This window comes from Arachis ipaensis, chromosome B1 (assembly GCF_059453495.1).
Source record: "Arachis ipaensis isolate K30076 ecotype BB chromosome B1, ASM5945349v1, whole genome shotgun sequence".
NCBI lineage: Eukaryota > Viridiplantae > Streptophyta > Magnoliopsida > Fabales > Fabaceae > Arachis > Arachis ipaensis.
Genome location: NC_142436.1, coordinates 26,881,993 through 26,954,081, shown reverse-complemented (window position 1 = coordinate 26,954,081; position 72,089 = coordinate 26,881,993). Strand labels below are relative to the sequence as shown.

Below are 72,089 nucleotides of genomic sequence, written 5' to 3'. Positions count from 1 at the left end.
CTGACGCCTTCCTTGCCTCTCCCTGCATATAGATCTGTCTTCACTGTCTCCATTTCTGTTTTTTCAATTGTGCTTACTTCCTGTATTTTTTTTGTTTCTCATTATTCTTTCTTGTTGGATATATTTTGTTCAAGTTTCTTTTTTTCTTGAATCTCTGTTTTAATTTTTATATATAAAAAATATTAATTTGATTATTGGATTAAATATTTGGATGATAGTTCATAGTTATTTAGACTAAAGTTGAAAAATTAATGACAGTGATGGTGAAAAGCAATGCTGGTAGTGGTGTTGCAGTGACAGGGGTAAATATGATATTTGGTTCAGATCAATGTGTCTTGTATATCATCACCAAACATAGTAAAAAAATTGTGTATTTTGTGTCTATGTCTTACTGTGTATTTGTGTCTATGTATTTGTGTCTCAAAGACACTATCCAAACACTGCCTTGTATACTACACATTTTTTTGATATAGTATACAAATTTTTACATATAGTGCACAAATTTTTAAAATATAACACACAAATTTTTTAAGCATAGCACACCAAATTTTTCTTGCACCAAAATTTATGTGTTTTGCACAAAATTTTAAGAAGATAAAAATAACGACGAGGACAATGGTAATGATAAAGAAGGCTAAGGAGGAAAAAAAGAAAAAAATAAACAATAACATCAAGAAGAAGAAGAAAAAGAAGAAAAAAAAAAGAAAAAGCCAGCATCGACAACGGCGTCAATAGTGACGATAGCGACAACGATGACGTTGAAATGATCATTAAAAGAGAGAAAAAATGATAGGTGCGTGAATAGTTTTCATTTTTAACAACATAGTTAAACTTAATTACGCAAAAGATTTAAACACCTAACATTTTTTGTTATAAAATATTTTTCCACAAAATATTTGTTTAGCCATATTTTAAGAACGTGATTTATAGAAAAATTAAATTTAAAAAAAATAATTTTAAAGGTAACCGTTTTATAATATATTAAAATTAAATTTACAAATTATCATTTTATGGTTAAAAAAAATCTTGGTACGAAGACAATTATCTCTAAGCATCCATGGTTATCAGTTAAAACCTTAACAAACCAGCAGCAATGGCCAGGAGGAGCGGCGATGGCAAAGAACCACGAGCAGCAGCGACGGAGAAGATGCGAGCCTGCGACGGAGACGGGCGACGACGGGGTGCGAGCCTGCGACAGAACCACGAAGGGGAGAGTTGAGACAGCAAGGCGCGACAGCATGGGGCATTGTGGGTCAGTGTGTGTGACGGAGAGAGCCAGAGGAAGAGAGCTCATCGTGAGTGTAAGTGTCGTGGGTGTTGTCTGTTGTGGTTAAAGGTGTGACAAGGCCAACAACCCAGCAAGGCCTTAGGCCTGGCTTACATTAAGCCTAATTAGCCTGGCCGTTAAAAAAATAATTAGTAAATTTGGACAAATATAAAAGCCTATTTATAAACCAACTTGGTTAGTCACAAAAAAAATAACTTGGTTAGTCTAGTGGTTAGCTCATTAGTTCGCTTAAGTAAGTATCAAAAGTTTAAATCACATCTTATGCATGTTGTTAAAACTACTGTGTTCTGCATCCATGACTGAATCAATTGTTGATTGGAAGAAGAAAAAGATTGTAGAAGGTGAGAGGGAAACAATTTGAGAGGGAGAAGATTGGGAGCAAAAACTGCCGTCGATATATTTTTGATACATTTCACTTAACCATTACAAATTCTGCTGTCACATATATATACATACATATATGTGAATAACTAATTTTGCTAACCTGGTTATCACAAACTAATCTTATAATTACCAAGCTAACTATCCACTAACATTCCCCCTCAAGTTGATAGTTATGCATATTGTTATAATATCAACTTAGAGTAAAAACTGCAGTCTAACTATGACACTATCTAACTAACTAGCATTCTCCTTCAAGTTGGAGAAATGGAAAATTCCATATCATTAACTTGTAGTAAGGGAAGATGTCAATCATCAAGTAACAAAATTACTGATACCATTCCCCCTCAATGGAGGAGCATACAAATCAAACAGGCCTAGCTTGCTAAAAAGTTCTGAAAAGGACCAGGTGCTAAGGCCTTGGTGAAAATATCCGTTGTTTGATTTTTGCTTGAGATAGGTAGCGATTAACTAACCCAGACACAGCTCTTTCTTGCACCACATGACAATCTACTTCAATATGTTTAGTCCTCTCATAAAACACGGGATTTGTAGCAATATAAAAGGCTGACTGGTTATCACAATAAAAGGGAATAGGCTGAGTAGTAGGAATATTAAGATCGTGTAGAAGATAGGACTGATGGAGGAAAATTGTCGGTAAAGAAATTTACAAAAATAATCACGTTGCAAGTATAGTTCTAAACCGACAAGTAAACCTCAATCAATGTTTAAATTATTTGTCACTTAAGCAAACCCAATAAAATTAACCGAAGTATTTAAACCTCGGGTCGTCTCTCAAGAAATTGCAAGGAAGTATGTTATTACTGGTTATGGAAAAGTATTTTTGGGGTTTTTGTGATAAGAGACAAGTAATGTAAATAACAAGGAAATAAAATAACAACTAAGAAAAAGTCCTAGAAAGAATTGAGAATTAGAATTCCTATCCTCATTATCATCATCAATTGTGATGGTAATTGCCTTTTGCTTTCACTTAGTTAACCTCTAACAATGAAGGAAAGTCAAGTGAGTAAAATCAACTTAAATTCACAAGTCCTAATCAAAGACTAGATTTAGTGAAGTCTAAGCTAACCAGCAATTCTCAATCACCAATCAACAAAAGAATTTTGATAACTCAAGAGTCTCTAATTGATCAATCTAAGTTAGGAACATAAAAATCTAATTTAAAATCCAACCAAGCATTTTATCAAACACTTGGAAGGCATAACATAAAAACATAGAAACCAACAACATATAGCAAAATCTAAAACTAACCAAAGCAAAGAAATAACAATAACAAAATAATTGAACAATAAGAAACGTGAAACATAAATTGTATTAATGAAAATTGAGAGTAACACATGAGTTCATAAACTAAATTAGCAACATAAAGGAATCAACAAGAGAAGTAGATAACTAAAGTGCTAGAACAAATAAGAGTAGAAGAAAGCTAAATTAAAGCAAGGTAGAATTCTAAAATTGAGAAGAAACAAGACTAAAAATCCTAAAACCTAGAGACCTACATCTAAACCTAACTAATGTGTGAATGAAAGTGAATGATTGATTGAATGATTCCATTCTAGCTCCACTCTGCAGCCTCTAATATGTGTTTTCGGGCTTGAAACTGGGTCCAAATCATCCCAAAAATCGTCCCCAGCGTTTCCTGTTTAATGCAGCACGTGACGCTCTATCACGCGTACGCGTCAGCCACGCGTACGCGTCGCTGAACGATTTCATGGTCACGCGTGATCCACGCGTGCGCGTCATATGTCTGCTGCACTAGTCACGCGTACACATCGTCCATGCGTACACCTCGCTGCCAGGTTCTGAAATTCTCAACTTTTTGTGTTCCTTCCACTTTTGCATGCTTCCTTTCCATCCTCTAAGCCATTCCTGCCCTATAAAACCTGAAAACACTTAACACACATATCATGGCATCGAATGGTAATAAGAGAGGATTAAAAATTAGTAATTTAAGGCCAAAGAAGCATATTTTCAATCATAGTACAAAATTTGGAAGGAAAATGTAAAACATGCGATCTATATGCATAAGTGTGAGAATAATTGATAAAATTCACTCAATTCAATACAAAATAAACTGTAAAATAGCAGTTTATCAAGGACAGCCATTGAACCTCACACACAGCAACTGCCATGGTCCTATACTCAGCTTCGAAGGATGACCTCGCTATAGTAGGAAGCTTTTTACTTTTTTAAGAGACCAAAGCATCACCCAAAAAAAAGCAATACCCAGAAATTAACCTCCTGGTATCTGGACAAGATGCCCAATCAGCATCAGTGAAGCATTTTAGACAGAAGTCAAAAGCGGTAGGGAATAGAAGGCCAGTAGCGGGGCATTCTTGAGGTATTTCAACACACAAATCGCTGCTTGATAGTGGGCTGTTGTGGGGCAGTCCAAACACTGACTTAACTTGCCAACAGCATAACAAATGTCTAGCCTTGTCGTGGTCAAATACACCAATCTCCCAACCAATCTGCGATATACCCAAATATTGTTATACGGAGGTGCAACTGATCTGGATAGTTTTGATATATACTCCATGGGAATGCTAACCGGTTTGGCATCACTCAAGTCTCAAGCCATAGTCCTTCAACAAATCAATGACATATTTTTTTTGACAAACAGAGATACCTTTGTTGCTCCTAGCTACTTCCAAGCCTAAGAAGTATTTGAGATCACTGATGTCCTTGATGCTGAATGCTTTGTCTAGAGCCATCTTTGTTTTTCTTATTTCATCTTGGTCATCCCCTATCAGTATTAAATTGTCCACATAAACCAAAACAATAGTAAAAGACTGGGCAGATTGTTTAGTGAAGAGAGATTAATCATTGATAGATTGCTTGTACCACGAACTATTAACATTGAAGTCAGTTTCATGTTCCATTGCCTGCTGGCTTGTTATAAGCCATAGAGAGACTTTCTAAGTTTGCAGACCAAGTTTGGTCTTGGTAGATGAAGGCCTTTAGGGGGTCGCATATAGACCTCCTCATCCAGATCGCCATGTAAAAATGCCGTATTGACATTGAGTTGTTACAAATACCAGTTCTTAGTTGCTGAAATTGCCAAGAGAGTCCGAAGGGTTGCCATCTTTGCAACGGGACTGTATGTGTCAAAAAAAAAAAAATCAAAACCATGAGTTTTGGTGTAACCTTTTGCAACCAACCGGGCCTTATGGCACTCAACAGATCCATCAGGCCTCAATTTCAGCTTAAAAACCTATTTATTACCAATTATAGACTTGCCATGAGGAAGAGGGGTGAGGTCCCATGTTTGGTTTGACTGCAGAGCATTTAATTCTCCAGTAATGACTTCTTCCCAGCATCTTTGAGTCCTCATAAGATGAAGGTTCAGATGCATTTTAAATAGCCATTGACATTGCCTTGTGGGTGGATGAAAGTTTATGGTATGATATGTATAACACCCTAACTATCAAAATGTCACGCTTCCGGATGCGCTACTCTGATAGCTCGGGTATTACAACGACTCTTAAAATATTTAATACTAAAATATGAGTCTGTTTAAAACTTAACACGTATTTTTTTTAAACATACATCCATACTTTCAATACAATTACAATACTTACAAAGAGTACATATATATATATATATATATATATATATATATATATATATATATATATATATATATATATATATATATTATTAATTTTAGAAATATTACATGATCAAATACCTATCCTTCTTATAAAAATTTTTGTAAAGATAAAAGGCGAGGGAAAAAGTAACTAATACAACACAAACATCGTTTAAAACAAAATGTGAGTAAATAAGCTCTTCCAAACTTCGTCGCCCATAACATGAAAAAGGAAAGACCTGTAGGGGAGTGAGAACATCGTCCTCGAAAGGGTTCTCACTATAGGGTTACAGAATTATTATAATAGGATACGTGAAAATAAAAAACTATTTTTAAAGTACAGTGGTTGTTACCCGCTTTATGTATCTTTTCAAAATCACAGATCCACATTCAAAATTCGAAATCCTTTTTTTAAAAGAGAAATCCATTAATTCTCCAAAAATCCAAACCTTTTTAAAAGAGCTTTTCCTAGGCATTATGAATGACCAAACTGTTCCAAGCATAGGTTCATTAAGTTTATGCTGAACCAGTCTAGTTTTTCATACTTTACTAAACTAAAAACACAAACAATTCACGGTCTTCGGCCCATCACATAATCAATCACGGCCATAGGCCCAAACATTTCAATCAACAGTCAATCCACCATAATCCAACCAGTTTTCAGTCATAAACACAAGTAAGAAAGTTCAAACACAATCAAGCAGTTCTATCAAGTAGAGCAATTAGGAATTAGACATAATTATTCACGTAGGCAAACCAATTACAATATGCACACCCAAACAATGTCACGTAGATGCATATGATGAAAGCCTACTCTATAGATGATGAGTCTCATCTGTCCGTTATCAAGCCAACCCGACAAGTCCGGTTTGCTAAACTCTTGGACTGTCCCCCGACGCGCATCCCAATGAGTCTATGCATAGCTTTTTCTCACATATATATATATATATATCAAATCGCTCAATGGTGGTACCATTCCCGAGAATTTATACGTGTCCGGTCACCCTTACGTCATAGGGTCAACAAAGTATCGAGTATCAACCTGGAACACGTGGCGGCAAGCCACAGTACTTTACCCAGAAAAACTCGTATCTCAGATAAAAGAAGTGCAAGGGCCATATATTCATTTATTCATCATCATTTCTGCACTTCATTACAATTCACGTCAAATCAATCATCATTCAAGCCATAAGTCACTTTTTCTCAAATCTCTTTATTTTGAAACCAAAGTCAATCCATCTCAGTCTTAACTCTAAAATCCTCATGTCTCAAATTATTCCAAGTTCATAATCCACATTTTCTTAAAAAAAATCATATCAAAAGGGAATTCTTTTTGAAAAGTCTCAAATCCTTTACTTTTAAAGTCACCTGTTTAACTATTTTAAATCAGAGTTATTAATTAACAACCTTGGCAAAGATTCAAGACTCTAGGAAAGAATAGTCTACCTCATTTCTTAAATTCTTTAGAAATTCCCAAAATCATAGTTACTTAATTTGAAGTCAATTGAGATAGAGACTTAAAAAAAAAACCAAAGCATGTTTAAAACACTAAGTTCCAAATCAATTCTATTTCATTCTTAAATCGGTAACCTTCGCAAAGGCCCTGAATTGTTTAGTCTTGCTAAATCAAAATTTAAAGAGTACTTTAAAAGTAAAACGAACTTAATTAATCAAAGTTCAATTTCTTTTAAAATCCACTAAAAATTCTTCCAAAAGTACTTCTTGAATCAAACTTCAAAACATAGGTTCTTTCATATTTAAATCAGTCTTAAAACATAAACTTCCTGTAAACAGATTAAATTCAAAACATCTATTTCTTAATAAATCAAAAACCAAACAATGGAACCTCTCAAATTCATTCTTTTTCTAAATTACATTTTAAAACAGAATCTTAATTTTCATGAAATTCGGCAGCATCTCCCCTAAAACTTGGGCTTTGCCACCCTTTTTGGGTCCCAACCAAACCATTCTGTAGCCCCTTCCATGGCTCAAAACCAAATCAGTTTAACTCCAAAAATTCATATTTCAAGAAACAACTTCAAACTCAAATCATTTTCAATGAACCAAACTCGTTTCCAAAACTTTAAAGAATTAATTTAACAAAACCAAACAATAATCCATCAAACAATAGTCATATTCATCCAAAATAATCAGACAATACATAAGACTTACATAATCACCCGAAATTGTATTTATCCCATCCATATCCATTTATAACAATTTCAAAGTATAAAATAAGCTGTTTTAGAAAATCACCCCTACCTCAAAAAGTCAAACCCATAAGCTAAATGCGTCACAAGAACCCTTTCTCTCAGCCCAAAATCAACTGCAGCTTCAACCACAGGTCTGCTCACTTCCGCAATATCACGGAAGCCTTAATTACATATAACAGAAAACTAACGGCGGGGTTCAAAATAAATTACACTTACGGTAACAGTAGAACAGAGCAGCCACAATCTCGAGTTGATCCGGCGGCAGCTCCAACAACGGCTAGAAACTCCGGTGGTTCAACGGCAACCTTAAATTGAGATGCAATTCCTCGGAACTCGACCCTACGGTACCAAAATCTCAGAAACTCTAACAGGCTATAACAGAATATTGATTTCAAGGGCTCAAAAACGAAACGCTTACCAAGGAGACAAGGATTCCACCGGCGGTTACTGACAACAGCAGCTGTGGCGGCGATGTAGGCAGCGGATGACAGAACGCACGGTAGTGACTGTGAACCCAGAACGGCTTCTTCCCCTCCATCACGTTCTGGTCCTCCTCCTCCAACGTGCACAACAATGGCAACGGTCTCCATCTACAAAAATGGCGGTGACTGGTGCAACGGCGGTGGCTGAACGCAGCTCCTCTAGCTCGCGTCTTCGGCAGCAACAACTCCCCTTCCTCACGTGGTTCTCTCCTTTAGCTCTGATCTTTCCCCGTGACGGCGACGACGGCGATTCGGGATGAGGGCGACGGTGGCGGCAACAACAAGACACGAGACAACTTCTCTCTCTCCTTCCAGTCACGGCCTCTCTCTCCCTCTCTCAGTAACTCGACGGTAACAGCGACTCCCAGCCCTGCCGGCGCCGTCCCCTTCCCTTCCCCATCTTCTTCTCGGCTCTCCCTTCCTCCCATGCATCCCCTTCTTCTTTCTTTCCCTTTCTTTGTTTCTTTCTTCTATAGGTTAGGTTAGGAAAACAAAATGAATGGCGGCTAGGGTTAGTTTAAGGGGGGTTAGGGCTAATTTGGTTAAAGTTAGGGTTTGGATAGTGTTTGAGAATATTTGGCTTTAGTTTTTTTAATCAAATTAGGATATGTTTTATTAATTTCAAATCTAATTTAATCATTAAAATTATTTTAGAAATATTATTTAATTATCAATTTTCTAATTAGCATTTAATTAGATATTCTAATTTTTTTATTAAAAAATAATGTGATTAATTTTTTTTGTTTATAAAAATTAAAGTATTAAATTCTGAAATCTCAATTATTCAACTAAATCGTATAAAATTCTTATTCTTTTACAACTTGTTAAGTTTTATAATTTAACTATAGAAAATTATTCAATAATTATAAGACTAAGTAAGATTTCTAATTTAATTATTAAAACTTGATTTAAATACTTTTAATAAAATAATTTTAAAAAATAAAATTTTTAATAAATAAATAAAATAAAATTATCTCATAATAATATTTTTCAAATATTCTGGGTCTTACAATATGCTATGTGAAAGAGAATACAAGGATGATGATGATTGTGCAATAGAAAGTTTAGAGGTTTGCATGCACTAAAAATCAGCTAGGTGGCGTGGTGTAAAAGAAGAAGAAGAAGGAGATTATAAAAGGTGAGAGAGAAATAGTTCAAGAGAGAGAAGATTGGGGCAAAAACTGCCTTTAGTATATTTTTGATACATTTCACTTAACCATTATAAATTCTGCTATCACATATATACATACATGTATGCGTGAATAACTAATTTTGCTAACCTGATTATGACAAACTAATCTCTATAATTAGCAAGCTAACAATCCACTAACACATATAGCAATTCATTAGTCAGCGATAAACCTTTAAAGAAAAATTAATGCAAAGTATTACATGCATTTTTCAGGGGAGACGTCTCATCTCTTGAAACATGGTGCCTTGCTGCATTAAAGTAGAATGGTTAGTATCACTATGCATTAGAACAAGCAAAACACAATTCACGTTTTGCAACAATAAAATGTAACCTGCTTTTTGTAGGTGTGCAGAGGACAAACGGAGCATGCATGCTTGACATGTATGATTGAAGGAGTCTAGTTTATGTCTATTATATAGACTACTCCATCCATCTGTATTTTGTGAAGAGAAAAAGAGATATGTCAATTTGTTGAGCAGATATAAAGAAATAGTTCAACATTTTAGTAAAACTTGAATTTTGTGAATTAAAAAATAATTTTTTATTAAAAATAATTTCTAAATTCATATTATTTTTATTAAAATGATTCGTTACTTTATACTAATTAACAAGAATATTATTGAACATTTGAATAATCTTCAATATCTAAGTATTTATCTATTTTATTCATAAAAGAATTTATATGTCTATTATTGTTATTATAATATTATTATTACAATTATTATGATTATTTGGAGTACTTTTCATTGCAATCAAAAGCTTTAATCTCACTTTTCTAATTTTTTTTAACATTACCAATTATTACAAAAAATTTACAAGTATGAAAGAGAGAATCGACAGTAGTATATATAGGTAAAATTCTCAAATTAAAATATTTAAATTAATCAAAACGCAACTTAAATTTTATAAGAAAGGACTTATCAGAAGAAAAAGCAGGTAGAAATCACAACCTGCATTTTGCAGGTATATAAGAAAAAGTGCAAATCATAACCTGCATTTTTTGTAGGAAAGAAAAATAAAAAAATTATAACATGTGTTTTGCAAGTAATAAAAAAATAACATTAAACACAATTTAACCGATTTTTGCTCTGATGCTATATCAATGTAATTATTCGATGCAAACACATTTTAACGTGTTTTACTAAAAGCTTTTCTATTTTTAAATTAATTAGCCTTATATTTTTTGTTTATATATTAGACAAATTCAAAAGATTCAATTGATTATAATCTAATTTACTTGTTTTTTTTTTAATTTTTTGAGGCCTACAAAATTTTAGTTATGAACTTAAAATGCTTCACACCACATCAAGTATAGAGCTTTTTTTAAGAAATATGCTAAAACGACAAGTCTAAGTCAAACCAAGCCTCTAAAATAATTCTCAAGTCAGGTAAAAAAATGCCTCTAATATAGCAATATATAATGGGCCGAAATAAAGTTTATTAATTTTTGTGCAGGCCAAACCTATTAAATCATATCTTGACCTGGTATGAACTTATTCCACCCTAGTTGTGGGTGACAAGATGGAGGCTGATAAATTTTATTAGGTTAAGGGTTGGGTTTGTTTTGTGTCAGGTCGAGGTGTTGGGTCTCAATAGATTTTTTACTTTTTAGGTTTGGGTCTTTAAAAATATAGCTATATCATCGGGCAATTTTATCTTGTTTCACCAAAACACGTAGGTTAGGCGAATTTTTTTACTGTGACGATCTCAAAACTCTAATTCAGACTGTCTTGTTTAATAAATTAAGCAGATTTATACGATAAGTTTCGTCTCGTTTTTCATCCCTAGTCGTACAACACATATATAAATATATATGCTTTAATTTAAATTAATCAATGTATAGTGCTTTACACAATGTAAAAGTTGTTAGTGTTGCAAGTGAGGGGAGTACATGAAGTTAGTCCCACATCAAAGAAAGTAAGGAAGAGTGAGGAGTTTATAAGATGAGAGACCCATTAAACTTACTACCTTAAGGTTTTGAGTTGGATGTGGTGTCTTATCATCATATGTTCTCTTGCTTGATTCCTCCCCGAAGTCTCCCCGATGGTCGAGAACTCCCCACGGTGGCCCAACAAAGTGGTATCAAAGCCGATGGTTAATCATTTTAGTGGTTTTAGTGGTTTAAGGTTTTGAGTTGGATGTGGTGTCTTATCATCATATGTTCTCTTGCTTGATTCCTCCCCGAAGTCTCCCCGATGGTCGAGAACTCCCCACGGTGGCCCAACAAAGTGGTATCAAAGCCGATGGTTAATCGTTTTAGTGGTTTTAAGGGATATTCAAGGTGAAGTATCGAAAGTCTTCCTAGCAAAGATGATCCGGGTGGCGTGTCCCGCGGTGTTTTGCGACGGTGTGATGGACGAATACTCATATGTGGTGGAGGAGTTAGAGGGGAGTTGATGCTTGATGTGGACTCACACTTGAGGGGGAGATTGTTAGTGTTGAAAGTGTGAGGAGTACATGAAGTTAGTCCCACATCAAAGAAAGCAAGGAAGAGTGAGGAGTTTATAAGATGAGAGACCCATTAACTTACTACCTTAAGGTTTTGAGTTGGATGTGGTGTCTTTGAAGAGAGAACTTTTGCGTGGTCTAGAATTTAGAATAAATTCTCGTTGCAAGTATAGTTTCTAATATAAAGTAAAAGGAAAAGGAATATTGAACCTGATAGAGAGTTGAAATCCTAAATTAAAATAATAAGAAATCCTAATCCTAAAACCTAAGAGAGAGGAGAGAATCTCTCTCTAAAAACTACATCTAATTCATAAAAAGTGAATAATTCGAGAGCTTTCTTATGAATGGATGCATTTCTCCACTTTATAACCTCTAATATGTGTTTTCTGGACTTGGATCTGGGCCAAAAAGGGCTTCAGAAATCGCTGGTGGTGTTTTCTGCAGTTGCTGCACATGGCGTCTGTCACGCGTCCGCGTGGGTCACACGGTCGCGTCATCTGGGAGTTTTCCTTGGCACGCGTCCGCGTCATTCACGTGTTCACATCGCTGTCTTTTCGCGCTGGGCATGCGGCCGCGTCGTCCATGCGTTCGCGTCGCTGCTAGTTTTTTCAAAAACTCCATTTTGTGCTTTTCTTCCATTTTTGTATGTTTCCTTTCCATCCTTTAAGTCATTCCTGCCTTAGGAGATCTGAAACTACTTAACACATAAATCACGGCATCGAATGGTAATAAAAGGTAATTAAAATAATTATTTTTAAAGCATAGGAAACATGTTTTTCACACATATTACATAATAGGGAAGGGAAAGTAAAACCATGCAATTTACATGAATAAGTGGGTGAAGGGTTGAATAAATCACTTAAATTGAGCACAAAATACATTATAAAATATGGGTTTATCAACCTCCCTACACTTAAACAATAGCATGTCCTCATGCTAAATCCAAGATAAAGAGTAAGGTAAGGTTAAAGTGGTGGAATCTCATGCAATGTATTCTATCCTAAATGCAACTACCTAAATGAGTCATGCAAATTCTAGTTGTTATTCACTTGTATATAAAGCTTACATGTAGTCAAATTAATTCATATCCTCAAGGAATCATATATGCATAGCCAGACCCTAGATAATGTTAAAGCACCTTTACAATTGAGATGGGTAAAAGTATTTCACAAACTTGCAAGACAATTAACAATTTAAGCAGAGATATATGGTGATGAGCTATTGAACCCTCACTGGATTTTGTGTTTACTCTCTAGTCACTCAGTTTTTATTGGGTTAATCACTCTATTCTTTTTCTATCCTTACTTTCTATAACTTTGTTCTTCATCTAACCAATCAACAATTATAGAATACAGACATACAAAAATCATGAGGTCTTTTCCAAGGTTGTAATGGGGTCAAGGTAAAGGTAAGGGTATATATATAGGGCTAAGTGAGCTAATAAGTGAATCCTTGATTAGTCTAAGATCTCACCTAACATACACACTTGATAAATCAGAAAGTTTCTTTAACCTAATTGCCCAAAATTTTCCACTTTGTATTGCAAGCTCATGCGTCAACTTTAACTTTGTCCCATGTGCATTGATTCTTTTTATTTTGCAATTGGGAAATTTTTGTATCCCCTTTTATTTAAATACTGAAAACTCTTTTTTTTTTATAATGCACATGGTAATTCAATTGTTTTGCTTTCACATGAGCATGCTTCCCAAAATTTTTATTTTGAAACATCTTTATTCTTTTTAACTTCCTACTTTGTTTTTATCATCCATGTTCCCATAAAGTTCCCCACACTTAAATTATACACAATACTTATCTTAAGCTAGCCAAGGATTCAACTTAGAATTTGTATTTTGTTTTTCTGCTTAGGGCTAGTAATGTGATTTATAGAGCAAGAGGGGATTAAAAAGCTCAAGGGGGACTAACAATGGTGATGTAAAAGGTAGGCTAATTTGGGATAAGTGAGAAAAAATTCAAATGATGGCCTCAATCATCTCTTAGTATGTATCTATATCCTATAATTGGACATATAGATTAAAACAAAGTAAAGAACATCAGAATGAAAAAGAAGGGCAAAACACACAGGAATGAAATTTATGGTTTGAATGTAACCATATCATTAAGCTCAAAACTCACAGGCTGTGTGTTCTCCAACTCAAACAACATATATCAGTTATATATGTCATGCAAGTAAAAATTAAGAGTTCCCATTATTCTCAATATAAATCTTAGGGTGGCCCTTAAAATCTTAGTGTTGTTCCTTGATGAAATGTTGTTAACTAACTAACATGTAATGCTATATATACAAGGTGTGTGGATTGTTTTAATTTACTAAAGTCTCTAGTTTTACTTCCTTTTTATTTTCAATTTAAACCAAACTATCATATGCTAAAAGGGTAAACTATACTAATTAATCCACATATTCTATAATTAATAAGTTTAGAATTGCAAACTAAACTAAATGGCTAAAATATGAACTAAAGTGCAAAATGCAGAAATAAAATAAAAATACATGAAAAGGACAATGTATAAGTACTGAAAAATAAAAATAAAGATAAAAGTACAGAAAAATAAACAAAATAAGATAAAAGAGTCTGTAGTGGTTCACCAAAAAAAATATGCAAGGGATGACGACCTCCCCACACTTAAATTAAAGCATCGTCCTCGATGCTCACTCAAGCTGGGTGTGAAGGAGTGTCATCACCGGAAGGATGGGCTGCTGGAGTCTCTGAGGCGGCTTGAGGGTCTGCAGACTGGATAAGTGTAGGAGGATCTGTCTGCTGCAGTGGAGACTCTGACTGGATAGGAATCTCTGGATCTGCGGCCTGAATCTGATGTGGCTCCTCCTGCTGTGGCACAGCCTGCTTTGGTCCTGCCTGTGCAGCCTGGGTAGGTGTCTCCTCCTCGTGATCATCCTCCTCCACCTCAGATGTATCAGAAGGGGTGTCAGGCTCGGAGGGGATGTCGTCGCCAGATCGGATCATCAACTTGAGGTGCTCATAGTGTCGCTTGTTGCGACGCTCCATACGGGCCAAGCGGGCGAAGAGTCGATGCATCAAGTGATAAATGGGCTCAGGGGCAGGTGGAGGTGCAGTGGTGGTAGCTGCGGCAGCAGTAGATGATGAAGGGGCAGATGAAGGTGTGGATTTATCATCAGAAGCGGGGAGGAATGGAGGTCTAAAGCCTAAAGTCTGAAATTTCCTGCTGTGAGGGATAATTCTCTTGCAGTCTGCAGCAGGTGGCTTCTCATCAGCAAGCTCCCAAGGCACGTCAGCTCGACGGCCGAGCTGGGTAATCAGATATGTGAAAGGAAGGGTGCGTCTGACATGGACCTTGGCCTTATAGTGCCGGATGAATTGTGGCAGATACAGGTCCTTACCCTCCAGCACACACCAGAGAAGGGTGATCATAGTAGCAGGCAGCTCCGTCTCATGAGTGCTTGGCATAACAAAGTTGCTCAGGATCTGGTGCCAGAGCCGAGCCTCATCATTCAGATACATAAGCTTGATTCCCTTAGGCATTGTTGTGTTCTTTCCCATGACCCATGGGACAGTCGGATCAAGGGCTATCCTCTGCTTGACAGCATCCCAGTCAAATCGCATAAAGTGCATATCCTCTTCAGCCTTTTGGTAACCGTCAGGCTGATCTGACTTAGGCTAAAACTGCAGAATATCCTCAATGACTTCCTCAGTTACCAATATCTGTTTTCCTCTTAGGTGCACTGCATCCAGGGTAGTCTTGAAATAGTTGCAGTAAAACTCTCTGACCCAGGAAGCATTGACCTCTGTCAAGTTTCTCTCCAAGAAGAACCAGCCTCTCTATTTTATCTGATCGGAGGTGTACTGCTGTAGTTCTTCTGAAATTTTCAGAGTTCTCTCCAGGTACAGATTTCTGGAGGTGGCAAACACTGGATACTTCAGCTCACAGTATTTTTTTGTAAATTTTACCGGATCATTGGCAGTGAGGAGCTGGTCTGCCTTCTCCTGCGGGGTAAAGTACTTTTCCCGCCAGGAGTCATCATGCATAATGTCCAGGATGGACATAGAGGGTTCGCCTCTTTTTCTTTTGCCGGTGGTAGCCTTGCCTTTTCCTTTTCTTTGAGGGTCAGACATCCTGAAAAGCAGAAATTGCAGGATACAATGAAAGAACAAAAACAGGAAAACAAGTAGGCAAATAGAATAATAGCAATATAAGCACATAGTGGTAAAAGAGCAGTAGAATTATGAGATGAGTTAAGTATCTGTGCATAAGGGATTGTATTTGAGTTAGGAATCCGAGATGAAAAATCACAATCCAAAACGTAATATAAATAGAATTGATGTTAATTAGGAAAAACCATAATCATGCCTTGAGTTAAAAAATTAAAGTAAATAGTTAAAAACCAAAAAGAGAAGTTTGAAAGTTAGATCGGTTAGTATTGAGAAAGAGGTTAGAAAGTGGAAATTAATGAGTGAGTAAAAAGAAAGTCAGAGTAAGTGGCATGATGATCGGTTTCTAAGTAACAAGAATTTCACAATTATAAGCAACATGCAACTCATATTCAAGCAAGGAAATGAGGTTGATGATGATTCATATAGATATGGAAATAGCAAAAATTGAAATCGAATAATCAAAAGTGCAATTTATTAACCAGGAAATCGAAAAGAATAAGAATGCTGGCCCGTGCATTCAAGAATTGGTTTGGTAAAAGCTAAGTAATGGAAAATTCAAAATTGCCAAAACCAATGCATGAATGAGAAGGAAATAATTTGCAGAAAATTGGACAGCATTTCGGCTAAAATTGGATGTTTCCGGGTAATAAACAGCAAATAGAATAGTTCATATAAGGTAAAATAAGGCTGCAAATACACATAATGAAAGAGCAATGGAATAGCAGCATGAAACTGTGAAGAACAGCATATGGACAGTATTAACATCACAGCAACAGCAGAATTACAAAAATTATAAAATAGGTAGCAAGAACAGCGCAATTAATAGGCCTAAATCCACTAACCACATCTTAGCTACCTAACCACCTAGAATCCACTACAAACATGCATCTCTAACTAGCCTAATTTGAACATAATTGGAAAAATATGCAACTAACTACAAATGAAAGAAAAATGGCATTCGGTGAAACTTGGTAGGCGTATGAACTACGGTAGGGATCAGAGAGATGGCGAGGGTGTGGTGGTGGTGGTGGGAGGCGGCGGTGAAGGACGGTTGGCGAGGCGGTGGGTGGCTGTTCGGTGGCAGGGGATTCGGGTGGGGTTTAATGGTGGTGGGTAAGAAGAAAGGGGGGTGAGGGTGGTGGTGGTGGGAGGCGCGGCGGTGATGGCGTGGTGGTGGTGGTTGGCCGCGGTGGGGGCAGCGGTGGTGGAGGGAAGAAGAGAAGAGAGAGAGAAGAAGGGGAGGGAAGGAAGAATGAGGGGGTGGGCATCGCAGTGGGTCCGGGTGGTTGGGGGTGGTGCGGCGGTCGGAGGTGGTTGGGGTGGTGGTGTTGGAGTGGGGAGCAGAGAGGGGTTGGAGGGGAAGAGAATGGGGGCGCGATGGGGGTAGGGTTTCGCGTCACTGGGGGTTAATGAATTTGAATCCACGCGAACGCATGGGGCACGCGATCGCGTGGCTAGGGTGAAATGGGGTTGACGCGGTCGCGTGGTTGACTCGATCGCATGGAATGGGTAAAAGATGAATAACGCAATCGCGTGAGGCACTCAGCTGCGTCGCTGGAATTTGTGCTAAACGCACAGTTTCGGCCTCGTTTCAGCGCAACTCTCTGTCTCCATTAAGGTGTCATGCTATCCACGCGACGCGGATGCGTCGCTCACGCTTTCGCGTGGGATGGGTGTTAAGCAAGTGGCGCGTTCACGTGATGGACGCGAACGCGTGAGCCGTTTTGTGCTAAACGCACGACAGCCGCACGATTCCAGCCCAGATTTCTGAGCGTTAGATTTTTACGCCGATTTCCAGATCACGCATTCGCGTGAGTGACGCGGACGCGTGGGAGGTGTTTTGTCGCAAATGATGCAAACGCGTTAGCGACGCGGTCGCGTCGCGCGCTTCTCTTCTTTTTTTTTTTATGCAATTATGCAGTTATGTAGTATGCAATGCTGATGCAAATGCTATGAATAACATTCAGGTTCAATGAAAATAATATAATATAAAAACAAACAACACGAAATAAAACTGAAAAAAGAAATGACCATACCATGGTAGGTTGTCTCCCACCTAGCACTTTTAGTTAAAGTCCTTAAGTTGGACATTGGATGAGCTTCCTGTTATGGTGGCTTATGCTTAAATTCATCCAGAAATCTTCACCAATGTTTGGGATGCCAACAGTCTCTGGGGTCCCAAACTAGGCATGTGAAGCTTCTGAGCAGCTTCAAACAGATTCTCAGGCTCCCGGAGTGACGAATATCAGAATATTTTCCAGGATCCCAAACTTTGATTTTAAATCTGCCTTCGTCTTGATCTATATTCTTCCATCCGGGGGGGTTTAGAAATTGTATTCTCACCAAGATGACCAAACATCTTCTGAGACCCATTCAATTGAACATGATACCAATCCGTGCACTTCGAATTGAAGCGTAGAACCTTATTGAATCTTGCACACCAGCTCTGAGCACGAGCCATCTCCCTCTTACTCTTAAAGCCGCAGAGAGCTCTAAGCTGGCCATCTGTTTCAAGCAAACCATAATCAAGTGGAAAAATAAAGATAAAGGTTAAGGATTGTACCCACTTGAAGCTTGTATTAGATGGTAATGGCCTTGGGATAGGTGTTTCCAGTGGTTCTGTAAGCTCTACTCCCTTGTATTCTTCTGTGAATTCCCCCATTTCTTTGCAAAATTCTTCAGCTGCAACTGCATCCTGATCAAAGTCTTCTATGTCTTCCTCGTCACTCAAGTCGTAAGCTAGAGGTTGAGAGAAATCCACTTCGACATCATCTTCATATTCACTGGGATAAGGTTCGTCAGGCTCATGGAGTTCAGTTGCGGATGTAAGTTCATGACTAGGAGAGCTTGATTCATGATCATCACTGCCTATGGAATCAACTTCTTGGTCTGTTCCGTCCAATTTTTCACAAGGTATATGCTTTGGAGGTTGTGCACTATCCTCCTTGGCATCAAATTCGGACTTCTCAGCGGAATCCTGTACAGTTCTCGATTCCCACGGAGGTTCAGCATCTCCTAAGTCTTCAACCACTTCTTCCTCTACAACTATCATGGCTTCCTCTACTTGTTCCAATACAAAGCCATGCTCCTCATTGTCCACCGAAGTTTCTAGTGTTTCCTTCATGCTACGCTCTTCTTTTGATTCTCCACATGCAGCCATGGGAATACTTTGAGTTCTCAGATGTCGGGAAGCTATTAAATTTACTACCTCAGTTACGGCAGTAGTGAGTTCCAGTACGCTCCTTTGCATCTTTGTTTGCCCTTGAAGAAGAACACGAAGTCTGTTGTCCATAGGAGGTTGGGGTGGGTATGAGGGTGCATTGGTTGGGGAGGAGGGTTCAGAACAAGATTGTGGTGGTTCTCGGGAGTAATTGGATTGGGATTGTGGTGGATAAGGGTCATACTGTGGTGAATGGTGAAAGCAAACTTGTGAGTGTGGTGGTTCAAAGCTACGTTGAGAGTGTGGTCTATAAGCACAGGGTGGGACTTATTGGTAAATACTAGGGAGTCCACCATATCTATTAGCTTGGTATGCATTGTTGAGTGGTCCTTGCCCATGACATCTTGGAGGGTGATGTTGCCTAAAGGGTTGATCAGATCCTCTTGGCTCAATCCATCTTCGATTGCTTAGAACTTGATGCCTATTCCTGTTATAGTTTCCACTCTTTTTAACAAATTCAGAACCAAACTCAAAGCGAGAGGGGTGAGAATTCATAGTAGCTAATAAAAGAGAAAAACAAAAATAAATAAACAAGTAAAACAAAAATATTTACAATAACCAATAAGAAGGCACACGTTTGCAATTCCCCGGCAACGGCGCCATTTTGAAGAGAGAACTTTTGCGTGGTCTAGAATTCAGAATAAATTCCCGTTGCAAGTATAGTTTCTAAACAAACAAAAGTCCTTTCTCACAAACGTTTTGGTTGTCACAAGTAACAAACCCCTTAAAAATTGATAACCGAAGTATTCAAACCTCGGGTCGTCTTCTCAAGGAACTGCAGGGAGGTATATTCTTATTATTGGTTATGAGTTTTGTAAATTGGAGGTTTTGAAGGTAAGGAACAAGTAATTTAAATGACAAGTAAAATAAATAAATAGCTATAAAATAAACTCTTGGCAAGATATGAAAACTGGAATTCCTATCCTAGTTATGCTTATCAATGGTGATGATAATTGGATTTTAATCCCACTTAGTTAACCTTTACTAAAGCAAAGGAAGGTCAAGTGGACTAATTAGTTTGATCCTCAGGTCCTAGCCAATTCCTAAGAAAGGACTAGAGTTATTGGAATCCAATTCAATTAGCAAAAATAACAATTATCAATCACGATGAGTTTGATAACTCAAGAGTCTCCAATTGATCAATTAAAACCAAGGATATGAAAAGCTAAATAAAAATCATAAACTGAAATACCTCAATTGCATTAATAAGAGAAAATCAATCTAACATAGAAAGTTCATAAGCCAATTTGGCAACAAAAGTAATTAAAGGAAAGCTTTAAAATATCTAAAAGCAAAAGAGAAATATAAAGTAAAAGGAATATTGAACCTGATAGAGAGTTGAAATCCTAAATTAAAATAATAAGAAATCCTAATCCTAAAACCTAAGAGAGAGGAGAGAACCTCTCTCTAAAAACTACATCTAATTCATGAAAAGTGAATAATTCGAGAGCTTTCTTATGAATGGATGCATTCCCCCACTTTATAACCTCTAATCTATATTTTCTGAACTTGGATCTGGGCCAAAAAGGGCTTCAGAAATCGCTGGTGGCGTTTTCTGCAGTTGCTGCATGAGGCGTCTGTCACGCGTCTGCGTGGGTCACGTGGTCGCGTCATCTGGGAGTTTTCCTTGGCACGCGTCCACGTCATTCACGCGTTCGCATCGCTGCCTTTTCGCGCTGGGCATGCGGCCGCGTCGTCCATGCGTTCGCGTCGCTGCCAGTTTCTTCAAAAACTCTATTTTGTGCTTTCCTTCCATTTTTGTATGTTTCCTTTCCATCCTTTAAGTCATTCCTGCCTTAGGAGATCTGAAACTACTTAACACATAAATCACGGCATCGAATGGTAATAAAAGGTAATAAAAATAATTATTTTTAAAGCATAGGAAACATATTTTTCACACATATTACATAATAGGGAAGGGAAAGTAAAATCATGCAATTTACATGAATAAGTGGGTGAAGGGTTGAATAAATCACTTAAATTAAGCACAAAATACATCATAAAATATGGGTTTATCAGTCTTCTTATCCTATGTTATCTAACTTGATTCCTCTCCGAAATCTCCCCGGTGGTCGAGAGCTCCTGGTGCACGAATCCCCACACTCCGTACAGCTGTACCAACAAGTGTAGTAGGTCGTTCAAGTAATACCTGAGCGAGTCAGGGTCGATCCCACGATGATTGTGGTTTGAAGCAAGTTATAGTTATTTTACAAGTCTTAGTCAGGCAGATCAGAAAGTTGTTGGTTTGAATGTTGATAGAGTGAAAGAGGTCTAATATAACTGGGTGCTAATACTTTGTAAATTAAGTGGAATGTAACAGAGATAAGGAATTGGTTAAGGATTGGAGCTGCTTTGTCTTTCTGAATTAACTCTGGTATTACTGTCTTCTTTGCATGTGAATGATTTCTTCAATGACAGGCTGTATGTGATCAACGCGTTTATTGAGAGGTCGTCAATACTCCTCCGGATCTGAACTCCAGGATTAGTGTGGATCCGGTCTGCTTGAGGGTGAAGCCCGTACAGTATATTCTTCTTAATGATCCTACTCAAAGCGCCACAGACAAGGTCGGATCTTTTGGATCAGAGAATGTTGTATCTTAGGGTTCTAGCCTCTACGACAAAGATCCTAATCTCCCCGTAAATTGGCTGAATTGGTGTCTCGAAAAGTCCCCAACAAAGTCATAGATTAGCCGTCTGAGAGATGTATAATCAAGCTGGTAATTCGTGCTTTCCACTGAAGTATTCACACGAACCCAAGTAGACTCGGGTATTTGTCAGGCACCTTCGTTTTAGTATGATGAACAGAGCTGATTGTCACTGATCATCCTATTCACCATGTTGAAGAACGAGTATACATCTTAGAATTAATCAAACACGGATCGAAAAAAATAGTAATACTTTTATTAATTCATAGGACTCAGCAGGGCTCCTCCCCTCAACCTAGGAGGTTTAGAAACTCATACTGATGTGAAAAACAAAGTGATGCACAAAAATATCCTAAATGATGGTAAAGATGTTCGAATAACATAAATCAAATCCCTTAAATACTAAACTAATGACTAGTAAGGGTAAAACAGTCTTTTTAGTGCTAAAATCTACTTCTGGAGCCCACTTGGTGAGTGTTTGGGCTGAGCTTTCATGAGATCCATGTGCCATGAGGTCTTTATGGTTTGAAACGCTGGCTAGGGGGTCCTCTCTAGACGTTTGGACGCTGGGCTCTGCTCCCTGGATGCTGGACGCCTGGAAAGGGGCAGGAGACTGGCGTTGGACGCCAGTTTTGGGCCTTCTAATCTGAAGCAAAGTATGGATTATTATACATTTCTAGAAAGCTCTGGAAGTCAGATTTCCATAGCCGTTGAAGATGCTCCATTTGGACTTCTGTAGCTCTAGAAAAGCTCTTCCGAGTGTAAGGAGGTCAGATCTGGACAACATCTACAGTACTTTCTCTGTCTCTGAATCAGACTTTTGCTCCAACTCCTCAATTTTAGCCAGAAAATACCTGAAATTGTACAAAAACACAAAAACTCATAGTAGAATCCAAAAATATGAATTTAACACTAAAACCTATAAAAACTAAACAAAATATACTAAAAACTATATGAAAATGATGTCAAAAAACGTATAAAATATCCTCTCATCACAACACCAAACTTAAACTGTTGCTTGTTTCCAAGCAACTAAAAACACAGTAGGATAAAAAGAAAATTAAGATACAGTAAATTTCAAAGTTTTCAATGAAGCTCAGTTTCAATTAGATGAGCAGGACTTAGTAGCTTTTTACTTCTGAATAGTTTTGGCATCTCACTATCCATTGAAACTCAGAGATGTTGGCATCTTTAGGAACTTAGAATCCAGATGATATTATTGACTCTCCTAGTTAAGTTCTTTTTTATTCTTGAACACAGCTTTTTAGAGTCTTGGCCATGGCCCTAAGCACTTTATTTTCTAGTATTACCACCGGACACATAAATGCCACAGACACTTTAACTGGGTGAACCCTTTCGGATTGTGATTCAGCTTTGCTAGAATTCCCAGATAAAGGTGTCCAGAGTTCTTAAGCACACTCTTTTTGCTTTGGATCACGACTTTAACCGCTCAGTCTCAAACTTTTCACTTAACACATTCACGCCACAAGCACAGGGTTAAGGACAGCTTGTTTGAGTCGCTTAGGTCAGAATTTTATTCCTTTGGGCCCTCCTATCTACTAATGCTCAAAGCCTTGGATCCTTTTACCTTTGCCTTTTGGTTTAAAGAGTTACTGGCTTTTTGCTCGTGCCTTCTGGTTTAAAGAGCTATTGGCTTTTTTGCTTGCTTTTTCTTTTTTCTTTCTTTTTCGCCATTTTTTTCGCATGCAAGCTTTTTCTTTTTCTTTTTGCTGCTTTTTCTTGCTTCAAGAATCAATTTATTTAGATTTTCCAGATTACCAATAATACTTTTTTCGTTTTTCTCATTCTTTCAAGAGCCAACATTCTAAAATTTCAACTTCAAATATGCACTGTTTAATCATACATTCAGAAAAAAAGAAATGCCACCACATCAACATAATTAAACTATTCTTATTATAAACTTGAAATTCATGTATCTCTCAATTCTTTTTAATAAAAATTTTCTTTTAAGTAAGGTGAGAGATATATGGAACATTTTACAACTTTAAGACATCAATGCAAATGATCATGCAACAAGAACAAGAGAACGGACAAAACATAACATAAAACAGAAAAATAAAACAGGAAAGGAGGTAAAAGAGAATGAATCCACCTTTAATGGTGGCGGCTAGTGCTCCTCCTTGCGGATCCAATATGATGCTTAATCTCTTCTATGTCACTCCTTTGTCTTTGTTGTTCTTCCCTCATACTTGAATGGCTCTTTGATCTTCTCTTATTTCATTGAGGGTGATGGAGTGCTCTTGATGCTCTACCCTCAATTGCTCCATGTTAGTACTCGGTTTTCCAAGAGAAGTTTGCCATTGATCCCAATAGCTTTGAGGAGGAAAGTACATCCCTTAAGCCTTGAGGCATTTCAGGGATCTCATGCTGAGGCGGATGCACAGGCTCTTGTGCATGCTCTCTAGTTTGCTCCATCCTCTTCTTAATGATGGGCTTGTCCTCCCCAATGGAGATGTCTCCATTTATGACAATTCCAACTGAATTGCATAGATGACAGATGAGGTGTGAAAATGCCAATCTTGCATTGGTAGAAGGCTTCTCAGCTATCTTGTACAATTCTTAAGGGATCACCTCATGTACTTCCACCTCACTTCCAATCATGATATGATGGATCATGATAGCTCTGTCAATGGTCACTTCTGACCGATTGCTAGTGGAGATGATGGATCTTTGGATGAATTCCAACCATCCTCTAGCCATGGGCTTTAGGCCAAGCCTTCTTAGTTAAATGGGCTCGCCTTGGGAATCTCTTTTCCACTGTACTCCTTCCACACAGATATCTGAGAGCACTTGATCCAATCTTTGATCAAAGTTGACTCTCCTAGTGTAAAGATGAGGATCTCCTTACATTAGAGGCAAGTTGAACGCCAATCTCACACTTTTCAGGCTGAAATCTAAGATTCTCCCTCGGACCATGGTGCTCCAATTCCTTGGATTTGGGTTCACACTAGTGTCGTGATTTTTAGTAACTCATGCATCTTGAATACTCATTTTTCCCAACCTCTTGAATGGGATTGGTTAAGACTTCCCAACCTCTTCTCCGGATCTCTCTTCGAATTTTTGAATACTCATTCTTCTTGAGCTTGAAAGGGACCTTAGGGATCACTTTTTTCTCTGCCACTACTTCATAGAAGTGGTCTTGATAAGTTTTGGTGATGAATCTCTCCATCTCCCAAAATTCAGAAGGGTTGGCTACTACCTTTCCTTTCCTCTTTCTAGAGGATTCTCCAACTTTGGGTGCCATGAATGGTAATGGAAAGAAAAAAGCTATGCTTTTTCAACACCAAACTTAAAACTTTGCTCATCCTTGAGCAAAAATAAAGAAAAAAGAAGAATGGAATAGAAGAAGAAGAAAATAGAAGGAGATAGAGGGAGAGAGAGGGCTCGGCCAGTGGGGCTTATGAGTGTATGAGAGGTGTGTGTATGAAGGGGTACGAAGACGGGTATTTATAGGGAGTGGGTAGGGTAGGGTTCGGTCATGGGTGGGATTTTGGGTGGGAAATTTGATTTTGAAGTGGGTGAGGGTTGGTGGGAGTTATGATGATTGTGGAGAAGTGGTATGGATGTGATTGGGCTAGGGTTTATAGGAAAGTGTGTATGGGGAAGGGTGAAAGTAAGTGGGGTAGGTGAAGATGTTGTGGGACCCACTGGTCCTGAGAGGTTAGGGAATCCAGATTCTCTGCTCTCTTGCACTGGCGTTTGAACGCCCAAGGGCTGCTCCCTGGCTGGTGTTCAACGCCAGCAATGCTGCCCATTTGGGGCGTTGGATGCCCAGCAGGGATACCCTGGCTGGCGTTCAACTTTCAATAACACTCCATCCAGAGTGTTCTGTTTTCACTTCTATGAATTTTGTTTCTCTTCTGAATGATGCACATGATCATGACTCTAAAATAACAAAACAAAATAAAAATAAAAATAAATAATTAATTAAGGTTGGGTTGCCTCCCAACAAGCGCTTCTTTAACATCATTAGCTTGACGGTTAACTCCTTACGGAGGTGAGTATGGGCTCAGATTTTTGCCCCTGACAGTGAACTTTCTTCCTATCTTCTCATGAATGAGCTCTACATGCTCTAAAGACAGGATACGACTCACTGTGTGTGGTAAGACTGGCTTCTTGGTGAAGACAACTCTCATGCCAGGTGAGAGGCCTTCAGTTGGGACTTTCTTGTCCTTCCAGCCTTTAGGTACTTTCTTTCTAGTACCTTTGTGCTAGAGCTTATTGATGGCTGTCCAACACCAAACTTAGAATTGATGTCTGAGGGCTCTGTAATGCTCTGCACAGAAAGAGAGTATTGAAACACTAGGTGTTGCACAGTTATCTCTCTTTTATTTAAGGGAGAATTAGGATGAGGCATCTTAAACAAGATGTGATCATCCCCTAGTTGTAGAGTCAATTCTCCCTTAGCCACATCAATGATAGCATTGGCAGTGGCTAGGAAAGGTCTTCCAAGGATGACTCTGTCATCCTCATCCTCTCTTATGTCCAAGACTATGAAGTTTGCAGGGATGTAGTGGTTTTCAACTTTCACCAGGACATCCTCTACTAAGCCATATGGCCTCTTCATTGTCTTGTCTGCCATCTCTAGTGAGATGTTTGCAGCTTGTACCTCAAGCATTCCCAGCTTCTCCATTACAAAGAGCGACATGAGGTTGATACTTGATCCTAGGTCACACAGGGCCTTCTCAAAGGTCATGGTGCCTATGGTGCAAGGGATCAGAAAGCGTCCAGGATCTGGAAGCTTCTGAGGTAGCCTCTACTACTGAGGTAGCCTCTACTAAACCAAAGCATGGAGTTCTTTAGTAAGCAGTGGAGGTTCTTCCTCCAATGGCTTTGTACCAAATAACTTGGCATTTAGCTTCATAAGAGCTCCTAGGTATCGAGCAACTTGTTCTTTCCTAGTGTCTTAATCTCATCCAAGGATGAGTATTCATCAGAACTTATGTACTGTAGGAGTGCATTCAAAGGAACCTCTATGGTCTTTACATGAGTCTTGCCTTCCTTTGGTTCTGGGATAAGGGTTTCTTGAGTGGGTATTGAGCACTCAAAGGGTGTGCTTTTACTGGCGTTTAACGCCAGCTCTGTTAGCTTATCAGGCGTTGAACGCCCTTGCTGTCCACCCTTACTGGCATTAAACGCCAGTCCCTCTGTCAACTTGGGTGTTGAACGCCCATCAGAGGTATCCTTGCTGGCGTTCAACGCCAGCTTCTCTAGGGTGTGGGCGTTAAAGGCCTAGTGAGGGGTTCCTCACTGGCGTTCAGCGCTAGAATGGCTGCCTGTTTGGGCATTAAACGCCCAGCCAGTGCTCCCTGGCTGGCGTTCAACGCCAGCTCTGCTGACAGGATAGGCGTTGAATGCCCAGTGAAGGGTTTCTCACTGGCGTTCAACGCCAGGCTTGCTGCCATTGTAGGCGTTGAATGCCCAGTGAAACCTTCTTCACTGGCATTCAATGCCTTCCCAATATCCTCAGATTTAGCCTCTACCTCCATAGTTATGGCCTTGCACTCTTCTCTTGGGTTCACCTCAGTGTTGCTTGGAGGAGTGTCAGGAGGAGTCTCAAGGATCCTCTTGCTCAGTTGACTAACTTGTACCTCCAAGTTTCTAATGGAGGACCTTATTTCATTCATGAAACTATGAGTGATCTTAGAGAGGTTGGAAACTAAAGCAACTAAGTCAGAAAGGTTCTACTTAAAGGTTTCCATATTTCCTTGAGAAGATGGGAATGGTGGACTGTTGTTGAACCTATTCTGGTTCTTTCCACCTTGATTGTTATTGAAACCTTGCTGAGGTTTCTGTTGAACCTTCCATGAAAGGTTATGATGATTTCTCCATAAAGGGTTGTAGGTTGTTCCATAGGGTTCTCCCATGTATTTTGCCTCCTCTATGGTGGGTTGATCAGGATCATAAGCTTCTGTTTCAAAAGAAGCTTCCTGAGTACTGCCAGCTACAGCTTGCATTCCAGTCAGATGCTGGGAGATCATATTAATCTGTTGGGTCAAAATCTTGTTCTGGGCCAATATGACATTCAAAGTATCAACTTCAAGAACTCCTTTCTTCTAAGAGTTCACATGGTTTACAGGATTTCTTTCAAAACTGTACATGAACTGGTTGTTTGCAACCATCTCAATGAGTTCTCTAGCTTCTGCAGGTGTTTTCTTCAAGTGGAGTGGTCCACCTGCAGAGCTGTCCAATGAAATCTTGGACATCTCAGACAAGCCATCATAGAACAGGCATATGGTAGACTATTCTGAGAGCATGTCAGGAGGACATCTCCTGATCAATTGCTTGTATTTTTCCCAAATTTCATAGAGGGATTCACCTTCTCTTTGTCTGAAGGTTTGAATATCCACTCTAATTTTGCTCATCCTTTGAAGAGAAAAGAATTTAACAAAAAAATCATTAACCAGCTTTTCCCAAGAGTTTAGACTCTCTTTTGGTTGAGAATCCAACCATGTCTTAGCTTTGTCTCTTACAGCAAATGAAAAGAACATAAGCTTGTAGACCTCAAGATTTACTCCATTGGTCTTGACTGTGTCACAGATTAGCAAGAATTCAGCTAAGAACTGATGTGTATCTTCCATTGGAAGTCCATTGAACTTGCACTTCTGTTGCAGAAGAGAGACTAATTGAGGCTTAAACTCAAAATTGTTAGCTCCAATGGCAGGTACAGAGATGCTTCTGCCATATAAATCAGAGGTAGGCATGGTGTAGTCACCAAGAACTTTTCTGGCATCACTTTCAGGTTCGGCCATGTCTTCTCTTTCTTGTTTAAAGCTTTCTAAAAGGTCTCTTCTAGAGTGTTGTACTTTAGCTTGTTGTAAACGCCTCCTTAGAGTTTTCTCAGGTTCAGGATCAAGAGTCAAGAAGGGTTCTTTATCCCTATTTCTGATCATAAACAAGAAAAGAAGAAAAAAAAAAGAAAGAGAGCTTCTATGTCTGATTTGAGTATAGAAGACTCCCAATGAGATGTGAAAAAAGAAGAAAAAGTGAAGATGGAGGATGGGAGAGAAAGAATAATTCGAATAAATAGAAATAGAAAAGAGAAGAAGTAGAAATAGAAAAAAATAAATAGGAATTAAAATATTTTTTAGTTTTTGTTTTATTTATTAATTAAATTTCAAAAATTAAGGTTAATAATTTAAAAAGAGTTGAAAATTAGTTAGTGAATTTTCGAAAATAGAAGAGAGAGAAGAAGAAAGAATTTTCGAGATTTAAAAGAGAGAAGAGTTAGTTAGGAAGCTGTGAAAAGAAGAGAAAGAAGATAGTTAATTAATTAAAAAAATATTCGAATTTAAAATAAGATAAGAGATAAGATAAGAAAAGATTTGAATTTGAAATTAAAAAGATAAGATAAGAAATTAGAAAAGATTTGAAAAAGATTTAATTTTAAAAATTGAGATAAGAAAAGATAAGAAACAAAAAGATTTGAAAAAGATTTAAAAGAAAGATAAGATTTGAAAAAGATTGAATTTTGAAATTTGATTTTGTAGGAGATTTGATTTAGAAGTTTGTATTTTGAATTTTGAAAAAGATAAGATAAAATTTTTGAATTTTGAAGAAAGATAGGATAAGATTTTGAAAAAAGATAATATTTTTTTGAAAAAGATATGATTTTTAATTTTGAAAAGATTTGATTTTCGAAAATTGAAAACTAAGATTAAATAAGATAAGAATTTTGAAATCAAAATCTGAATTTTTAGTTGAAATTTTTTAAAATTAATGACAAATAAAAATAGAAAAGATATTTTTTTATTTTTGAATTTAATGATGAAAGAGAAAAACAAGTAAAAGATACAAGACTTAAAATTTTTAGATCTAATACCCAAAGTTTTTGAAAATTTGAAGATAAACACCAAGGGACACCAAACTTAAAAATTTTAAGATCAAAACAAAAAGAAAAAACAAGAACACTTTGAAGACTAACAAGAACACAAAAAACAAGACTCAAGAAATTTAAAGAACACACAAAGAACACCAAACTTAAAATTTTTGAAAGACTAAACACAAATTTTTGAAAATTAAAAGAAAATTAACAAGACACCAAACTTAATGATTAAAACAAGACTCGAACAAAAAGACACTAAATTTAAAAATTTTAGAAGAAGGACTCAAGATTTTCAAAAATTGACTCGACAAGAATGATGGTAGGAAAAATGCCAGTTAAGAATTTTTGAAAAGTATTTTCTAAAATAGCGTTGCAAGCACAGTCTTAACCGACGAAATTCCCACTATCAATTTAGAATGTGTCACAATTAATAATAAATAACCGGGAGTAGAATCTCGGGTCGTTTCCCTAAGAGTTGACACAAGATGTAAATTATTGGTCATAATTTTTCTGAATATTTTTTGAAATTGGGAACGGAAAATAAATGGCTAGAAATTAAGGCAATCAGCAGCTAACAAGAGATGTTATGTATTTAAAATAAAAGGCCTTGGTTAGGGGAGATAATTAGAGGTTCTATCCTTGTTGTCTTTCCCAAGTATGATAGTAAAGATTCATTGTTTCCACTTAGTTATCTTCTAACAAATGAAGGAATGTCAAGTAGGTATCACTAACTCTATCTCACAAGTCCTAGTCATTTCATGGGGAAGGACTAGATTTTGTGAGAGTTGAGTTAGCCAGCAATTTCCAATTACATATCAATACTTGAGTATCACAACTCAAGGGATCCCAATTAATCAACTACTAAGCCAAGTTGAAAGATCTACTCCATTAACATGAATATCATTTTCATAAACACATAATAGTATATTGTATATGTATCATATTTGTTTTTTTCTTTTTTCCAGAAGTTTATCTATTAGTCATTCTAGAAGTATTCTCTGATGAGTAAAAATCTTGAATTTGTAATGCAACTCATTCCATTAAAATTTATTTTCATTTTACTTGATTTGATAATTATTTCAAGAGTAATGTATCGTTTTTGTCCCCAATGGCTAGTGTTTTAAAATTATCTCAATTTTGTCCCGCCCTCAATTCTGCTAATAGATTCCTAACGGCAGGACAACATTTTAAAACGTTAGGAACTTAAATATGACGATTTAAATGTTAGGGACAACTTTAAAACTTATCCCAAATGTTTGGAACAAAAACAATACTTTATACATATAATTTTTTTTTCTTTTGACCCCAATGGCTAGTGTTTTAAAATTATCTCAATTTGGTCCCGCCGTCAATTCTGCTAATAGATTCCTAACGGCAGGACAACATTTTAAAACGTTAGGAACTTAAATATGACGATTTAAATGTTAGGGACAACTTTAAAACTTATCCCAAATGTTTGGAACAAAAACAATACTTTATACATATAATTTTTTTTCTTTTGACAGGGAACTGAAGAGAATATATTAGTAAATAATCTTTTGATAATACTATATTCTAAAATTAAAATGCAGAATATATATATATATATATATATATATATATATATATATATATATATATATATATTCAAATTTACTGAAAATTCATTGTTAACTTCACACAATAACGAAAAATGTGAGCAAATAATTTTTACATCTAATTTTTTAAACTAACATTGAAGATTAATGTGATCAAGCTAAATTATGTTTGTTCATAATTAATTTTTGAAACACTCTACTATACATATTAAAATTGTATAGAAAGAGTATAAATTTTGTTGTAGTTATTTTTAATTATTTTATTGATGTTCAAAATGTAAGTCCTAATTTACTCAATCTCTTTTTCATTCCATAAAAAGAAAGACCTGTAAATTTACACCTTTATCATATAATTCACATTTTTTTTAGAAAAAAGAATAAAGTGCTGACCATTAATATATTACTCTTTAAATTAATAATAGAATATGTGATTTTAGATTTATTCCAAAATTATTGTAGCTTGATATTAGATTATTTCATCATCCTAACAAACATGTTGCTCGTGTGTGTCCGCGTCTTACTGTATAAGCATCCTCAAAGCAAGATGCCTTTGTAACACTTCATTATTACTTTCAATACTTTGTAACACTTCATTATTACTGTAGTTTCTATAAATTCCTATATATAGCATGATGATTGCACATTATTGTTACAACAACAAATTAAATCATTTTTCATATAGTTTAAGTGTGTGACCATCATCCCTCTCTTCTCTCAAAATTTAATCCTTATTCTAACTTCTAAATTATTATCTTTAATATTTTTTTCATTTTCTCTCTCCATTCTCAGCTTATAAATCAGAAGAAATTTGAGAAGCAAAAACTTATGTGTAGATTTTTTTTTTTTGAACAAAAGAACTCAACACAATAAAGTGAAGCGACAAATGAACCAGCAATTCAAACATGAACAAGTAAAGAAAAATAAATAGAAAATATTCCTAGTGTCATCTCCGGCATTAACTCCGCCTATGTTACACTTGTGGTACATAGCCGGTCCCAAGCCCGGATAAAGGAGGAGGGTTATGTTAGATCTTCGACAACCAACATAAAAATATAGCCAAACCCCATGACATGAATCAAAGACATTATTGCGCCAAAGCTAGGTCGTTGTCCGGAAACAACGCACCGTATGGCTCGAGTACGGTGTCAAAGCAAGAGCCGCTGCATCGGTGCCCGGATGTAGTGTTAAATGAGCAAGGGTTCTCGCATTTTCGTGAACGGACGAGGGTAAATAACCTAGTTTACAAAGTAAAAGATAAAGGTCGAAGCGACAGGTTGAGATTTGGGACATGGAACATAGGCACTCTAACAGGAAAGTCCATGGAGGTGGTGGACACCATGACAAGGAGGAAGATTAACATTATGTGCCTACAAGAAACGAAATGGGTTGGTGCAAAGGCTAGGAAGTTGGATACTTCTGGTTTCAAACTTTGGTATACAGGAAAGGTGAATAATAGGAATGGGGTTGGAATAATTGTGGATAAGCAGTGGAAGAAGAACGTAGTGGATGTCAAGAGGGTGGGAGATCAGATCATCTCTATCAAACTTGTGGTGGAGGGAGGTGCTTTCCATGTGATTAGCGCCTATGCACCGCAGGTGGGTTCGGACGAACAACACAAGATAAGATTTTGGGAGGATCTAGAAAGTTTGGTTCAAGGCATACCTTTGGGAGATAAGATTTTCTTAGGAGGAGATTTAAATGGCCATGTTGGGAGAAAAGTGATTGGATATGGGAGTATTCACGGAGGCCATGGTTTCGGGGTGATCAATGCAGAGGGTAAAACTATTTTGGACTTTTCCTCAACCTTTGATCTTCTCGTCGCAAATACATGCTTTAAAAAGAGAGACGAACATCTTATAACTTATAAGAGTGGCATGACAAGCTCTCAAATTGACTTCTTCTTGTTGAGGAGAGTCGACCGAAAATTTTGCATTAACTGTAAAATTATTCCGGGAGAGAATTTGACAACACAACATAGGGTGCTCGTCATGGATTTTTGCGTTGAGCAAAATTTAAAGAAAAGACATTGTACGAAGAACCCAAGGACGAAGTGGTGGCGGATGAAAGGTGAGAAACAAAGAAGCTTCCTAAGACGGGTAAGAGAAGAGGCAAAGTGGGATGGGAATGGAAGCTCGGAAGAGATGTGAAGGGAGATGGCAAAAGTTATTAGAAGAACAGTAAAAAAAGTTTTGGTGAATCTAAAGGAATAGGACTAAAAGATAAGAAGTCCTGGTGGTGGAATGCGAGTATATAAGAAAAGATAAAGATAAAAAGAGAATGATTTAAAGAGTGGTCTTTATGCCGCAATGCAGATAATTGGGAAAAATATAAGGCGGCTAAGAAAGAGACAAAAGTGGCTGTAAGTGAAACAAGAACAAGAGCATATGAGGGTCTCTACCAGTCCTTGGGCACGAAAGAAAGAGAAAAAGGTATATATAGAATCGCAAAGAGCCAGAAAAGAAGAACGAGAGATTTGAATCAGATTAAGTGCATAAAGGATAAGGATGGAGATGTATTGGCTCAAGAGGAGAAGATTAATTAATGGTGGAAGAGCTACTTCTACGAGTTATTTAATGAGGGACAGAAGACTCTTCCGAGCCTTGGTCGATTATGCACAAGGGAAGAAGATCAAAACTTTGACTACTATCGAAGGATTCGAGACTTCGAGGTAAAAGAGACTCTAAAGCAGATGAAAAATGGCAGGGCAGTAGGACCTGATAATATCCCAATTGAAGTTTGGAAGAGTCTTGGAGAAAAAGGCATCAACTAGTTAACCATGCTTTTTAATGAGATTTTAAGGTCAAAGAAGATGTCTGATGAGTGGAGAAAGAGCACCTTGGTACCTATCTACAAGAATAAGGGGGATATACAAAGTTGCGAAAACTATAGAGAAATTAAGCTTATAAGTCATACTATGAAATTATGGGAAAGGGTGATAGAACGGAGGTTGAGAAAAGAGACACAAGTAACAGAGAACCAATTTGGATTTATGCCAGACAGATCTACCACTGAAGCGATATACCTATTAACAAGAATGATGGAGAGGTATCGTAGTCATAAAAGGGATCTACATATGATGTTTATTGATTTGGAAAAAGCATATGATAGGGTACCAAGGGAGGTCTTATGGAAGGTTTTAGAAAAGAGGAGAGTAAGGATCGCATATATTCGGACAATTAAAGACATGTATGATGAAGCCACAACTAGTGTGAAGACTCAAGGTAGTGTGACAGAGAAATTCCCTATTGGTATAGGATTACACCAGGGATCATCCTTAAGTCCATACCTTTTCACATTAGTCTTGGAAGTACTCACAGAGCACATCCAAGAGCTTGTGCCATGGTGAATGCTTTTTGCCGATATCATCCTTATGGGAGAGTCAAGGGAAGACCTAAATAAGAAGTTGGAGTTATGGAGAAAAGCTCTAGAAGTGTATAGTCTGCGCATAAGCCGTAGCAAGACGGAATATATGGAATGTAAGTTCAGTCTGAGAAGGGAAAACCCCAATATAGAGGTGAAGATTGGAGAAAACATACTACGAAAAGTTAAAAATTTTAAGTATCTTGGGTACATCATACAGGATAATGAAGAGATTAAACAAGATGTAAATCATAAAATCCAAGCAGGTTGGTCAAAATGGCGGAGAGCATCTGATTTTATATGCGACAAAAAAGTGCCTTTAAAACTTAAAGGTATCGCACCGCTATAAGACCGGCTATGCTGTATGGTACGGAGTGTTGGGCGGCTAAAGAGGAGCACGAACATAAGCTGAGTGTGACAGAGATGAAGATGTTGAGATGGATGAATGGTCATACGCGATTGGATAAAATAAAGAATGAAGATATAAGGGAGAGAGTTTGAGTAGCACCCATTGTGGAAAAGATGGTTGAATCGCGTCTCAGGTAGTTTGGACATATGAGAATAAGACCGATAGAACATTCAGTCAGGAGGGTGAATGAGATGGAAGATGGACAAAGAGCGAAAGGCAGAGGAAGACCTAAGAAGACCATCCATGAGGTGGTCAAACGAGATCTATATGTAAACGGTCTCTCGGTAGACATGATACATGACAACACAATGGCGTCGTTTGATTCATGTAGCCGACCCCACTTAGTGAAACAAGGCTTTGTTGTTGTTGTTATCTTCGGCATTACCATCAACAAAAGGGATCTAAACTACTCCACTCTCTATAACTGGTTAAAGATTTTTGAAAAACCTCATATGCACTCCCTTCCTTGTTATTAAAATTCCGTCGGTTCCTCTCTAACCAAACGTTCCAAATAACCGAAAAAAAACATGAGCCCCTTGTTGCGCTTTACCTTTCTGTAAGTAACACTTGTCCAACTCTCAGATGTTTTTTTAGTGAATCCGGAACAGACCACGATCTCCCAAAATCAGATAACCATTGACACCACACCTGTCAAGTAAACTCAACCCAGAAACAAGTGGTGAATATGTTCTTCTTTGTTACACGCATATGTCATCACCGTGACTAATAATTTCCAATCTATACAGTCTTTCTTTAGTATTTACTTTTCCTATTAGTATAAACCAAATAAATAACTCCACTTGTGGCGGCACCAAACTTTTCCATATGGTTCTTATAAAACTGTAGCTGGTTATATCCTCCAAGAGAGTTTCTGACTATATTACCTGCACAAAAGAATTAGTTGAAAATATACCTTCTTTGTGGAACTTCCAAATAATTCTGTCTTGCTTATCATGTGCTAGCTTTACACGTCTTCAAGTCTCATGCAATTGATCCACTAATTCCAATTCCCATTGGTATAAATCTCGCCTCCACTGAAAATTTTAAATTCACCCTAACCCATTCCAAAACCCACAATCTCCTATGACAGATCTTTTTTTGTTTGAAATGGAGAAAAGCCTCAGAAAACTCATCTTTAACGAACTACTTTTGTAACCAAACATCTTCCCATAATGGAGTCCTCCTTCCGTCCCCCACCTCCATAGACAACCCCGCAATCATCTTATCTTTCACAGTACTATCCTTGAACTGTAGCTGACATATATCCTTCCATGGACCCCTCTAGTAGGTAATATTTGAGCTGATAACATCACATTCAGGTTCAAGTCATAGCAAGAATATACAACCTTCTTCCATAATGAACATTTCTCTTTTGAAAAACACCACCACCACTTGAAGAGGAGTGCAATGTTTTTGACCACGGCATCACCTACTCCCAACCCACTCATCTTTTTAGGGACCTGAACCACCTTCCACTTAACTAGCGCCAGACCATTCCTACCTACCTCCTTACTCCACAGGAATCTTCTCTGCAACGATATCAACTTTTCTACCACTGTCTATTTAAAAGTTAAATAAACAGATTAATAATTAGAAGAAGAGAATTGTGTTCAAATAGACAAATTATCATCCGAGGGTAGATTAGTAAATCCAATTATCAGTAAATCTGTTAATAACATCTTTCCACAGGTTAGGTTTCTAGGAATTTGGTAGTATTCGAGTTATGTAAGCTAGTGCTTCTGTGGCTATTCACAACCTGGGACAGGGATATGGCCATTATAGCACAGATTCAAAGTGTTACATCCGAGACTAAGCTGTTTCTAGTAAGAACCAAGTGTATGAACTATCAAATAATCAAGGATATGGTTTTAGAAGCCATGTAATCCAAGAAAAAGCCTTGCACTCTCATCTACCTGCTTCACCAGGCCGAAATCAGCAGACATTCAAGCCTTTCCATTCTCCTATCTGTAACTCCCTCCACTTCTTCTAAGGGCTCAGGGATTGAAAAGTAAGGTGAAGATACGAAGAAATAACAAAGAATCAACGAATACCATCATAGTAATCAAGAAAATCATCCTGTGGTGGCCTCAAACTCGAGATACTACCTTAGCCCCAGCCTTTCTGTACACGTTTCAGAGTTTTCAATGCAATACCACTGCCACCATCCCTGTTAAGTAATACATAACAGATCATCAATGAGCATTGAATATATATTATACAGTCAATTTGACAATCATTTCCATGTTCAAAGCAACACCCAAGTTTATTTATAGTTGGATAGAACTAACATTTGTGATGACAGCAAATTTTGATACAAGATCATTTCATACACATGATAAAGCAACTTTTTCAAAAATGAATCAAGTACAAAAAAATGATATGTATTGTTTGTATAAGTTTATCAACCAGGAAACCGTCTAACAAATGAGATAATGGAAATGAAGACAGATTATATCACATAGTAGCACTCCATTCAACCAAACACGAATGGTATCATTGCCGTAGAAGAAATCATATACAGATCATATTTATGGAGGACTAATCATTGTATATAGAAATTAAGAATGCAAATTATGGAATGATTAAAGAACAAAAAACGGTAAAAATAATTTTCAAAACAGCCAAAACTAACAAATAACTTCATTTCCCCAAGGAAAAGAACCCAAAAATGCACAAAAATTACCCATACCTGTGGATTATATCCTGCCAATCACTTCCACCATCATTTTCAACTTTTCTAGGAAAGATCCTCTTGCCATTTTGATAGGTTCTGTCAGCAGGTCTATCTTCTGAAGCAAATTCCATCATCCTCTTTGCTAATTCATCTGCTCGGTGTTTGTTTCCGCTTTTACTAAATCCATCAATTACCGGCATGAACGATGAATGGTCAAATCCATATCCCTTGTCAATTAATTTATGGAGAAGGTAATCAGCATCGTCTAATCTTTCACTTTGGCAAAGTTTATCAATTAAATCTTTATACATGAAATCCTTCAATGCGAAAAATCTATCCAATGAAGCTTCAAATAGATCCTTCGCTTCAAAGAGTTGTCCTCCAGCAAGAAACTCATTGCACATTAAACTGTACAAGACTTCTTTGTGGCCACATATACTCAAAGCTACCTCAAATAGCTCAAATGTTAGTTTAAAATCACTAGACTTGCAAAAGGCTTTAATCAATATCTTGAAGGTAGATACTTTGGGAGATATGCCCTTATCCAACATTTCATGCAAAAGAGAAGTAGCATCATTTGTTTTTCCTCCTTCACAAAGGGCAGAGATTATGTTATTGTAAGTATAAATATATGGATATATCCCTCTTTCTCTCATTTCATCCATCAATCCATATATTTCAAATATTTGCCTTTTACCTCCTAGACCCAGGATCAACGAATTATAATTTTTAAGAGTCCTGCTGCATCCATTTCTCTCCATATCCTTCAAGACACGGAATGCTGATGATATCTTTCCTTGCTTACAAAAACTTAATATGAACGTATCATATATTGTAGAATCAGGGCGCAAGTTTTTTGCCATCATCTCAACAAATTTCTTTTTTGCTTCTTCTACCCTACCAACTTTGCAAAGTGCATTAACTATGATTGTATATGTGACTACATCAGGTGTGCACTTTGACACATTGTGGATTGAATTAGCTAGGCCAGCAAATGAGTTTCCCTTACTGAGGGATGTTGGTCCATCAGTCCACATCTCACCTAGCATTTGAATTGCTTCCTCCAATTTTCCATTTCTACAGAGACCATTGATCATGATATTGCAGGTCACAGTATCTAACTGATAGCATTTCTCGTTCATCATTTGCAGCATTTTCTCTGCTTCTAGTGATCTTCCCTCTTTCCACAGGCTATGCAGCAATGTGTTACAGGTATAAGTATTTGGATAACAACCATTCCTTATCATTTCATGAAGAATACCCTTTGCTTCAAATACCTTTCCTTTGCTACAATATCCATGGAGGAGAGTACTATAAGTAACGGTGTCTGGATAAACACCATTGCTTATCATCAAATCCATTAACCTTCTGGCATCCAACAGCATATGTTTCCTACATAGCCCATCCATCATAATGTTATAGGAGTAAGAATTCAGCTCAATGCCTTCCGCTACCATTTCATCAAGAACCAATTGAGCATCCAACAGTTTCCCATTCCTAAGCAACCCCAACAACCATATATTATAACTTTCCAAAGTGGTGAAATTGCCATCCTTTTTCATGGAGTCGACCAAAGCCTTTGCTTCCACCAGTATCCCTATCTTGCAGAACCCTTTTATATCAAGTTATAAGTAACTCTATTAGGTTTAGGAAGTCCCAACTCCTGATCCAACTGCATATCCCTGAAAATCCTTGACGCCTCTAAAACCTTCCCGACCCTACAAAGCGCCGAAATCCTAGAATTAAAGGCGACAACATCTGGTAACATACCCTGTTCCCTCATTCTCTCAACCAACTTCTCAGCTTCACCGGTCAAATCCTCCTTACAGAAGCTTGAAATGAGAGTATTGTACACAACCCTATTGGCAACAAGACCTGATGACTTGTCAAGTATATCCAAGGCTTGGCTCGTGAGACCTGCCCTACAAAACCCACGAACTAAAATGCCAAGAGTGAACTCATTTGGGTAGCACCCTTTGTAAGACATTTTATCGAACAGGTTCCGTGCATGGTCCAAAGCACCGGAATCACACAACGACTGCATCATGAGGTTGAAGGTGTAAGTTTGCGGCCTTACCCCCTCAGTGATCATGTCGGAGTATAGCCACGTGGCGAAATCAGAGCGGTGTTGGTTGAAGGAGGCACGGAGGAGGAGGTTGTAGAGGGAGAGTGGAGGAGGAGGAGAGGGGAAAATGGGCCCTGAGGGACTTGAAGCGGGAGAAGGCATGGGGTAGGTGGGATGAGGAATGGGCCAAAGCCCGGACGAGGAAGAGGAGGGAAGGGTGGGCTATGTTGGGAGGCTGCGTGGCTAGGATGAATTGACAGAGGTCATCAATCTGGTGGTGCATGTTGGCAGCAATGAGGACACGTATGGCGGCCCGTGTGGAACGAAGGAGATCATGAGTGGGTAAGGAAGAAGAGGTAGAGGATGAGAGGATGCGCTTCAAGAGATGCCATGCAAGCTTGGGGTTGTTGGTGTTGCTCAGAACAACTTTTGTCAGCTTCGACGACATCGTCTAATCCATCTTCTAGTTGTTTGTGCATTACTCTGCTTAAAAGAAGAGACAATTAGGGGATTAATGTGTTGTGAGAGTGAAGATTACTGTTCTTAGTTGGGACTGAGTCCTTCAATTGAGATTCCCTAGAGATGCTTGCAATATATACTCACGCAAATTCTTAGTGACACGATTGTGTTTTCTAACTTATTATAGTATCTTCTCACACCACTGATCAACTTAGTAAACAACTAACTTAACCGACTTTTAACATCTTTCTTCTTGATGGGAGATGGGAGAGAACTTCATGGTTATTGCTTGACGAGGGTTGCCTTTCCATGATTGACACATGTGACAGTTGTATGCTTGACAAGTTGCACTAATTTAAAGAAGAGGACAAAGAGTTATAATCCATCTAATTCTCATAGAAGTTTAGGGTCATTGCTACTAAAAGAAACAACCTACAAAGTAGAAGTTTAAGCAGAACAAAACAAACCCATTGAAGCTTTACCCTTCTTTTTTCATGTTAGCTCTAAGGCCAAGGACCAGTAAAAAGCTTTACCCTTCTTTTACATAGGGGTGGCAGTCAGCCCTGCCCTGCCTGGTAAAATGGTCCTGAATCTTCACCCCGCCCGCCTAACGGCGGGCTAAGCCCTCCATATTTATTTATTTATTTATTTTTGAAAAAAATTACTGAACCATTAAACATTGAAAAAAAAACACAATTTGACAAACATTTTAATAAACCTATAATTTCTAAATTTACAAACACAAGTGTTTATAACACTAAAGCAAATTTGTTCCTGAACGTAGCCACTAGCCACAACAACAAATCAGCAAGAAGTCCAGAACATAACCAGCAAGAAGAACAAATTAAGCAAATTTGTTCCAAACAGTGATAAACCCCAAGCAAACAAAACAAAACAAAGAAAACAAAAAAAAAAAATCTGCACCAGTTTTTAAACCAGTAAAGCTCAATCAAAGCAAACAAATTTAACAAAGCAAGATAATTTAACAAACCAAAAAAAAAAAAAATTAAACAAAGCAAACAGAAGTAACAAAACGGTGGTTCTGAAAACCGGACCAGTCATCAAACCGCTCTAATTATTGGTTCACTGGTTTACTGGTCCAACCGGTCTAACCGTGGTTCAACCGGAAAAACCGTTCCATAATAAAATAATAAATAAATTATAAATAAACATCCTAAATATCTTCAAAATTTAAAACCCTACATAAAATATCACCAACTAAATGAAATTAATCATCAAAATATGCAATGACTTGCTGCAAATTTGTTGACAATTAACATAATTATACTTCCATTAAAAATAGCTGGATTGAATTACAATGCACAAGTTAAAGATAGAGAATATTTGTCTTAATGTAGCTAAGTCAAAGTAAAACAAAAAATGATAGTGTTGCACAATAAACACACAACAGAGCCTGAAACAAACACACAACACAGGCTGAAACAAAAACACAACAAAGCCTGAAACAAAAAAAACCCAACAGTGAAAAATGACGAAAGATTAACAGTTTTCAACCCAATTTTAACAAAGCTCATCACAATGATTAACAACAAAAAAAAGCAATGAAGGAACAGTGAATCAGTAAATAGGCAGTGCAAATTCAAGAAACTTTAATAAAATTTAACTACAGAAACAGACAGTAAAGCAGTAATAGAGTTATCAATTTAAAATTTATCATACAATCAGTGAGCAAAAAACCAGTCAACCAAGTACTGACTGGGCACTCGAAAAAAAAAAAAGAATCAAAAGAACATTTAAATCACAGCAAAAACACAACAACAATATGAACATTTAAAACAAAGCAACCCAAAAAAAAAATCTAAAAATCACCATTGCTGAAAACAATGATTTGATACGTGTATGCTCAAAGAATTAAAAGCTAAGCTTACAGGAAAGTGAAGAATACCCAAACCAAAGAACTTTCAATCAAAGCTTAAATCAAGAACAGAAAATCACAACAAAAACAAAAAAAATTAAAAGTAACAGAAGAACAACAGAACAACAACACAAGAACGATTAGCAAATTAACAAGTTCACAATAACAGTTAAAATTTACCAGAAGAACACTAATGCAAGTGGAATCATCATGCTAATATGTTTTCTGCAAAGATACTATTTGTGCAGCTAAAATTTCCTAATTACTAAGATCCAATTATTCTAATTTCACATGCAATCAACTTATTAAGTTTCTAAAAGCTAGAAATGATAAAACCAACCAGAAATATGGTTAAAGCATTTCATCAAACATGTTGAGTGTGGTAAAATTAAAACGAAATAAGAGAATTCAAAGCTTAATATCAATGTGATAGAGAAGAGAACATAACTACTGTAACTTTAATTCAGTCTATGAAAAAATCCAAACCACTTCCAAATCAAATAGTTGCTTATTGTAATGGAAATCAGAAGTTGCAGAGTTTGAAGCAGGGTATTGGTGTTGTGCGAGTGTATTGCCTGGTGGCGGGTTTAGGGAACTCACGGCGGCGACAAAAGGCAGCAGTTCGACGGCTAGGTGTTGCGCGCGGGTTGGTCGCAGAGTTTGAAGCAGAGCAACGTGGCTTCCAGAGGAACGCGAATGCGAACAAGAACGGTGAACGGCGAGTGAACGCGAACGGTGAACGCCGAGCGAACGAGAACGGCGAAGAACGCGAACAAAGACCCGAACGTGAACGTCACACAATCGGCGACGGAAGCGCGGCTGAGCAGACAAAGACGATGGACGCCGAGCTCGAGGAAGCAGCCGCGATCGGTGACAGCGAACAGGGGTTGAAGACTTGGAGCATGAGGGAAGCTAGATAGACGGACGGATGGCGAACTTTGAGTGAGACGGACGGCGGCAGTATGCCACTCCTTGCGGCGGTGGTGTAGGCTTACAGTGCTAGGGTTTCTTGGCTGGGTTTGTGTGATTTCTTTCTGAATGAAAGAAAGAAAGACCGAGGCGGGTTCCGTTCTGATGTAAAGAAACGAAGGAGCTTCCGTTTTTGTGTAAACCGGGCGGGTTTCGGTTCGATCTGACCGGCCGGTTTTTGGCCGGTTTAACGGTTTCTCACCGGTTTTCTAAACAATAGTTTTACATGTCTGATTGGACGGCTAATATTGTCGGTTCGCGGTTGAACTGGTTCAATCGGTCTAATTCGGTCCGATTTTTAGAACATTGATAAAACCTTAACAAACCAGCAGCAACGGCCAGGAGGAGTAGCGATGGCAAGGAACCACAAGCAGCAGCGACGGAGAGGGTGCGAGCCTGCGACGGTGGAGGTGCGACCGAGCAATGGAGAGGTGGGAGCCTGCGACGGAGACGGGCGACAACGGGGTGCGAGCCTGCGACAGAGCCACGGAGGAGAGAGGTGAGACGGCAAGGCGCGACGGCACAAGGTGTTGTGGGTCAGTGTGTGTGACGGGGAGAGCCAAAGGAAGAGAACTCGTTGTGAGTGTAAGTGTTGTGGGTGTTGTCTCTTGTGGTTAGAGGTGTGACAAGGCCAACAACCCAACAAGGCCTTAGGCCTGGCCTACATTAAGCCTAATTAGCCTGGCCTTTAAAAAATAATTAGTAAATTTGGACAAATATAAAAGACTATTTATAAACCAACTTGGTTAGTCACAAAAAAAAAAAAAAAAAAAAAACAAAAAACCAACTTGGTTAGTATAGTGGTTAGCTCATTAGTTCGCTTAAGTAAGTATCGGAAGTTTGAATCATTACAAATTACAAATTCTGCTGTCACATATATATACATACATGTATGTGTGAATAACTAATTTTGCTAATTTGGCTATGACAAACTAATCTCTATAATTAGCAAGCTAACTATCCACTAACATCCCCCCTCAAGTTGATAGTTATGCATACTGTTATAATATCAACTTGGAATAAAAACTGCAGTCTAACTATGACGCTATCTAACTAACTAACAGTCTCCTTCAAGTTGGAGAAATGGAGAATTCTATATCACTAACTTGTAGTAAGGGAAGATGTCAATCATCAAGTAACAAAATTACTGGTACCATTCTCTCTCAATGGAGGAACATACAAATCGAACAGACCTAGCTTGCTAAAACAGTTCTAAAAAGGACCAGGTGCTAAGGCCTTGGTGAAAATATCCGTTGTTTGATTTTTGCTTGAGATAGTTAGCAATTTAACTAATCCAGACACAACTCTTTCTCGCACCACATGACAATCTGCTTCAATGTGTTTAGAGAAATAGACATACTTTAAAGTTATAAATTAAAAAAATTATATATTTATATTTGTAGTTTTTAAAAATATCTAAACAAATATTTGTTAAAAATAAGTTATTATTATTAAAATTAAAAATCTTGTATAATTTTATATTTAAATAAACATTTATATTTATCTTTAACAAGTTATTGATACCAAATTTTATTTACAATAAAAAATTGTTTTCTATATATGTCTAATATAATCATTTTTTTTTACTCTAATACAATCATTTTAAAAATTACTTTATTAAATATAATTATTGTTACTTATATTTATTAAAAATTATTTTTAGTTTGATTTATTAAATATAAATATATAAGTATTATAACTTTTTAAAAACTTAATTTCCAAAAATAAACTTTTATAACTTTATAAAAGGTAAATATTTTATCTCATTCTTCTCCGATTCTTCAGAAAACCATTCGGATTGATTCGACTTCTCGCCATGTAAATACTTCAACTTTTTTGCAATTCCCACCATCGCCCACTCATTCCTTCGATTCGGTACATGATTCTTCTTTTTTGCTTTGAACTTTTGGCATTCATCAGAAGTGTAATCTGCTGTTTCTCTTCATATTTGAATGCAAGTTATTCTAGTCCATGTTGATATGCTTATTGCTTGAAATTCTTACTCTGTTAAATGTTTGCAATTATGTCATTGCAATTTTGTTAGCTCAATTTGAATTTAATCAAGTCAATAAATTTGAAGCTGAGAAAATAGCACACTCAGGGTTTGTGATTCCACATAATGCATGATCCTCAGACCACTGCAGGCTGTGTTTTATGGATTCTAATTTACACATAAAATTCTGTTTGGAATTAATTGATACTTAAATAGGGCTGTGCTTGGTTGTTTATCTTTTTTTCATGTTTTGAATACCTGTTTTGTTTCATGAGGTCTTACTGCATAGGCATTGGAACAATAAAAAGGGCAGCCGAGTTTACAAGTTTAGGTTCCTGAATCGAACTTTTGATTGTAAAGAGAAATCTCTTATGAGTTTACAAGTTTAGACTTTACTACTATTCAAGTTTACATAAGCTCTGCTAATTAGGCGAAGTCTTTCGTTCAGTTACTTAGCTGTCCGGGTCGAGGTGCTTGTTACAATGTTAAACTTGTAATATGAAAGGTTACTGCAATATTTGCAGTTCTTCTTTTGTTTAATATTGGGTGATGACTACATTTAATCGAAGGGAATTTTGAATTTTGGATCGATGTTTGGGATTTATGCAATTTGTTTTATTTGTTTAATTGATTCATTAGTTCATCATGTGTATGCTGATACATTGTATTGATTGTGGTCAGATTTTATCTTGTTTAAAGATGGACTTGTAGAAGAGAGAAACACAGAATTTCCAAGCATCCTTTGGATTATAGAGGCAAACTATCATAAAAATCCAGTTCAATGGGTGCTCCTAAACAGAAATGGACTGCAGAAGAAGAAGCAGCACTTAAAGCTGGAGTAGTCAAACATGGAGCAGGAAAATGGCGCACTATACTTACAGATCCAGAGTTTAGTTCCATCTTGCGCATGCGCTCCAATGTAGATCTCAAGGTAAATCTTTTTAATCCTAGAAGGTTCCAGGGAGTTTCAAAGAAAGGCTGTTTTATTGCTCTTTTAGGTTGGGGATTTCACAACTGCACTTGCTGAACAATTTGTTTTAATAAAACTGCAAAGTTATATTGGATACCTTTGGTGACTTGTACATACGATTTGAAATGTAAACAGGATAAATGGAGGAATATAAATGTCACAGCAATATGGGGATCCCGGCAGAAGGCCAAGCTAGCCCTTAAAAAGAACCTACTACTACCAGCCCCTAAAATCGACAACGATCATATGGCCTTGAGTACAGCAGTTCGACATGATGAAAATGTTCTCGAAACTAAGCCCCTAGCAATATGTGGTCTGTCATTGCCATCTCATAATTCAAAACAACAATTATCAAGGTTAGAAAGTTTCCTCTATTTTCTATCTGTTATTTAGACTACAGAAAAAATTTATCATCATGACTGTGGTGTTTGTTTGGTTTGATCTTGCTATTGAAAAGCATCTGGACATTGTAAAATTGTAGATGTTACTTCCGTTACAAGTAATTAGTTCCAAGATTATAGGATAAATTTTATGGATTAGATCATTTTATTTTTGGCTTGGCTCTACATGATGTTTCTGCACAAAGGATGGCAAATATAAGAATCAAAAAGAATAATTCAATGGTTCACTTCCTTTGCATGAAGTAACATGATTTTTACTTTATTTATTCATGATTTAGATCTGAAAGTTCTGCTGTGCTCATATGTATTCCTCGTAGCATGTCATAAGAAAATACCATAAAGAATTAGCAAATCCTTTTATTTCTTTGTTTAAAGAGAAGGAGAGCGTTGGAGCAATGGTTGAGTTGTCTTCGTATGGCCTCAAGGTCACGGATTCAAGCTGTGGAAATAGCCACTGATGTAATTATCAGGTTAGGCTGCGTATATTACACCCTTTGGGTGCGACCCTTCCCTGGACCCTGCATTAATGTGAGATGCTTGTGCATCGGACTACCCTTTCTTCTTTGTTTAAAGACATAATGCTTTGGTATATTTTTCTTGTCATATACTGGTGTGCATTAATTCTAAATTCAGTTATTGTTGATTACTTGATTTCTATTATATTTAGGGTTTACGTCAGTTACAAATAGCTGATAAATAGTTTTCTTTCTTGATGCCATTTTTCATGACAACATGCCATCTTGTGCTGAAATGGTGAAAAGTATGTAACAATATCCTTGTGAATGGTGGCAGGTTGGATGATCATATATTAGAGGCTATTATAAGTTTGAAGGAGCCAAGGGGTTCTGACAGGAATGCCATTGCTTCATACATAGAGGTATTTCTACTTCATCTTACTTAGTACTATCAATTCTAAACATAACAAGTCCGAGTAACAAATGATCTTCAAAGTTTCCCAGTCTCATGAATTGATTTACATTAGACTTCTCGGTAAATTATTTTATTTTCACTTGATGCACCAAATTATTTCTCTTTATATATCGATTGGCATATTATATTTCTATTTTCAAAATAGATATAACTACGAATGGCCTTGGTTTGAGTTTGTTCTTGCAGAATTAGAAAACTTGGATGCTGACCGAAAATATTTCTCTTGTATGCCCATAAAGTGATATTTTTTCTTATTAGTTGCCTGAAATATCAAACAGGTTTGACATCCGACGCAAAAGACCTGGCAAAACTCATTAGAAAACTGGAGTCCTTTCTATGTATATAAACATTTCTTTTTTGAAAATACTTTGCATGTGCCCTCCCCTTTCAAGTTAGAAACTGTTAATTTCTCTACAATGGTTCACAAAAGCATAGCAAAGTTCAACCAATCATACTATGCTTCATTCATCTGATCTTGTCTTCTCAAATAACCTGTGACTTAACTTTAAAACATCAGTGAATACTGATGACATTTGCAATCTGATGTCTGTTTACATGCACCATCTCATCAAAAGTAATGCTAAGCCTTCTCATCGCTTCAGGAAAATTATCAATCTCCTACAAACCTTGGAAAGTTACTGCGAACAAGACTGAAGCATATGGTGGATATTGGCAAAATAATCAAGGTAATTCTGCTATGAATATTAGAAACGAACCATCAATTGATTCGGTTAGATTACTTGGTCAATGGTTCACGAAGTGGGTCACTGGTTGAATTGGTTGACCTATTCATAATTAAATATATTATATAAAATTATCAAAAAATAAAATTAAAATCTAAATGCATAAGGAGTTGATGCTTGTTCTTTAAATATATAAAAATTAATTCCTTCGATATATAAAAATATAGTTGAGTTTCATTTGTGTAATATATTTAACATAAAGCATTCTATATAAAAATTAGAATTTGATTTATCTTATCTTATGTATTATATAATAGAAGTTAAAATATATTACAAGGAGACTAGCATATGGCCATATTGGCAGTTGGCTCCTCTACCAAAACTCCCATTTTAACACACTCAATTGACAAGTAGTCAAATTCAATATTGATAAGGGTTTTTTTTTTCTCTTTTCGTTTTTTTTATCCTATTGACAGGTACAACAGAGGTACAAGATTAGTCCAAGTTCGACAGGCTCTGAGAAAAGAAGATACTCTTCTTCCACTTTACCGCTGGAAGGGAGGCCCAGAGATTCTCCAGAAGCAGAGAAGAGTCATGATGTCAACATCCTTTCAAAATCCCAAGTTGATGCGGATATATCGAAAGCAAAGAGCATGACAGCTCAAGAGGCAGCTGTGGCAGCTGCAAAGGCAGTTGCAGAGGCAGAAGCCGCCATTGCTGAAGCAGAGTTAGCAGCGAGGGAGGCAGAGGCTGCAGAAGCTGAGGCAGAGGCTGCTCATGTGTTTGCAAAAGCAGCAATGAAGGCACTAAAATGCAAAACATCTCTTATCTGGTAGCTTCCCCACCGAGAAAATATATTTTTGATGCCTGTCAATATGATGGACGTCAAAATTTATAGAAAAATACATTTTTTTCTGTTCAGAATGGTTTTATATCATCCTCATATGCTGGTTCTCCACCCTTTTCAGATAGTCACCTGTATAGAATCTTCAGATTTTCTTGGTTTTTTCCAATGAGATTGATCAACATATGGTCATAAATCTTTTTGCAAGTGGTTTAATTTTCCCATAACCATTTCATTCCAACTTTTTATCGAGCTGATCACTAAATTCTGAAAATGTCTACTCTGTAACTTCATCCTTTATCTTTCCAATATCTAGGATGCAATTCTTCCCGGGTACTTTTTATAGTGCCTTGAATTGGAAAGATTTTGGTGCCCCTTTTAAGTGCACCGCCACCAGCAACAAAAGGCCAAGTGGCATATAGAATTCCACGCCATGCATGTATCTTACATTCTTACTTTTAAGATTTGTTGTTATGTCTTCTTCTAACCAATTCGCCATGAGAAAATTTGATAAAACTAACTAGACATGCATCCCTTCATTGACAATGCTTTCTTCTTTTATAAACACCAAAATTTCACCACCTACCTTCGCTTGGGAATCAATCTTTTCTTGAGCGCATCCTCTCGGTCAATTCCAGAACCTTATGCAGCTACAACCATAACATGAATCCAAAACTAAAATGGATTAAACCTGATATTGGGCAGTTGGAAGGTCCAAGCAAGATCCGAGACAAATGATGTTGAAACCCTTTGCCATAAAATGGTCTGAGATGATCGGTGTCTTGGCATTGTTGGCAGCCCTATATCATTGGTCAAGCCGGGAGTAGGCTACCAAAGGAAATGAATCTTCTCAAATTTTTTTTTTTCACTTGAGAAGGTAAAGTGTGATCTCTCACTATTAATTTTATAAGTAGAAAAAAAAATTGAGAGGATCTATTTCCCGTTACCAAAGGGTTCGTCCAAGAGTTGAATGAGATAGTGGTGTAGTGGCTTTGGCGGATGGCAACTCCAATGTTGTGAATGTGAGCAATATGATGTAGACATATGAATATTGTTGAGTTTAGAGTTAAAATAAAAAATATCTGATAATGACACATTGGTTGGGTTATAAACTAATAGCTAAATTATTAGTAAGGTTTCATGCAGGTTAATTAGGGAAGGCAATGGTTTTCATGGGGCTGGGGATTCCTCCTCTGTTTGCTGTTTTCGTTTAGTAAAATGTCTTTTGTTTTTGTCTCATTTTCGTCACGGATTCCTACTTATTTCTTCTTAGAGGAGAAGCAAATATATATACGTTGGGAAAACTCAACAAAAGTTTAAAACAAGAACCTGTCTAACAGCGGAAGTACCAAAAATAATTTTCTCACAACCTGTGCGATTAAATAGGCAATACCAAAAATACTCCAAACAGCAAATATAACGGCAAAAATTAAATAACTAGACACCAGAATTTTAACGTGGAAAAATTCTCAAAAGAAGGACAAAAAACCCACGGGACCTAGTCCAGTAAAATCTTCCACTATCAGAATAATGGGTACACAAACAGTCTTCCTAGTAACACTAGGACATCTCAACAATCAACAAAATACATCATCAAAACTGATGAGATCAACATAAACCCTCCACAAAGTGGGTATCTCAAATCAGGCAAAAGAGAAGGCAATACAACTAGCAAGTTATATCCTAATGTTCATCTTTACACCAGGAATAACATACTAAAATTTCATAAGAAATAAAGCAAGTTTACCAGGTCAATATGATCAAGGTAGCTTGCCCTTTTCCCCCCAAATTTTTCTTCTTCTCCCTCGACGCCGTTTTTGAGTTAAACCCCAAAATGGTCCCTAAGATTGGCGCCGTGCACTAAAATCGTTCCTGAGATTCCAATTGCACCAATTACGTCCCTGAGATTGAAAAAGTGCACCATATTAGTCCCTGACCTATTTTCCATTAACGACGTGATGACATGGCATGATGACGTGGATTGTAAGTGACATGTGTCACTTCATGATTTGCCCACGTGTAATGGTATGATGATGTGGTGACTAGTGACACGTGGCATGCTAACGTGGATGGTTGTGCCACGTGTCACAATGTTATTTGGCCACGTGTCCGTTTGTGCCACGTGTCGCAACAGTATTCGTCCACGTGTCATCCATTATGTCATCGTTGTATATGCATCAAATTAGTCCCTCACTTTGCATTAAGTGACTCATTTTAGTTCCTGAAATTGAGTGTCGTGCACCAAACTAGTCCCTTCACCAGTTTTTTCTCAATTTTTCTATAAATTCAAAATTCTCAATATTTTTGAATGCATTAATTTCAATTCTATTTTTTCACATGTTCTTCAAATAAAAGTGTTTTTATAAAATATTTTTTCTCTTGCGAATACCCTAACCGTCGACTTAGAGTTGACGTGAAGGCTTTTCAAGCACCTTCACTACCATCTCTGATCTCTTTCAGTACTTTTATAAATTATTTTTTTCTTGCGGATATCCCTAATAACCGCCGTCTTGGAGTTGACGTGAAGGCATTTCAAGCTTCTCTCATTACCATCTCCGACCTCTTTCGTCTAGACTGCAGAGGTCAAAGATGGTAGTGAGGGTGCTTGAAGTGCCTTCAATCTAGCTTATTTACACATAATGAAAACGTGTATTTCATAAGACAAAAAATGTTTATTTTAATTATTAATTTATTGTTAAAAATACATATTTTTTTATAAAAAAATGTGTCTAATCAATCATATAATTATTTTTTTATAATAACATACTTATATATTACAAAATTTACTAATATTAAATTATTTAAAAAAATTATATAACTAAAACTAAAATCTTAAAAATTTTTATGAAACCATGTGTATTTAAACGATATATGAAAAAATAGAATTGAAATTAGTGTATTCAAGATATTAAAATTTTAAATTTAAAAAAAAGAGAAAAAACTGGTGAAGGGACTAGTTTGGTGCACGACATTCAATTTCAGGAACTAAAATGAGTCACTTAATGCAAAGTGAGGGACTAATTTGGTGTATATACAACGATGACATAATAGATGACACATGGACGAATACTGTTGCGACACGTGGCACAAACGGACACGTGGCCAAATAACATTGTGACACGTGGCACAACCATCCACGTTAGCATGCCACGTGTCATTGGTCACCACATCATCATACTATTACACGTGGCCAAATCATGAAGTGACACGTGTCACTTACAGTCCATGTCATCATGCCATGTCATCACGTCGTTAATGGAAAATAGGTCAGGGACTAATATGGTGCATTTTTTTCAATCTCAGGGACGTAATTGGTGCAATTGGAATCTCAGGGACGATTTTAGTGCACGACGCCAATCTCAGGACCATTTTGGGATTTAACTCCGCCGTTTTTCCTTTTCATTCAAAAATGAAGCTTCGTGCTCTCTCTCTCTCTCTCTCTCTCTCTCTCTCTCTCTCTCTCTCTCTCTCTCTCTCTCTCTCTCTCTCTCTCTCTCTCTCTCTCTCTCTCTCTCTCTCTCTCTCTCTCTCTCTCTCTCTCTCTCTCTCTCTCTCTCTCGTGGCTTATATGCCACTTTCTTTTCATTATTTTATGAGTAATTACCCAAATCAGTCCCCAAGGATTTTAGAATCGGACATTTTAGTCCCCAAGAAAAATTAATACACAGATCAATCCTCAAGGTTTTACTCCGGCAGACAAATCAGTCCCCAGTTTATTTTTCGATAGAGTAATTACACAGATCAGTCCCCAAAGATTTTAAAAACGGACATTTTAGTTCTCAAGAAAAACTAATGTACAAATCAATCTCCAACGTTTCTCTTTGTTAGGCATAATAGTCCTCCGTCCAAAAATAAAATAAAATAAAATAATAATTATTATTATTAATTGTACAATAATATTGTACTATATTTTTTGTATTTTTTGGACAAAAATAATAATAAATTTATTCATTAAATTCTTATATATATATAGTCACTAAATAATAATAATAATAATAATAATAATAATAATAATAATAATAATAATAATAATAATAATAATAATAATAATAATAATAATAAAATTATTAGAGATTATTTTACAAGAGATTCAAAGTTAAAACTATTTGATATTTTTGTATTTAATATAATCAAAAGATGTCCTATGTAAAAAAAATATGTTTGTATTAAAAAATATGTATTAAAAGAAAATATTTTAATTTTGATTTATATTAAATACGTATTTTTTTAATACAAACATATTTTTTAAAATAGTACATCTTTTGATTATATTAAATACAAAAATATCAAATATTTTTAACCTTGAATTTGTTGTAAAATAATCTCTAATAATTTTGTTGATTATTATTATTATTATTATTATTATTATTATTATTATTATTATTATTATTGTACCATAAATTTTTGTATTTTCTAGATAAAAATAAGGATAAATTTATTCATTAGATTTTTATATATGTATTTATATATATACATATATAGTCACTCAATAATAATAATAATAATAATAATAATAATAATAATAATAATAATAATAATAATAAATAAAATTATTAGACATTATTTTACAAGAAATTCAAGGTTAAAATTATTTGATATTTTTGTATTTAATATAATTAAAAATTATACTATTTTTAAAAATATGTTAAAAAAACATGTATTTAATATAAATTCAAATTAAAATATTTTTTTAACACATATTTTTTAATACAAACATATTTTTTTTACATAGCATATCTTATTATTATTATTATTATTATTATTATTATTATTATTATTATTATTATTATTATTATTATTAAACGGAGGACTGTTATGTCTAACAGAGAGAAACGTTTGGGATTGATTTGTACATTAATTTTTTTGGGGACTAAAATGTCCATTTTTAAAATCTGTGGGACTGATATGGTAATTACTTTGCCGGAAAATGAATTGAGGATTGATTTGTCTGCCGGAGTAAAACCTTGGGGATTGATCTGTGTATTAATTTTTCTTGGGGACTAAAATGTCCGATTTTAAAATTCTTGGGGACTAATTTGGGTAATTACTCTTATTTTATTTATTTTTCTTTTTTTTTCTTTTTGTTTTAAAAAGTTTTGGGTCCCACTTGAGGTTGGGGACCCACCAACAAATCTCCCCCTCACCAACTCAAGTGGGGATAAGCTGCTCCACTAAGCCCACCTTCTCTTTGCAGGAATCAAACTTCACTACAGGTAAACTCTTAGTCATCATATCTGAACCATTATCATCAGTATGGATCTTCTCAAGTGCATATGACTTCATCTCAAGCACGTGACGTATCCAATGATACCTCACCTCTATGTGCTTCGATCTGGAATGAAACGTCAGATTCTTGCTGAGATGGATAGCACTCTGATTGTCACAGAATAACACAAACTTCTCTTGATTGATGCCTAACTCTTGTAGAAATTTCTTCATCCACAAGAGTTCTTTAGAAGCTTCAACAACAGCAATGTATTAAGCCTCTGTAGTAGACAAAGCAACACATTTCTGAAGTCGAGATTGCCACGACACAGCTCCTCCTGCAAAAGTCATCATATAACCAGAAGTAGACTTTCTTGAATCAAGATCCCCAGCTATATCTGCATCTGTGTAACCATCCAACACAGGTTGGCCACTCCCAAAGCATAAACAAACTCTGGAAGTACCATTAAGGTATCTGAGAATCCACTTCACTGCTTGTCAGTGTTCGTTGCCAAGATTAGAGAGAAATCGACTAACAACTCCAACTGCATGAGCAATATCTGGCCTAGTGCAAACCATAGCATACATCAAACTGTCAACTGCAGATGCATATGGAATCTTCTTCATTTCTACTTTCTCTTTCTCACTTGTAGGACATTGCCACAAACTCAACTTGAAATGACTAGCAAGTGGAGTACTAACAGGTTTGGAATTACTCATGCTAAACCTCTCTAAAACCTTCTCAATATACTTCTGCTGTGACAACCACAGTTTCCCATTCTTCCTGTCACGAGTGATACTCATGCCAAGAATTTTCTTTGCAGGGCCCAAATCCTTCATAGCAAAGGATCTGTTCAAGTCTTTCTTAAGATTTTCAATCTTCTTAGTATCATGACCAACAATCAACATGTCATCAACATAAAGCAAGAGAATTATAAAATTACCATCAGAGAATTTCTTAACATATACACAATGATCAGAAGAAGTCTTACTATACCCATGACCTTCCATGAAGGAATCAAACTTTGTGTACCACTGCCTTGGCGCTTGCTTCAACCCATATAAGCTCTTCTTCAACTTGCATACAAGGTGCTCCTTTCCTTTAACCTCGAAACCCTCTGGTTGCTCCATGTAAAATTCTTTATCTATGTCACCGTGAAAGAATGCAGTCTTCACATCAAGCTGCTCAACCTCTAAATTCAAGCTAGCCACCCACAACTCGAATAGAGGACAGCTTCACAACTGGAGAGAAAATCTCCTCAAAATCAATACCTTTCTTTTGCTCAAAGCCTTTCACAACCAATCGAGCTTTGTACCTTGGCCGTGAGACATTTTCATTTGCTTTCAACTTAAACACCCATTTATTCTTGAATGCTCTCTTACCCTTTGGTAACTTCACCAATTTAAAAGTATGATTCTCATGCAAGGATTTCATTTCTTCTTGCATGGCCTTCAACCAATCTTCCTTATGCTCATCAAACATAGCTTCCTGGTAGCTCTCTGGCTCCCCAGTCTCAGTGTTCATCACATACTCATGAGGAGAGTATTTCTGAGAAGGATGACTCTCTCTAGTAGATCTTCTCAATTCAGGCTCAACTGGTAGTTCAGGTGAAACTTCAACATCTGGCACCTCAGGTTGAGGTGTAGGTTCATCATGCAAATCATCACCAACATTATCAACTTGTACATCTCCCCCATCAACAGGAGGTCTAGTGGAAGGACCAGGTTCATCATCAGCAGAACGTCTAACAGTTATTGTAGGCTTATCTGTCTTCTCCAAATCTTCAATAGTTTGGTCTTCAAGAAAAATCACATCTCGGCTTCTAATTATCTTCTTGCTCACCGGATCCCATAATCTATAACCAAAGTCTTCGTGACCATAACCCATGAAGATACACTGCTTTGACTTTCCATCAAGTTTGGACCTTTCATCTCTTGGAATGTGAACAAAAGCCCTGCAGCTAAATACTCGCAAGTGACTATAGGAGACATCTTTCCCTCTCCAAACTTTCTCTGGAACATCACCATTAAGTGGAACTGAAGGAGAAAGGTTGATCAGATCTACTGCAATCCTCATCGCTTCACCAAAAGGATTTAGGCAACTTTACATGAGAGAGCATACACCTAACTCTATCATTGATAGTGCGATTCATTCTCTCTGCAACTCCATTATGTTGAGGAGTCTTAGGAACAGTCTTCTCAAGCTTGATCCCATGTCCTTTACAATACTCTTCAAACGGACCCCTGTATTTACCACCATTATCTGCTCGAACACATTTCAATTTCCTTCTTGTTTCTCTTTCAACACTTGCATGAAAGTGTTTGAATATTCCGAACACCTGGTCTTTAGATTTCAAAACAAAAGCCCACACTTTTCGAGAATAATCATCAATAAAAGTAACAAAATATAATGCACCACCTAGTGTCTTAGCATCCATAGTGCAAACATCAGTGTGAACTAAATCTAAAACATGTGATCTCCTATGAGGTCCAAAACTATGAAATGATACTCTAGCATGCTTTCCAACAAAACAATGAGTGCAAGTATTTAAAGTTGTACCTTTCACTGAAAGTGAGTGCTTCTTGGCTAAGATGCTTAGTCCTTTCTCGCTCAAGTGACCAAGACGTATATGCTACAAATCAGAAGAGGAATCATCAGCTACATTCACATATTCTTTGCACAACTTTGCTTGCAACCGATAGAGAGTAGTGAGACTATTGTCTTCTCTAGCAACAATGAGAGCCCCTTTGGTAATCTTACATTTTCCACTACCAAAGGAAGTGCAATACCCCTCTTGATCCAATGCCTTTACTGAAATGAGATTAAACCGCATATCTGGCGCATGCCTAACATTCTTCAACTGCAACTTGCATCCTATGTTGATTTCAAGTCACAAATCACCCATACCAATGATATCACACACTCTTTTATCTCCCAATTTGATATTGCCAAAATTTCCAACAGTATAAGAAGTGAAAAATTCACGCCTCGGAGTGACATGACATGAGGTACCAGAGTCCATAATCCAAGTGGAATCATCACAAACAAGATTCACATAATTTTCATCATATGTGGTAAGAACATCTTCATAAATAATAGCAGTAGTTTCTTTATCACTATCTTTACCTTTGTCTTCGTTTCTTCCCCTTGATTGTTCTCTTTTCAAGAACTTACAATACCTCTTGATATGCCCCGACTTGCCACAATGGTGACAAATAAACTCCTTTCTTGGCTTGTACTTTCCTCTTGACTTGCTTCGACTCTCTGACTTGTCGGAACTGTGAGGTTTTCTACTTTGACTTCTCCCCCGTGACTCTGAAACAAGTGCTTCTGACTGGGAGGAGGCATTAGTCAAACCTCGCTCTTTTCTTCTGGCTTCTTCATTCAACATGCTCTCTTTAACCATTGCTAACGTCAACTTTCCATTTGGAGCTGAATTAGTTAGTGTCACAACTAGAACTTCCCAACTTTCAGGCAAAGAGCTCAACAACAACAAGGCTTACAACTCATCATTCAAAGTGATTTCATCATTTGTCAGTTGGTTCACTGTCTCCTGAAAAATGCTCAAGTGCTCCGGCAATGATTTACCTTCAACATACTTCATATTGACAAGCTTCCTGATCAAGAATGCTTTGTTTTGCACATTCTTCCTCTCATATAACTCTTTCAATTTGTTCCACATATTCTCGGCATTCGTTTCGGTGTCAACATGTGGATACACGCTAAGATCAAGCCATTGCCTAATCAAAACAATTGTCTTCCGATTCAGCTTCTTCCATTTAGCATTGGATTTAGTACCTTTGGATTTATCCCCCTCCACAGGATCATACAAATCCTTGCTATATAGCATATCTTCCATGTGGGTCTTCCAAATTGAATAATTTTAGGAATTCAATTTGACCATATTCGGTCCATGAGTATTTTCCTCCATTTAATCAGCACAGAGACAAACAACCAAAGCTCTAGATACCACTTTGTTGGAAAAACTCAACAAAGGTTCAAAACAAGAACCTGTCTAACAGCGGAAGCACCAAAAATAATTTTTCCACAACTTATGCGATTAAATAGGCAATACCAAAAATATTCCAAATAGCAAATATAATGGCAGAAATTAAATAACCAGACACCAGAATTTTAATGTGGAAAAACCTCCAAATGAGGGACAAAAAACCCACGGGACCTAGTTTGGTAAAATCTTCCACTATCAGAATAATGGGTACATAAACAGTCTTCCTAGTGACACTAGGGCATCTCAACAATCAACAAAATGCATCATCAAAATTGATGGGATCAACATAAACCCTCCACAAAAGTGGGTATCTCAAATCAGGCAAAAGAGAAGGCAATACAACTAGCAAGTTATATCCTAATGTTCATCTCTACACACTACAAGAAAATTCACTTTTAGCGGCTATTTATTTTATTTTTAGCGGCAATAAAAATAGCCATTAATACATTTACCGACAATTAGACATTAGCCGTCTTATGCTTTATCGCTAAAAGATTTTAGCGGCAATTATAACATTTGCTGGTAAAGACCGTTTTAATGGCCACAAAAAGTATATAACTTTTAGCGGCCATTTTCTTGGCAATTTATATGGCCACCAAAAGTAATTCCAAGATTGCAATGTTATTCACTTTTAGTGTCCATTACTATTGCCGCCAAAACACATTTTACCGGCAATTTATATGGCTACTAAAAATAATTTTAAAATTGTAATATTATTCACTTTTAGTTGCCATTACTATTGCCGCTAAAATCTTAAGACTTTTTTAGTTATATTATACTCATTTTCTTAGAAGCAACGAACTATATTTTTTCTAGAATTAAGTATATATTTTTGCCAACAATAGTTATTATTATGCGTAATATAAATATACTGAAATTAATTACTACAAAATGAGATATTTTATTAAACTCAAAATATTGATACACAAATTTCTCTTGAAAAGTAATTAACTAACTATATTACAAATCTAACAACAAAAAATCTACAAGCCTATAACTATGTAGACTAGTTAATACAACTTTAAAAGGATTAGTCGCGAAGGTAGACCAATAGTTATATTTTGCTTCAGCAATATCACCGAGAATACCTGAAATATATTTCAGAGCTATCAATTGCAACAAAATGCAAGTTTCTTCTAATACAAAGCTAATACTTTCTAAATATTTATGAAAAAGGAAGATGAAATTGCATTGCATTTTATATTTTTTTATGGTAAAAAATGTTCAAGGACCCATGTATTGGTTTCTATTTTGTTTTCCTTTTTTTAGAATTAAATATTGAGATTAGCTTAATATATTTTTATTGATTGGTCAACAATTAACTAAATACATGTATTAATAATGATTGAGTTTAGGCTTAGAAAGTCAAAACAAATTGCAAGATGACTTTACCATGGTGAATGCATAAACCCCAATATCGAGCCAGCCAACACCTCTTTAAAGTAACCTCTTCCTACACAAAACAAAGCAGAAAATTCACTCAACTAAGAAAAAGGTTATAAATAAAGTTAAACATTTGTAATAAATGAACCAAACCATTTCTTTTGCCGTAAGTCTCATTCGTTGAGTCACAAGTCGTAGCTTCTCCAATGCAGCCACCACCTCCTCCTTTTCAACCTAGTGCAAAAAATAAAAGAAATTCTGATTAAATTTCATATGCACGAGATGTTACCTTTTATAACTTACATTGCCCTTCAGAACCTTTCATAGAAGAATTTAGAAGCAACAATGATTAATTAGAAATTAGATATCATGACTTGACACTTTACAACTATAAAAAATTAGACAGCAGCAGAGACAGGATAGCATATCTGACACTTTAAAAATATATATAACAAGAATTTACTTACTTCACATCGCAGCACCACTTATTCAATTAGATATAGTATTGGGGCACATACACGCCCTCAAAGTCGCGAAAATAAGCATGATATTCTGCTGGTAATTAATTTCCAAAGTCCAAACAAATTATGACATTATAAGACCAAGATTGGCTGTAAAAAAAGGAATTAAGTAAATTTAATACCTGCAGATCCTTATATCAGTAAGAGAACGTTCCATAAATTTTCATGGAAATGTAAAGTTGCTTCATTGGAAACCATGGGAATCTATTTTGCAGATCCTTGTATCAAGTTATAACTCATGCAGATTTTTATGGCCTTTGCCAAGCAAAATAGAGGAGCAAAGGCCCATTCCAATCTTTTGGTTAATTTAGCAACTTGTTTCCTTAAAGTGGATTATATTAATTTCAGCTAAAAATAATACTTCTATCGTATTAATTCAGCTTCTGCCTAATGATTTAGTAGGTTTATGATTAAGGTTTGGTGCTATGATGACTTCTGAAGCCAAATATATTATTACATCCAATTTTCAATTCCAGATCAGGTCATCTCAGATACATTTTCAATCAATTGAACATTCAGGAAACAGCAACATTGATAATCCACATACATTTAAATGCTAGAGAAAAGGTTCAAAGAATTACCTTTTCTACAAGATCCCCAGCAATTCCTCTAACAAGTTCACAGAGATTGTTTTCAGTAAATGATTCATTGATCCAGAAACTGATGTCCTTGTAACAAGGAGGATACTATAAAAGAAAAATTTCTCAGTTAGAATTTTGCTAATTTTCCAGTCACGATATAAAGTTAATATTTTTTATAATCGATAACTGTACAGCTGGTAAGACTATTCAGTTGAAGACTCTGTAGTTTGATAATTACAAATAGGATATGTATTTTTGACAATAATGGAACTAAACAAACAAATATAAACAGGAACTATAATTTCAATTGTGATAATATATCCCAGGAAAACAATATTCTTAGTGATGAATATACATGTATGATTAAAAATAAATGTTAACACCTAAGGTAGACATACATATATAATGTAAAAGTTACCTTTGATCATTGAGTTTGCCACCATGTCTGCTGGTAACTGCATCATCATTTTAATTCCACGATTTGATATATATATATATATATATATATATATATATATATATATATATATATATATATATATATATATATATATAGAAAAATGAAGAAATAATTATAAAAATTTAGAAACTAGCTTCACATCTTCATATAGTATTATTTTTGTTAAGGAAGAAGAATCGGTTACTTGAGTTATAAAAAAGTGAATTAGTTACAAAATATAAATCTGTTATGCGCTGAGTTAGTCACACTAACTGAGTCTGTTAAGAGTCATTAGGTGTTAGTTAGTATGGCTCTTCCAATTGTATAAATAAGTATGAATTTAACTAGAAACATAATTACAATTTACCAAAATCACATTCAGGTCTACCCTTTTCTATTTGCTACACATTTTCTCTGCGTCACAGGGGTTTCTTCTTCTTTGAGTCTCACTTCTTGAATAAGGGTATTTTTTATGCCCAAAACAACAACATTTTACTTTGATAATTCCTATAATCCAAACCATGAAACCTATTTACATTACTTAGCATTCACAGGAAATAGAAACCTACAACTTCACACTTCTGTGACTGTTATCAAATAAAGTAATGAACACCCTATACCTCCCTATGTACACCATAATACAATAGAATGTTGAAAAAATTACCTTTCAATAATGACAAACAGGAAATGTCTCTATGAACTCTCTTCTGTCAAATTCCACAAAAGAAGATAAAACCAAAAATGAAAACTCAGGCTTCTGAATATTCAAACTACACAATTAATTGAGCAAAATGAAAATTCAACAACTGAAAAATATGTCAAGAGGGAGAAGTAGCGATCGTGACCAGAGAAAAACAGAGGAGCATAGTAGCAATGAACAATGAGCAACAAGTTTGGTCACCAAAGATAAACAGAGGAGCAGCAACAACCGTTGGCGACGGCAACGTCTACAACAACAACAAAATCCTGCTAAATTTCAGAATTAGCAAAAATATAAAATGAAAATCAGAAAATCGAAAAAATAAAGGGAGAAGATCTACCGGCAACGACGATCTTGTGCGCCTACGCGCAAGACCGGTGGCGGTGCAAGCGGCGGAGGAGCAGTGTTGTGAAGAGGAGGAAATGGCAGAGCCGAATGCAGCGACAGCATCGCTTGCGAAGAGGCGCTTTTTCTCGATCGAACTCAGGGGTTTGGTTTGGGCATTTCTGCCAGATCTAGAGATGCGTTGGTGGAGGAGGCGCCTTTGCTCGACGGCGGTGGCGATGGCGGCAGCAATGGCTACGACGAGCTTAGGGTTTTGGCATTGAGACCATTCTTCATCTTCAACATAAGCTAGGTCTTTCTCTCTGAATACCTGAATCAATACCTTTTACACCAAATTTCAAGAAGGGCAAGTAATAGCTCATTCTATATGGCAATTGTTATAAAAATTTATTTTAATGATAACAATACTAGCTATAATTGTATGGCCACTAAAATTGTTTTACTAAAAAGAACTTTTCTTATATTTATTAGTGGCAATAAAGACAATTGCCATTATAATATATATCCATAATGACAAATATATAATTGTCACAAAATTATAATTTAAATTAAAGAATTAATGGCAATTATGTTATTGCCGCTAAAAGTTTGTCGCTAAAACATATTTTTCTAGTAGTGACACCAGGAATAACATAATAAATTTCATAAGAAATAGAGCAAGTTTACTAGGTCAATGTGATCAAGGTAGCTTGCCCTTTTTTTCCCAAATTTTTCTTCTTCTCCCTCGACGCCGGTTTTCCTTTTCATTCAAAAATGAAGCTTCGTGCTTCCTGTCTCTCTCGTGGCTTATATGCCACTTTCTTTTCATTATTTTATTTATTTTCTTTTTTTTCTTTTTGTTTTAAAAAGTTGTGGGTCCTACTTGAGGTTGGAGACCCACCAACAATATATGCGTATGGATATTAAGTTTTAATATTTTTTATTAAAAAAATTAACACAACCAAAATAAAATTTAATACAATTCAACCAAATGTATCAATTAAATATAATCTAAATACAAATTTAACATAATCAACATGTACACAATTTTCAACATATAAAATAAAATGAAATGAGAATAAAAATTTCTAACAAAATAATATAATAATTCTTAATAGGATGAATTAGGGTTACTTAAGGACATTTAAGTAAATTTTTTGTCTTCAAGCAACTTACTATTTTTTTGAAGCACTTGATTTGCTTTCTGTGAATCTACCACCTCCACATGCAGAACTGCTAATTTTGCCTTCAATGTATTCTCTTTTTCTTCTCCATGGGTTACTTCAGAATTTAGTTGCTTGTTCATCTCCTGAAGTTCAACCTTGTCTTTCTGCAGCATAGTATTATGTTCTCTCTTGCGCTCAGGCTCTTGATTCAGTGTCTTTTTCTCTGACTCCAATTTTTCTCCCTTAGACTGATGTTAACAAAGTAAAGATTTGAGGACAGAATTCTCAACAAGTAACTGTTGCTTCTCCTCTTGGCTTCTCACAACAGAACTTTTCAATCCCTCAATGCTGCCAAAATATGCAATATTGGTATTTCCCCTTGCTTGTTACCTTTATCATGCTCAAAATCTGGATCAATCTGAAGAGCCCCACAAACTTGATGAATACACATTTTGAACTTTCTAATTTCATGTAACAAAACTCTACCTCCATCAGTTGCATAAGATTTTCACTATCCAACTCTGAAATAACTTCATCAAAAAATTTAGATGCCTCACCATGCTTTTCACATTCAATTAATAAGGCCAAGTTGTTCTGCTCCAAATCTTCTATAGAACTTTTGCAATGAAGTTTGCATGGGTCAAGATAGCCCCCTGAAGAGAATCCGTTTAGCAGAAAGATAAATGAAAAATGTTCTATAAAGTGACCATTACCGAGGAAAGTATTTTATGTACACAACATCTACCATAAACAAAAAATAGTAATTTGGCAAGAACCTAATTATCTTTGGGGTTCTAGTTGTACCACTTGTATAGCAAATAGTTGCAACATCATCAACAATGATAGTTAACTTATTAAAAATATAACTCGGTTGCTTCTTGCTTGCATCTAATTTTTCTATATATAAAGAGAATTGGGGGAAGTTTGTGTCCAATTTCCCCCCCTAAAATATTCCTTCTTTGTATACCCAAGACTTGAACCAACACCATTGGTTAAGAGACCAAAGTACTTACCGAGATCAATATAACATTTGTTTGCTATTACAGATATTGAAATAAAAAAGGTGGATTGATTAGCTCAGTAATTATAATGCTCCTTCAATTCTAGATAGGAGATCTGTTGAATACACTGATATAATGGAGCTAACTCAACATAATATTGGTAACATGTTTTGAAAAGAATGAAATTTTAGTCAATTTCTTTGAATATATTATTATTGAAGGATCAAATAGACCAAGGGCTCTTGTATTTACTCCAAGATGTCTAAAAAGGAAACCTTGATAGAATCCAATTAATCCATATGCTAACTACCAGAGAAATGTCATCATAATAACAAATCTAAGAAAAGATATTTCCTTACAAATTAGAACATTCCACTCAATCTAAAGAGACCATGCAAACCATATCTAAGTAACACTTTACACTCCTTGCTCCTATCAAAATCTCTGAAAATTATCTAAATAAACTGGTCCAAATTGTAGGGCATATCTTAGTTCACCAAATAGACAACAGTAACACGACGAGTAGAGATAAAAGGATAAAAAGAAAAAGTTCTCCTACAAGATCCTACTCCTACCCTAATTGCATTTTAGTTTAACCAAGTTGAGAATATTTAGCCATAAAAATTACAGTTGGCAATATAAAAAAAATTGCCTGAGACCTACGAGCTTCAAATTATGGTTTAACTAAGGTTACTATGGCTGCATCTTTCTTCATAACATTAACCATAGCAGGCATGACCTATGAAGAGAATAAAAGAATGTTATTGGGTCAAAAAGGCCAACCATGCATGTTATTCTCAAAAAGACCAGTAGAAAACTAAAACTTATCCTAGATGATCCATGCTTCACTTGATTTTCTAGTTGAGAGAGTGAAGTAGCCAGCCATAAAAAAGTCTAGTGGTCCATGAATAAGATACCAATCTAATGTCATTCTTGCACAAATACAATATACTCAAACTATTCATAGGATTTACATAAGAGTTAACATCAAGTCACCAGTGATGCAAATTTCTATGAAGCAAAATACAAGTCAACAAGGAAATTTCAAATTCTAGAAATTTAGGAGCTGAACAGCTCTGAATTAGCAATGTATGATAGTTAACAATTGGTGCATCAACCATGGCAAAATTTGGAATATCCATTTTTCTAAAGTAGTTTTAAACAACAAATGCAAATGTACAAGTTCCTGCTTTAAAAATAACAAATTTTGACTTGATGGCTGATTGTAACACCCAACCCTTGAGAGCCTTATGCTTAAGTCATAATTCAATGAGGGTTTGGTGCTACGACACAAAGCTGAGATATAATTACTTATGTATAGAAAGAAATATCAAACTAGAAGCCTGTAAAAGGATTTAAACCTTGGATGAATGGCAATTCATCAATCGTTCACACTCGATAACATGCATAAGTGCGTTGGAAAGCAGAAGATCAAAAGCTTAAGGAAAGAATAAGAGTAAAGAGACATATATAAGTATATATAAATATCTACTAGTCTCGACTCGCGAAGATTAAGCCGGCTAGGGTTACAATAGTAAAACAATTTATATACGTAACCTATCTCTCCAAGAATACATCATAAGCATCTAAAGGCAAGTCTTTAAAATAAATATATCATATAAATTTTTCCAAAAGAAGGAGAGATTCTAACACCAAAACAGAAGAAAAAGTCTTCTTCGCCATCTTTCAGATAAAACTCCCACTCACTGAGGAGAGCTGGGACTTGCATCTGAAAAATAAAAATAATATATAGGTGAGAACCTAAACCATCAAGTTCCCAGAAGGGTAAAAGTGTCGAATCGATACAATATAAGGTAACAGGAACTCTCAAGGCAATCTTAATCTTCAAAGTTTCATTGATCCAAGCCTAAGGCTCTCACTAAACCAGAAAATGACAACTTACCTAAGGGATTCTAATCTATCCATTTATTCTTAATTTTTCACAAACCTCCAATCACAACATCAGGAACAACTCTCAACATCACCACCGCCAGCTAAAGGAATCTCTCAGTTGTTCAAATACATACAAAGTAATACAAGGAATACACAAGTAGAAAGAACAGATAAAAAATAATTAGATCAAATAGTATATAGATATAATTATTCAACAAGGCAAGCTAAATACAAGATGCACACCTAATCGATACACACAAATACAAATGATGCATGTCTGTCCTATGGCCAATGAGCTCATCTATCGGTTATACAACCAAAACTGATATGTTCAGTAGTGAACCCTGGACAGTCCCTCAGTGTGCGCATCCCAAAGAGGTATTCACTTATCTTGGGAGAATAATCTGGAAAGGTCTAAGTGTCCGGCCACATCTTGAGATGGAGGGTCAACAAAGTCTCAAATCTCAACCCGGAGCAAGTGGGGTGAACCATTACATCTACCCAGGGAGTTTCAATCTCAACCCAGAGGAGTTTCAATATCAACTCGAAACAAGTGGGGTGAACCACTAAATCTACTCAGGAAGTTCTAATCTCAACCTGAAACAAGTGGAGCAAACCACTGCATCTACAAAGGGAGGTATTCATATCAATCAAACGTATCTCCATCATCCCATCACATCAATTCATCCCTTCAATCACTTCTAACTCATTTCGACTCAATAATTTTCTTTCCAACACTTTCTACCCTCTAACCCACCATCTCTATACTCATTACAGGAGTTATGAAAGTTTACAAGCTTGTCGAAAAAGCCAAACAGTCAAAAATAGAGTTTAAATGAGAAAATAGGACTTGTGCGTACGCACAAATCAGAAGTGCATCCGAGCATGTGCATACGCATGACTAGTTGTGCGTATAAAAAAACTTGTAAAATTTCTTCATGCATGCACACACCCCTGTGCGTACGCACGACCCTTGACACCCATTCTGACTTGTGCATGCATACAACCATGTGCGTTCGTACACATACCGAAAATTCTAGTTTTTCTGCAAACTCTCAGATTTTAGATTTTTATTCCCAATTTCAAACTCTCATAACTAAGAATCAACTAAGAATCAATCATCTCATTAGCATATAACAATTCATACCACTTACCTCCACTTACCAAATAAGGGATTCCTCACCCTATCATGGTCTTTGACCCAATTTTCTCATCAAATCAACATCATAATCAATAACACCATCCAATTCACAATATCACAACCAATTAAATCATGCAATTATCCAATGGTACATGAAATTGTGAATCACACCTTTCACAACTCCGCACAACTAACCAGCAAGTGCACTGGGTCGTCCAAGTAATACCTTACGTGAGTAAGGGTCGATCCCACGGAGATTGTTGGCTTGAAGCAAGCTATGATTATTTTGTAAATCTTAGTCAGAAGATTAATAATAAGAGTGATTGTATTTATGAAAAGTAAATAACATGAAATAAATGGTACTTGTGATTCAGTAATGAGAAACAGGTTGAGGTTCTGGAGATGCTCTGTCATCTGAATCTCTACTTTCCTACTGTCTTCTTCTCCAAACACGCATGGCTTCCTTCCATGGCAGACTGTATGATCCTCTCGGATGAAAAATACTAAGCACTGTCACCGCACGGCTAATCATCTGTCGGTTCTCACTAGCGTCGGAATAGGACCATTATCCTTTTGCACATTGTCACTGCGCCCAACATTCACAAGTTTGAAGCTCGTCACAATCATCCCCTTTCAGATCCTACTCGGAATACCACAGACAAGGTTTAGACTTTTCGGATCTCAGGAATGCTGTCAATTGGTTCTAGCATCTACCACGAAGGTTCTGATCTCACAGATTCAATCCGTGGATCAAAGACCCAAGAGATACGCACTCAAGCTGTCGCCCAATGACTACGTTGAGCTCAAATAGAACGGGAGTGGCTGTCAGGCACGCATTCATAGATTTGAGAATAATGATGAGTGTCACGGATCATCATCTTCTCCAGATTGAAGTACGAATGAGTATCTTAGAATAGAATCAAGCGTGATTGAATGGAAAATAGTAGTAATTGCATTAATCTATTGAAACACAGCAGAGCTCCTCACCCCCAACCATGGGATTTAGAGACTCATGCCGTTAAAAATACAATATGAAGTGTAAAAATGTCATAAGTTTCAAAATAAATCTCTAAAAGTAGTTTTTATACTAAACTAGTAACTTAGGTTTTCAGAAAATGAGTAACTAAGTGCAGATAGTGCAGAATTCCACTTCTGGGACCCACTTGGTGTGTGCCTGGGATGAGCTTTCAAGATTTCACGTTCATATGCCCAAAGTTGGCGTTAAATGCCACCCCAGGTGCCAGAATGGGCGTTTAACACCGAAAAAGGTGCCAGTTCTGGCGTTTTATGCCATAAAGTTTTAGGCTGAATTTAGACGCTGGTTTGGGCCATCAAATCTCGAGCAAAGTATGGATTATTATATATTGATAGAAAGCCCAGGATGTCTACTTTCCAACGCAATTGAGAGCGTGCCAATTGGGCCTCTTTAGCTCCAGAAAATCTATTTCGAGTGCAGGAGGGTCAGAATCCAACAGCATCTGCAGTCCTTTTTCAGCCTCTGAATCAGATTTTTGCTCAGGTCCCTCAATTTCAGCCAGAAATTACCTGAAATTACAGAAAAATACACAAACTCATAGTAAAGCCCAAAAATGTGATTTTTGAATAAAAACTAATAAAAATATAATAAAAAGTAACTAAAATATACTAAAAACTACCTAAAAGCAATGCCAAAAAGGGTATAAATTATCTACTCATCATCCAACAAATTACAATTTTCATTAAACCAAACAATCAATCACAACAACTCAACAATAATCCTAAGGCCACTAGCCTAGAACTTCATGTCACATTACATGGTATTTACCCGAAACTTAAACCCATATCTTAATGTTGCAAATTTCAAGCTTTTCCTTCCAAGCTTCAAATTGACTCACTGATGAGCGGATAATTTATACGCTTTTTGGCATTCTTTTTAGTATGTTTTTAGTATATTTTAATTAGTTTTTATTATATTTTTATTATTTTTTAAATAAAAATCACTCTTCCGGACTTTACTATGAGTTTGTGTGTTTTTCTGTGATTTCAGGTATTTTCTGGCTGAAATTGAGGGACCTGAGCAAAAATCTGATTAAGAGGCTAAAAAAGGACTGCAGATGCTGTTGGATTCTGACCTCCCTGCACTCAAAGTGGATTTTTTGGAGCTACAGAAGCCCAATTGGCGTGCTCTCAATTGCGTTGGAAAATAGACGTTCTGGGCTTTCCAACAATATATAATAGTCCATACTTTGCCCAAGATTTGATGGCCCAAACAGGCGTTCCAAGTCAGCTCAAGAATTCTGGCGTTTAACTACTGGCACAAAAGCTAGAGTTAAACGCCCAAACTGGCACAAAAGCTGGCGTTTAACTCCAAGAAAAGTCTCTACACATGGAAGCTTCAATGCTCAGCCCAAGCACACACCAAGTGGGCCCGGATGAAGATTTCTGCATTAATTACTTATTTCTGTAAACCCTAGGCTACTAGTTTTCTATAAATAGGACCTTTTGCTATTGTATTTTCATACTATCGATCTTTGATAGGTCTTATGCTATCTTAGACATGTTTGGAGGCTGGCCATTCGGCCATGCCTAGACCTTGTTCTTATGTATTTTCAACGGTGGAGTTTCTACACACCATAGATTAAGGTGTGGAGCTCTGCTGTTCTTCAAGAATTAATACAAAGTACTATTGTTTTTCTATTCAACTCAAGTCTATTTCTTCTCCAAGATATTCATTCGTTCTTCAACTTGATGGATGTGATGATCTGTGACACTCATCATCATTCTTACCTATGAACATGTGCCTGACAACCACCTTTGTTCTACTAGCAATGGCTTGAATGCGTATCTCTTAGGTTTCTAATCTAAGATTGGAACCTTCGTGGTATAGGCTAGAATTATTGGCGGTCATTCTTGAGATCCAGAAAGTCTAAACCTTGTTTGTGGTATTCCGAGTAGGATCTGGGAAGGGATGACTGTGACGAGCTTCAAACTCGCGATTGTGGGGCGTGTGACAGACGCAAAAGGATCAATAGATCCTATTCCGACATGATCGAGAACCGACAGATGATTAGCCGTGCGGTGACAGCGCATTTGGAACGTTTTCACTGAGAGGACGGGAAGTAGCCATTGACAACAGTGATGCCCAACATAAAGCTTGCCATGGAAAGGAGTATGAATGATTGGAAGAAGGCAATAGGAAAGCAGAGGTTCAGGAGGAACAAAGCATCTTCATACGCTTATCTGAAATTCCAACCAAAGAATTACATAAGTATCTCTATCTTTATTTTATGTTTTATTTATCTTTTAATTATCAAATCTCCATCACCATCTGAATTAGCCTGACTGAGATTTACAAGGTGACCATAGCTTGCTTCAAGCCGACAGTCTCCGTGGGATCGACCCTTACACACGTAAGGTTTATTACTTGGACGACCCAGTGCACTTGCTGGTTAGTTGTGCGGAATTGTGACAAAGTGTGATTCATGTTTAAGAGCTCCAAGTCCTTTGGCGCCATTGTTGATGATCACAATTTCGTGCACCAAGTTTTTGGCGCCGTTGCTGGAGATTGTTCGAGTTTGGACAACTAACGGTTCATCTTGTTGCTTAGATTAGGTACTTTTCAGAATTTTTAATAATGAATTCTAGAGTTTCAAGGTGATGTTCTTAGCATCACAAAAGCTGATTGATTCTCATCAATTTAGCTGCTGAATGTAATGTCCTGCTGAAGCTTGGCCAAACATGTCTAATCTTTTTAGACTGAAGCTTTAGACTAACATTGCATGATTCCTGGAATTCTTATTAAAAGTTTTGAATCTTTTTATTTTCTTTTCCATATAAGTTTCGAAAATCACAAAAAAATTTATAAAACCATAAAAATAAAAAATATTTTATGTTTCTTGTTTGAGTCTAGTATCAATTTTTAAGTTTGGTGTCAATTGCATGACTTTCTTCTTCTTTTATTTTTCGAATTTATACATATTGTTCTTCATTGATCTTCAAGTTGTTCTTGATGATTTCATTGCTCTGATCTTTAAATTCTCTTGTTTTGTGTGTTTTGTTGTTTCTCATATGCATTCTCAATTTGTTAGTGTCTCCTATATGAAAATTTTTAAGTTTGGTGTCCTCTATGCATTGTTTATTTGATCTTAGTTGCATTTTTTATTATTTCTCATCATCAAAAATTCAAAAATATTTTCAAAACTATGTCTTTTCAAGCTAATAATACAGAGAATTGAAGATTCAGAACATTCAGCAGAGGAATCAAACAGAAAAAGCTGGGCGTTCAAAACGCCCAGTGAAGAAGGAAAACTGGTGTTTAAACGCCAGCCAGGGTACCTGGCTGGGCGTTTAACGCCCAAAGAGGTAGGATTTTGGGCGTTAAACGCGAGAATGGATGCCATTCTGGGCGTTTAATGCCAGGATGACACTACAGGGAAGATTTTGTTTTTAATTCAGATTTTTTTTCAAATTTTCAAAATCAAATCTTTTTCAAATCATATCTTTTCAATCATATCTTTTCAAAATCAATTTCTTTCCATTTCTTTTATTATTTTCGAAAATCCTTGCTAAAATTAATGATTTACTTCAAAATTTTCAAGTTGTTACTTGCCTATTAAGAAAGGATCAAATTTTAAATTTTAAGAATCATATCTTCTAATTTCTTGTTAGTCAAGTAATCAACTTTAATTTTAAAACTTTCTCTTTTTAGTTTGATTTTCAATCATATCTTCTCAATCATATCTTTTCAATCACATCTTTTTCAAAATTAACTCTCAATCATATCTTTTTAATTTCTAATTTCAAAATTTTTTCAAAGATTACTTAATTTATTTCCCAATCTTAATTTTCGAAAATCTCAATCAAATTTTCAAAATTTCTTTTAATTATTTCAAAATCTTTTTAATTTATTTTCGAAAATTCTTCCCCTCTTCTCACAACCTTCTATTTAAAGGACTAACACTCCTCCTCAAGGAACAATTCGAACTCCCTCCTTCTTTATATGTTCGAATTCTCTTCAATCTACCTCCTCCTTTTATTCTTCTTTTCCTCTGACACCTCAA

The 72,089-nt window shown here is 36.3% G+C and overlaps 1 protein-coding gene and 1 pseudogene across 2 annotated transcripts; one reads left to right on the top strand and one right to left on the bottom strand.

The window, feature by feature from the left end:
- Positions 1-36,437: 36,437 nt before the first annotated feature.
- LOC107627885 (pentatricopeptide repeat-containing protein At2g17140-like) lies at positions 36,438-42,954 on the bottom strand (annotated as a pseudogene). Its single transcript, XR_015902303.1, has 3 exons — positions 42,497-42,954; positions 37,512-40,370; positions 36,438-36,989 (listed from the first exon to the last, which is right to left on the bottom strand). The product of XR_015902303.1 is annotated as a pentatricopeptide repeat-containing protein At2g17140-like (transcript).
- Positions 42,955-44,603: 1,649 nt separating this feature from the next.
- LOC107627875 (telomere repeat-binding factor 2-like) lies at positions 44,604-48,882 on the top strand. Its single transcript, XM_088501300.1, has 6 exons — positions 44,604-44,740; positions 45,540-45,789; positions 45,964-46,184; positions 47,022-47,106; positions 47,762-47,845; positions 48,319-48,882. The coding sequence occupies exons 2-6, from the start codon at positions 45,640-45,642 to the stop codon at positions 48,676-48,678; spliced, it is 900 nt and encodes a 299-aa protein (XP_088357426.1). The 5' UTR covers positions 44,604-44,740; positions 45,540-45,639; the 3' UTR covers positions 48,679-48,882.
- The last annotated feature ends 23,207 nt before the right edge of the window (positions 48,883-72,089 follow it).

Bases quoted from the DNA above. Each gene is read 5' to 3' on its own strand.
- LOC107627875 (XM_088501300.1), top strand. From the start codon at position 45,640: ATGGGTGCTCCTAAACAGAAATGGACTGCAGAAGAAGAAGCAGCACTT. The intron at 47,107-47,761 runs GTATTTCTACTT...TCATCGCTTCAG, and splicing joins CCATTGCTTCATACATAGAG to GAAAATTATCAATCTCCTAC. The intron at 47,846-48,318 runs GTAATTCTGCTA...TCCTATTGACAG, and splicing joins ATATTGGCAAAATAATCAAG to GTACAACAGAGGTACAAGAT.